The following is a 58,537-nucleotide window of genomic DNA, read 5'->3' as shown; positions in this document are numbered from 1 at the left end:
AGTCCAGTCTAGTTTGTTATTTAGGTGAAAGCCCAAGTGTCCCCTGGATGTTCACCGGTGTCAGAGGGCAGGGTGCTCATCTGCGGAAATCCACTACCAGTTCTTTAGTGTTCCCCGCGTTGATCTGGAGGCGGTGCCACTGGCACCAGTCCACAAAGTCCTACGTCCGTCCTCTGTACTCTCTTTCGTCTTCATCTGTGATGAGCCAGACAATTACAGAATCATCAGAGAACTTCTGCAGGTGACAGGTGAGTGTGTTGTAGGAGAAGTCTGCAGTATAGAGGGTGAAGAGGAACAGGGCCAGGACTGTTCCCTGCGAGGCCCCCTTGCTGCAGACAACAGTGTTGGACACACATACTGTGGACGGTTGGTGAGATAGTCCAGAATCCAGTGTGTGAGGTGATGATTCACCCCGGTGTACTCCAGCTTGTCTCTCAGAAGTGTAGGCTGTATAGTATTGAAATAAAAAAACATTACCCACACAGAGCTCCCAGGTTTCTGCAGGTGAGAGTGAACCCAGTGTTGGAGGAAGATGACAGCGTCGTCCACCCCGATTCCCGGCTGGTAGGCAAACTTGAGTGGTTCCAGTGATGGGCTCACCAGGGGGCAGAGTTGGACAAGGACTAGCCACTCCAGGGTCTTCATCAGGTGAGATGTTAGTGCCACTGGCCTGTAGCTGCTACTTTTTGCGATGCAAAATGCAGACATGTTTGACTTTCAAGGTCAAGCCCTCCTTCTGGTTGTTGACTATTTCTCAAAGTATCCTGAGGTGCTCCATCTGATAGACAAGACATCAGGGACTGTAGTTGTTAAGCTCAATTGTGTTTTCACACAGCATGGCATGGCCGAGCACCTCATAGCCAATCATGTCCCCTTTGCAAGTGCTGAAAGTGGGGCTTCACTCACTCACTTCACTCTAGCCCTCACTACCCCCAGTCAAATAGCATGACTGAGAGGGCCATTCAGTCAATCAAGCACATGACAGGGGTCACTCCACACCTTGCTCTCTTACACCTGAGAAATACACCTGTTACTGGTTTGACCTACTCACCTGCTCAGCTCCTCGTGGGCCGGGTTCTGCGGTCCAACTTATCTGTTAGTGCTGCAGTCTTGCTACCACCCCTGATAATGTCCAGGAAGCGCTGAAGTCCCGTCAGCTGCTGCAGAAACAAGCTTATGACACTCCACTGTGGGAGGGGATGAGAGTATGGATGGAGACAGCTGATGGATGGAGGCCAGCAACCATAGTGTGCTCTTAAATTCACCTATATTAGTGGACCAGCACTTCCTTTCCAATTTTTATGGCATGACATTTGCTTTAAGGCACAAATTTGAGGGCTATACCAAGGTGCCAGCCTCAGCTGTTTCATTACTTTCTTCTTCTGAAGAGCCAATCAAGATTTGGACACATTGACGCCATAGTGCGATTCGCAAGCTATCAATCTGTACAGAGGAGAAGTCATCTATTTGATTTAGACATGGCAGTTTAGCAAATGATCTCAGAATATTCTCCTTAAATTTGGCCATAGCATTTTCAAATAAACATCTGCTATGGCTGAATTTATTCCCAGATTCTTTGTATAGATGTAGGGCACTAGGACCAAGAAGACGCTGTAAACAGGAACTGGAGGAGAGGTTGATTGGCGGCAGGTGTGACTGCAGCAGTCACTCATAAAATCCTTGTGTGTGCATCTGTGTCTGCTTGATTCCCTGTGGTGCGTTTTTTTTTTTTTTTTTTAATTGTTCTACAATCATGTTAGCTTTTTGATTGATCAGGTATTGTAGAGTTGCATGCACCCTGAGATATTTATATTTTAATGATTTTAATTGTGGGTCTGCCAAACAAACTTTTAGGACCGAATACATGACTGTTACACAAGTGGAGGTATGTAAAACACAGAATTATTTAAACCTCTTAATGTGTCCTGTAAAGTAAGCTAACTATGTTATTTTGAATATTAGTACCGTATTTTCCGGATTATAAGTCGTAGTTTTTTTCATAGTTTGGCCGGGGGTGCGACTTATACTCTGGTGCGACTTATGTGTGAAATTATTAACACATTATTGTATCATTTCACATGTTATTTTAACACTAAACCACAAGAGGGTGCTCTAGGCCTGTGTTGATAATTTCAACATTGCTGGTAATTTATAAAAACAACTGAGAAGGGCTTAAAAAAAATGGCACCGAGAAGAAAACCATATTCTGCAGATTACAAGCTGCAAATAGTGAAATATGCAGCCAAATATGGTAATCGAGCAGCAGAAAGAAAGTTTGGAGTTAGCGAGAAACTTGTAAGAGACTGGCGAAAAGCGGAGATTACTCTTACTGAAATTAAGAAAACAAAAAAGGCTAATCGCGGGCTAAAGGCTAGGTGGCCACAGTTAGAGGAACGAGTTCGCGCATGGGTGCTTGAACAACGTGCTGCTGGGAGAGGTTTGTCAACAGTGCAGTTGCGTCTTCACGCCCAGGTAGTTGCCAAGGAGATGAATATAAATGACTTTGCGGGAGGTCCTTCTTGGTGTTACCGCTTCATGCAACGCAATTGTCTCTCTATCAGAGCAAGGACAACAATGTCCCAAAAACTGCCAGCAGACTTCCAAGATAAGGTTGAAAGTTTCCGTGAGTTCATTAAAAAGCATGTAAGTGAGCACAACGTGACACCGGATCATATTATTAACATGGACGAGGTCCCCCTCACCTTTGACACTCCCATGGGCCGAAGTGTTGCAGAGAAAGGGCAAAAAAGTGTGAATATAGTTACAACTGGTCATGAGAAATCACACTTCACAGTGGTGCTGGCATGTTGTGGAGATGGATCAAAGTTGCCACCAATGGTCATTTTCAAACGAAAAACCATGCCAAAAATCCAATCCTCCTCAGTTACAGTCGCCGTGAATAACAAAGGGTGGATGGATCAAGAAATGCTGAACTTATGGCTTACAAAGTGCTACACTAAGCGACCGGATGGCTTCTTTAGAGCACGCAAAGCTCTGCTTGTGATGGATAGCGTGAGAGCGCACATCACGCCACAGTTAAAAAAAAAATTAAAAGTTTTCAACTCCATACCTGCCATCATCCCTGGAGGCTTAACCAAAATACTCCAGCCACTTGACATCTCTGTGAATAGGAGCTTTAAGGCAGTCTTGCGTAACCTGTGACCTGTAACCTGAGAGCACAGCTTCACGGCAACCGGGAGAATGCGCCATGCAACTTTCATGGAAGTCATTGAATGGATAGACCAAGCATGGGCTTCAGTGACAACCGAAACCATCCTGTCGGGATTCAGAAAGGCTGGAATAATTGGAACTGCAACTGACGATGAGTCTGTTGTAAGCGACGTAGAAGAGGAAGCTGCGTATCGTCTACCTCCCGAATTAGGGGAGTTGTTTAAAAGTGACACCGAGGATGAAGATTTCATTGGATTTAGTGATTTGGAGTGAAAATGAAAGTTTGGTAAACTTGTTAGCATGTTCTTTATGCTAGAGTTATCTGAATAACTCTCAATATGTTACGTCGTTACTGACATTACCAGGCATGTCAGTCATGTAACGTTAGTATACCGTACACTTATTCAGCCTGTTGTTCTCTATTTTATTTTTAATGTTGGATTTTATAAAATAAATTTCCCTAAAAAATGCGACTTATACTCCAGTGCGACTTATATATGTTTTTTGCTTCTTAATTATGCATTTTTTGGCTGGTGCGATTTATAATCCGGAGCGACGTATAATCCGAAAAATACGGTATACTCCCAGTGCCCTAACAGTGAGTGGTTGGCTTTCCAGCCGTGGTATGACTGTCTGTCCTCTTGTCTTTTCACAATGTTTGTTCTTAAAGTTTTATTCATTCATTCATTCATCTTCATCCGCTTATCCGGGGCCAGGTAGCAGAGGCAGATGACCCCACACTTCCTTTTCCCCGGCCACATTGGCCAGCTCTGACTGGAGAATCCCAAGCGCTACCAGGCCAGTGTGGAGATATAATCTCCCCACCTGGTCCTCGGGCTGCCCCGTGGCCTCCTCCCAGCTGGTCATGCCAGGAACACCTCCCTAGGGAGGCGTTCCCAGTGGCATCCTTATCAGATGCCCGAACCACCTCAACTGGCTCCTTTCCACGCAATCACACGCCATCACAAACAGGATTGTTGACAAAGCGCAATCCTGGAGGAGGCTAACCCCCACCTTAAACAAGTCCAACTTATTGCCGAGCACTCGGACACAGCTCTCACTTTGGGAATACAGAGATTGGATGGCCCTCAACAGAGACCCCCTCACCCCATACTCCCCCAGCACCTCCCACAACATATCCTGAGGAACCCGATCATGCGCCTTCTCCAAGTCCACAAAACACATGTAGACTGGATAGGCATACTCCCAGGCCCCCTCCAGGATACGTGCAAGAGTAAAGATCTGGTCCGTTGTTCCACAACCAGGACAGAATCCGCATTGCTCCACTTCAATCTGAGGTTCGACAATCAGCCAGACCCTCCTTTCTAGCACCTTGGAGTAGACTTTCCCAGGGAGGCTGAGGAGTGTGATGCCCCAGTAATTGGCACACATCCTCTGGTCCCCTTTGTTAAACACGGGAACCACCACCACGGTCTGCCACTCCTTTGGTACTGTTCCAGACTTCCACGCAATATTGAAAAGGCGTGTCATTCATGACAGCCCCTCAACACCCAGAGACTTCAACATTTCTGGATGGATCTCATCAATCCCCAGGGCTTTGCCATTATGGAATTGTTCAACTACCTCAGTGACCTCCTCCCGGGAGATCAATGCTGATCCTTCATCATCCTCCAGCTCTGCCTCCACCCTAGAGGACGTGCAAGTTGGATTCAGGAGTTCCTCAAAGTGTTCTTTCCACCTTCTGACTACTTCCTCAGTTGAGATCAACAGTGAACCTAAAACCTTGAGGCCACAGCTCCCCGCAGCAGCTACAGCAATAGAGGTTTTGAACATCGACCACTTAGGCTCAATGTCCCCAACCTCCACAGGGATGCTGGAAAAGCTCAGCCGGAGGTGGAAGTTGAAGGTCTGCTGGACAGAGGCCTCCTCAAGACGTTCCCAGTTCACCCACACTACACGTTTGGGCTTGCCAGGTCTGTCCTGAGTTTTCCCCGGTCACCTAACCCAAGTCACCACCAGGTGGTGACTTGGGTTAGGTGATCAGTTGATAGCTCCGCCCCTCTCTTCACCCGAGTGTCCAACACATGCGGCCTCAGATCAGATGACACAATCACAAAATCGATCATTGACCTTTGGCCTAGGGTGCTCTGGTACCAAGTACACTTATGAGCATCCTTATGCATGAGCATGGTGTTTGTTATGGACATTCCATGGCTAGTACAGAAGTCCAACAACAATCCATTGTTCCAGTTCAGATCAGGAAGGCCGTTCCTCCCAATCACGCCCCTCCAGGTGTCTCCATCATTGCCCACGTGCGCGTTGAAGTCCCCCAATAGGACCCATACAAGACCCGATTCAGGGTCTCCAAGAAGGGAAAGCACTCATATGAGGTGAACAATTGACGATATTTAAAAGCCCATAATCAAAGAATTTGAACTAGAAGGTGGGTTGTTGGGTTTTGCTGGGAGAAAACTCAACCAAACATATTCACATCAACCAGGCCAAAACTCTCCAGTGTTTCCCCAGGCTATGAATTAAATATAGTAAAAACTACATTTTGGGGGAGTTAAAAGCCTTGATAAAATTGTGTCAATTTTACTTTTGAAGTGGTGTTCAAAGTCCTCACATAGGGCATCTGTTGGTATCAAGGAGGACTTATTGAAGTCGTTGTTAATTCAAAGATCAATTATGTTAAAAAGGAGTTTGGGATCCACTTCTCTAAGATGGTGTAACGTAGAGCTTTTCCTTTCCAGCTCAGAGATCCTCCAGGTCAAGTGGAGGCAGCTGTCACATCAAGGTGAGGTGACTGGAGCCAGATTTTGCTGTCATGTCTATGAATGCTTGTGTTTGGCTGTGTGCTGTAATGGAGACACCATCACCTTTTACTCAGTCCTCAAACCAATTTAAGTGTAGATCTTGTCGCACAAAACACTAAAATCACAAGCCTGATTGCTAAAATCCTTTGCCCAGGTTATAACTTAATTGAACTAAAACATAAGAGGCATTGAGCAGAAGTGATGGGGAATCCAAGGACGCCACTCATGTACAAAGAGCCAATTCCGCAATTTGCAGACCACCCATCAATATTGAATCAATTGAAGATCGTTACACCTCTGATGAAGATTGCTATTAGTCATTAAAAGCAGTGTGCCAGCAGCTGCAGCCAACGGACTCAGATGAATTACCAAATTATCAAATAGGTCATTGAGCAGACAGGTACATGGAAAAAATTATTCGGTAACTAGTCGCTAGGAGAAAAAGGTCTGGGGATATCTGGTGGACAGATGGAGAATGTAAGGTCTGGTAAAAGGAAGGGGAGATCATAAATTTGAGAGGCCCTGGAGACAGAGGTTAAAGACAAGCAAATCAAGACTGAGACAAGATTGGAAACAGGGCAGAGAGAAGGCTGAGACAGGGGTAGAACACAGAGTCCAGAAACGAGGTTGAAACAGGAGCCAGGGAAAGGCTGGAGAAAGTTTTGTCAGGGACAAAGCTGAAGACTGGGATAAGGTACAGGACCAGAAACAGAAGCCATGAGATATGGCTAAAACATGGAGACAGAAGCTTGTTGCAAGGGCTAAAAACATTTCTCTGTGCTTCTCCTTATCCTCAAAAAGGGTTGAGACCCTCCAGAATTCTGATATTGAAGTTTTTAGGGCTATTTGTTTTTATGAAGACCAAGTGTATATTTCACATTTTGCCAACAGGCTAATTGACACAGAGATGAAAACTGATGCAAACACAAGCTGTGAGGCTATTAGTGCAATCTCTATGCCGCACCAAAAATAAATATAAAGGTGATTTAGATCAAATAACATTTTTACCTGATGTGTGTACATGATATGTATACAGATATTTAATAAATTGGAAGCCAGACTATTAAGGCATTGCTGTTGTTGTTTTTTAGATGTGCCCAACTGTGCTCCATTATGAAAAGAGTCAACAGAAGCTATATTAGAAAAGCACAAAAGGGAAACACAGTGGTTCATTTGGTATTTCTGTCACTAAACTGTAATAAAGACAAAAAGGTTTACTTTGTAAAGAAAGTAAAATCTAAGACATTTCAGTTTGATACTGAAAACTGACAGAACCACACCTGAACACTTCAATAATCACATCTCAAGAGAGTTGTATTACTCACTGGCATATTCCCTTGGGTGTGTTGTTTGTTGTAACTCTTTTGGACACAGCAGTTACACCTATGGTCACAGGAGCAGAAGTATGCCCTTGTCTGATTGCCCTCCCCAAGCTTGTCTTCATCTTCATGTATATTCCTGTCCACCTCCTCCTCCTCATCAGGGCACAATCCTGTATCCAAAGAGACTGACACAGTCTGGTAATTTCTAGAAATCCCAGGGAGATACTCATTTGACTGCCTGTCAGTAGACAGTAGAGGAAATGGCGAAGCTGAGGAGAAAACCAGTGTAGGTCTTTGCCTTGTCTCTGAATCATCCATTGATACAGCCACTTTGTTTGGAAAACAATGAAGAGCCCCAAGTGATAACTTTTCATTGTTTCGCAGAATCTGCATGTCTGTCCATGTCTGGAGAGCATGGAAGGTGGAAGAGGTGTCTAATGGGAGAACACTGGGGAGACGGATGCATTTTGAGTCAGTCATATAAGGAACATCTTTCCTGTGAACAATATGAGAGGATAGAGATGAAGACAACTGAACGGAAACAGAGCGGCTTAAAGGCTTGAGGTCAGTGGAATTTTGTGAGTTCTGCTCAGCGCTCATTTTTTCCAAGGATGACATGTTTGTAGATGAAACTGACTCCAGAGTTGTTGATCCTCTAGACAGCAGAGAATATCCTGGAGACCCCTTTGTGCCTTTATAGCAGCATGATTCTTTGAACTTTTGAACTGGGTTAGAAACCTGTATGGGTTCCGCCCAGTAGATTTGCCCCTCAGTGTCAAGCTGCTGAAAAAAGGCTTCCACGTCTACATTTTCACCCTCGGAATCATCAACTGAGGTTTCAAATACCTGATCTAAGCTCTCGATCTCAGTAAGATTCTTCAGCTCCACTTCAGTTCTGATGGGAATGTCTAAAAAGTCTGGAAGTCCATCATGCAGACCACAGGAAGGGACCAGTATTTGGTTACATATTTCCTGAGAGGCAAATCTAGCATCTTCTGACAAAGCTGCCGAACTCTTTGTATCTGAGACATTAGTATCTTGAGTCTGAGCTATGTAACTGTGCATGTCAGCCTCTCTATGCCTCTGAAGATAATTTCTGTCCATATATAGAAGATTCATCGCAAGGCAAATAACATCTTGGGAAGGAGAGGTTAGAGAAGGGTCGGTGTTGTCATAGTGAGAACATAATTGCTCCTGTCGGGAAGTCGACTTCTCTTCCATATCTAAAGGTCTTTGAGCAGCTGGATTCATCAAACCCTCTGAATCATGTGACTGTGGGGCAGACTGGCCAACTTTGACAGAGGGGCTAACTGAAAGGCTGGGCATTGTGAGGCAACCATTGTCTGATGAATAGGAGTCCAGAAAAAGAGGGGATGGAGCAGAGGAATTATTTTTGTACAACTGAAAGAGAGAGAGAGAGAGAGAAGTGGGTGTTTTATTCTGTACAGTTTTTGTATTGGCTGGAGTGAGACCCACTCCCTCTGAGTCTAGGATAACAGAATCTTTTTGTTCGTTTTCTAAACTCTCCATTTTAATATGTGGCAGTGAGGCACAGGGGAGTGAATAATCAAAAGCAGAAGGACCAGAGAGATACAAGGCCACCTCAGTCCACTCAGATTGTGAGTACCCTGGACTTCCAGAGGAGAGGTCAGATTGTGTGATGTGCATTGCAACTGAGGGAGAAAATGAATAGGTAGGGAATGCTTGAGGGGCACTTGAAAAAGTAGTGTATGGTATGCTTTTAGAGTTGTGAGGAAGAGTAGTGTCCTTATTTTCAGGTCCAGTGTCTTCTGATCCTCTAGTCAATAAGTCAGAGATCACTAAGCTAGAAGAAGGGAGAGTCAGAGAATGGGAGTCAGTTACCTTCTGTGGTGCCTCTTTTTCAGAATTTTTAAGATCATCTTTTGGGAGACATGATGAAGGGGTAGGGACAAAGACTAAAGAGGGCTCTGGTGAATGACAAGGCGAGGAAGGGAGCAATTTCTCAACATCAGAATAGTTCAGAGAAGAAGACAGGGTTGCAGATGAAGAGTTATGTGGAGGAGAAGAACAAGGAGAACTTGGTTTGTCACTGCCCTGGCTATCAGTGCTCCGAATGGGCAGTCCAGACAGAGCCTGCAAGAACAATGAACATTGCAGAATCAAACAGTCAGACACATGAACTCTTCCACAGTAAACTATACAATAAAGCAAATTCAATTAAATCAAATTCATTTATAAGTGGGAGTTGGGGGGCAGGAGAAGAGAAGATGCAATAAACAAATGCAAGCAAAACGTACAGATGTGAGTAGTCATTGAAGCCTGGTACTACTTAATGTGTACTAGTTAATATTCAACATGTTCTCACTCCCAGTGTGTCAACAGGTTGACGAATGGTCAGTGTCCCTTAGCATCACATGCTGACTCAGGGGGCAAATGTTAGTAGGTGAAGTGAATGTAGGGGTTTTAGCAGAAGAAGTAACTGTCGTGATTCGGCTCTTGTGTTGTTTATCCTGATACTCTCTGTCTTCCCTCTGCTGCAGGTCAAGGGTAGGTGGGCAGGGCAATTTCCTTGGCAGTAGGGACACACCTGCACATCATATCAGCTGGCTAGTTAAGCCGGCCCCAAACGCTTCTCTTTGCCAGATTATTCCCTCGACTTCCTACATGAACCCTGCTCTCGAGTTACAACCCCAGGAAGGGTGAGAAACCCTTATATTTTCCTGTTTTATTCTGATTTTCAAATGCTTGGGGGCTGGGTAAGGTATCTTCACTTTTGTTTGCTTTAGTAGCAAGGCAGTTTTACCATGCCACTGTCACCAAGTGCTTGTTCATGGGGGGGATCTGTTGGGCCGCTTTAAATAATTTTATGAAGCATTTGGTCTAGACCTGCTCTGTATGTAAAGTGCCTTGATGTAACTTGATCATGATTTGGCGCTACACAAATAAATTTGATTTGAATTTGATTTGATTTTGGTTGAGTTAAGTCCAGGGCCCCTAGTCTTATTTTGTTTGTTATTTTGGGTCATGTTCTCACTCGAAAATAAAAGGTGCTTTTGAAACTTGAGCTTTGCCGTCCTGGCTATGTTCATTCAGATATTGGGAGAGATGGGGATCTCACTCTATGTTATGTCTGGACACCCTAGACCCTGGGGTTAAACACTATCTAATTAGTTTAATTCTGCTTCATTGACAAGTATAACTGAGTATCATCTGGATCTAGAAGGATCTAGAAACCAATGCTCCTGTTAATATTGCCTAAAGAAAGCATGCATAGGGTGAAAAGGATTGTTCCTTGTACAGGATCCTGTGGAACTCTGTGATTAAGGAAAGTGTGTGGGGGAGAGTATTTGTTACCATGCATAAACTGATATCTGTCTAATAAACATGAATTAAACCAGCTTAGTGCGGTTCCAATGATCCCAATATCATGTTCCATTCTTTGTAATAAAGTATTATGGTTAACGGGTCCAAATGGGACACTAAAATCTAACAGGAAAGGTATGGAGGCAAATGTGATATCTGAAGTCATTACAATATAATTTATAACTTTACCAGTGCTTTTTCTGTACTATAATGTAAATCCTGACTAAAACTCTTCAAACAAGCCATTGCTATGCAGATATGCACATAATGGGCTTGTAACTGCCTCTTCAAGAGTTTCAGAAATGAAAAGGGGGTTAGATATGATTGTATAATTAGTTGAAATATCTGGATCAAGTTTGTTCGGTTTTTGTTTATTTGTTTTTGAACAAAGGTTTAATAGCTGCAATTTTCAGTTGGTGGTTCTTAACTTCAAAATAAAGTCACATTGATCTGATCCAGAATGTATTTTTTAATTAGTGGAAAAACATCTTTAAACAGCCTGGTATGTATCGGTCTAGAAGAAAGTTGTCGGTTTAGATGAGACAATAGCAATTAGCTTGGAAAGATTTAAAGATGAAAAATATTTCAAATACAAAGCAGGCATTACAGTTGATTCAAAAGCTGCAGTATTTTATCGTATATTATTGCCAATTGTAGGTAAGAGCTTTGGCTCTGATTGTTACAATTTCATAAAAAAAAAATACATAAAACCATTGCTTCTGAGAGCTAAAAGAATTTCTGATTCAACTGAGATATGACTCTCTGTTCTTGTTTTCTTCTATCAGTACTGAATTGTGTTATGAGCTTCTGACATTGAGAAGAGACTCTATATGGTTTGAAGCTTTCTTTCCAGGCTAGTTAGGATTCATCTACATTACCAGACTGCCATTTCTTTTACAATTTCCATGAAGTCTGCTTTCACCCTTGAACACCAAAGATTTCTATCGTCACCCTGGACTTTTTGTTTATTTTAAGCATAAAGGAAGAATAATTGTCCAGTGAGTGAGTGTTTTGTTTTTGTTTTTGTTTTTGCGGTATTATTAATCAATTTCAATGCCATATGTCAAAACAAGATCAAGGGTTTGATTGAAAGAGTGACTAGGTTCACACACATCTTGGAAAAGGCCAATTGAGTCTAATAATTACTTAAATGCAGAACTAAGGCAGTCACTGGCAACATTTACATGAATATTGAAATCAGCCACCATAATGATTTAATCTGTACTAAGGATAAAAACTCAAAGAACTCTGATAAACCATGAGAAATGAGCAGGTGGGCAACATATTGGAACTAGCAGAACTAGTTTTAAATGTTTCCAGTTTAAATATGAGAAAATAAGAATAAGACTTTCAAACGGCCTATAACCAGAATTTGGTCTATGATTGATTAATAAGCTGGAGGGAAGTATCATAGCACCCTGTTTTTAGCTACTTGGTGGGTATTAACCCAAGCACTTTATCAGGAACAGCTGTACACTTTATTATGCTGGTCAATCTTTTGGCAGCAGTGAATAATCTGCAGGTCCAGTTGAGTGGCTTCATTTAAAGAGTAAAAATGTGGCCCAGTTATTGTGATTCTGAAATTATTCTTGCTGCATGATTGCTTTTGAAGCTACTGATATCCTAGAGTTTCAGTACGCCAAGCCAAGAACAAAACCATCCAGTTGACAGAAAATCTGTTTGTAAGGGGAGTGAGGAGAATGGACAGGGTGGTTGGAAGGGGCAGAAAGGCTACTCTCACTACAAAGTGCTCTTTAGCCAGCTGCAACACATGACAAAACACTCCATCTTGTCAGATCCCGCTATATGTAGATTATTTTGAATTCTGTTTTGTCTAGTCATTTCCTGCTTTATTTTTAAGTCCTTCTTTCCAGTTTAGTTTTCTGCGTATGACCTGTTTCTGCCAGTGTGTGTGTTTGTATATAATTTGTGTTGGATCCTGTTGCCTGTATTGACTGAGTGTCTGTTTTTGACTCTGATTTGTATTAGAGGATTTTGATTCAGCCATACCGCTGAGTGCATTCTGTTTGCATTCTGCATTCTGTTTCCTCAGTGTTCTGAATTGTGACAAATCTGAGATCCTGCACACAAAGCAACACAAGCTCTTTATTTCCACTTATGGTTCTAAGACTGAAAACCTTCCCGTGATTAATTTAGTACAACCTTTTGAACCGTGTGTCTGTCCTAGTACCAGCACATTGTCCTCTCTGTCATTAATTTTGCAAAAGTGATAACTAAATGCACTTGCAATACACACCTTAGACCATGCGCCTTAGATAACTACTACATAGTTAATAGAGCCCTTAAAGTGGTAGAGTGATTCAGAATTGCACTTCTCTAAAGTGAGAGAGGGGCTTGTGAGAGAAATAGGGAATTTTAAAGTGAGTGAACAAACCTTGATGAGATCAGGCCCTGGTGATGGCTGTTGAGGGAGAGACAGGATAAAGGGCTCCTCGAGAAATCCACTGCTGTCAGACTGACAGCTGCTGGTCCTTGTTACACCTTGTGCTGTACACACGCGCACAGACACACACACACAGTGGGGAAAGGGAAAAAGAGACAGAGCAACAATGCATTATAACCATAACAAAATCTGTCATAGCCAACCCAAAATGCACAGTTTCTGTGGTACATCATAGTTTCAGACAATGTGTCAGGAAATTATGGATGGTGGTAATTAAACTTTGTCCTACAACTACAACTATCCCTGACCCCTAACATTTCCATGCCCACACAAATTTTCTCTCTCACACACACCTTATAGCATCATGTGATTCCAATAACGGTCATTCACACCCAATCTCAGGTGATGCAAATGAATGTGATGACACCTGTTACAACAACCAGGAGCACTAATGCGCCAAGTTGTATCAATGGCCTTGTTGAAATCACGCAAGGCTAAATACTTGTGATTCTCAGAAGAGATGGACGAGAGTTGGCACATCTCCAAGATTCAACAAGTCATGTTAAGTTTGTCATGTCAAAGTAATCGCGTTAAGTTATGTTGTAGTTTCGATCAGAACTTTTTAAGAAGTCAATTGAGTAAGTCGGATGAAATCCAGCGACAGGTAGAAAACCACAGTTCGAAGGATATCAGCAACACTGCCACAGAGGTAGAGGAGGAGGTAATAAGAAGGGATGCAGCTGGTAATATGGTGAACAGGCCAGTCAGAGAGCGAAATATGGAGCGGAAAGCTAGAGTTAAATGTCCTAAGGCAAATAGTAGCAAGGAATGGGAGACAGTCAAGAGGGACTTGTAAATAATTCTGAGCAGACTAGGAGGAAACGCAAGCGATAGATTAGAGAAGATGGGAGATATTATTTCCTCCTATGGTGTTGAAAGATTTGGAGTTCAAGATAGAAAGGGTTAGGGTTAGGGTTGAAAGAGTAAAGGTAGCTAAATCTAGACGGCAAAGAGAAGTTGAGAAATTAGTTAAAGAAAGAAGACAATTAAGAAAGCAATGGAAAAGAGCTACAGAGGAAGAGAGGGAGGGAATTAATGTGTTCCCAGAGCATGGTGTAGGGCAGGAGGTGTTCTTATTCCGAAGGAGAAGGAGTCTTCAAACCTGAGTCAGTTCTGTATGATCTCTCTCCTGAATGTCTTTAGTGTAGTTGCACAGAAACTAGCTAGTTATTTAGAAAGGAATAGCTTAATAGATACTTCAGTACAGAAGGCAGGAATACCAGGTTTCGCAGGGTGTTTAGAGCACACTGGCATGATTTGGCATCAGATTCAGGCAGCCAAGAGAGAGAAAAGAGACTTGCATGTGATATTCTTGGACTTAGCAAATGCTTTTGGGTCAGTGCCACATAGCCTTATTTGAGAGGCGTCTGACTATTTTAGAGTGCCTGGAGTAGTTGTCAATTTAGTAAGAACAAATTTCCAGGATATTAGACTATGTTTAAGTGCAGCAGGTTTTACAACAGGTTGGCAGAAGCTAGAAATAGGCATTATGGCAGGGTACACAATTTCCTTTGGTCTTTTGCTACAAAAAGCATTGGAAAAACAAAATATATAAAGGAAGACAAAGCAAGTACAGCACATCAGAGATTTTAAACTTTAAAAATTTTTATTTAAAAAACACGAAAATAATCTTTGTAGTGCTCCAGCAATTAACATTCATTACACATAATGTTGAGCCCTTCTCTGCTAAGCCTGTTTACCTGTTTATCAACAATGCCAACCTGTGGCAACCCTAACCCTTCACAAAGCATCAATTAATGATAGAACACAATAAAACTGAATTAAATAACGGTTTAATGACTCACCTAAATGTTCTGCCAAGCAGCTCCCTGTGACACTGCTGTCATCAGAACTGTTGATCTGGAATGAGACATAATGTAAAACGACATGCATAAAGTGTACAATGTAGGAGAGTAATATAACCCCAACAAGGGCATATGCTTAATACACATTTCAATCTAGTACAGTTTTTTGAAGATCTCCACCAACAAAACATCTCTTACAGAGGACATAATCTTAATTTTAATGCTGATTCCTTCAACTTTTGTAGTCAGTTGATTTGGATTGGATTCAGTTCTCTTATTGCTTCACTCTAATTTTATTCCTGTCTCCTGACTGTATTCACATGTAACAAACATACTTCATGAAGGTGGTCAACACATTTTGTATCACCTTTAAGATGTCAGGTCTGATTTTTTTAAATATGTGCATCAGGATCACCTTCTTCTCAGCACATCACTGAGCAAATAGCAAATGACCTTGTGTATATAAGCTGAACTGTGTTACCACTTGCCCTCTGGGCCTGATTATTTTGTTAAAACTTCATAAGCGGTCCTGCCTTCCTTGTTTCCTCAAGAGTCTTTCTGTGTATGCTTGTGCGTGCATGTGTGTGTGTTTGGAGGGAGAGAAAGAAAGAGGAAATATGTATGTCGGGGGAGACCAGGTATGGTTGTAACCAGGGCTTTGAACAAGAATTTTTTGCCAATTGGTTTGTTCCGAACAGAAACAGTATTATAACGTTTCCAGTTTTACGTTCCACCCAAGAATTGACGTCCCTGAACCGGTTAGAACAAAAAAAATATAGTTCCCAAACCGTTTAATAACGTTCCTTGTAAATATAAATAGGTAGGTAGCTTTAGGACTTTTAAATTGGCATTTAAGGCAATTAGTCAACATATTGTAGATATGTCCCTACCCTACAGTAAACAGTACAACAGCACTAGACCTCTGCTTTATGCAAGCTGCATCACTGTAGTTAAAACCTATGCCTACTACTTAGAGACTAGATGAAATAAGACAAGAATAATTTCTGCAATGTCATTTATTGCCAAACAGCAGATCTTCATTGTGCATCTCCCATAGGTCATATGAGGAAATAGCAGAAACAGAGCTACAGCTACCATTTGAACACATAGCCTAACACATGGCTAGATGTATTGACAAAAAAAAAAAAAAAACTTATTTCACAAAGCACAGAAAGAGGGCTACAGCTGCCATTAACAACAATAACAAATGGTACATTGTCAGTTTAAATAACAAATGTCAGGCTAAAGCTTGACATTATGACAATCAAATAAATTTCTTACAAAAGAAATGCCCAAAATTGTCAAGGCCCATTCAGTACATTGTAATAATAAAAAATAAATCACCCTGTGCAGTTACAAAAACAGGCAATATTCACCATTTTCATTGAAGCCTATTTAACTAAACAATATGAAACAAGTTGAAAGTGAACAGGTTTAAGAGTCTTACTGACTACTACTCAAAGGCCTACTGTATTGTGCATTACAATCCAAACCGATCATTCAAACGAATGAAAAGAATATCTTCCAGGATACTGTCATTCAAAGACGACCTGAGCGGATAAAAAATAAACTTCAAACATGAAAATGCGCGTTCCACGCTAACATGAGTGGCAGGGAGTGCTATGACACTCTGTGCGAATTTCTGCAAGTCTGGAGTTGTTGCAGCCATGGATGCCCAGTAACACAGGGCGTTCTTGCTGCGCTCTAAACATGCTTCTCTTGCATAAACATCCAACACTGAGGCAATGGCTTTGCCCCGTTGTATGACAGTGTTTGGCCATTAGTGGCTGCTCTATTTCATCGTCATCTTCAGACGAGGATGATGGCGTGCGCTCAGCTCCGTTTTCTGCGCTCACAGTTAAGTTATGGATGGCTTCGCAAGTGCGGCACAGGTGTATCTTAGCCATTTCAGCTTGGTTCTCTGTCAGAAGTAGCTCAGATAAACAAATAAAGCATCCAAGAATGCATCATTTTCGAACAATGAATGCTGACGCCCTTTCATGCATTGGACCAATCGTTTTTCAAAAGGGCTGTCAATTTTGTCAGTATTCAACACACACTTCAGCCATAAGCCATAAAAGTCACCTGTAGAAAGTTGTTCTGAGTGAATGCATTCATTGGTGATTTTTGCAGGTTTCAGAACACTGACTAGATTCAAAATGGCCAGCCTCTCTGACTCATTCAAATGCAGCTCATTGACTGGTGGTGACAGGTCATTGCAAAATGTTCTTAGCTCGCAAAGTCTGTCAGGCATGTCGTGTATGGAGTGCCATCGACTATAGCCCTCTTATGGCACGTTCTTTTGAGAACAGCCACAACATTTGGAGTGGGCAACGTTTTGGCAACGCGCCTTGCTTTAGACGTTAACATTAGACACCCCTTTTCAATGCATTTTCCACCACCAATTGTAAACTATGTGCTGAACAGTGCACACTTCGCAACACGTCACACATTTTCAGTAACTATGATAAAACCGGAGCACCCAGAAACGTCAACATTTCTGTGCATGTAGTTGAAAGTGTGTTAAAAACATCTGCGTTGAAATTTTCATTAAACCCTGCCCACTGGCATTGTATAAAGTGCGCCTTTCATATGTTAATTAGTTTGAGACACCGTCCCAACCACTAGGGGGACTGCACGAAGAGGTTAATGTCTAAATTAAATATTTTATAACATCGATAGACTACAATGTTTACTTCTTATGAATATAATCGAGATTGGGATTGGTGATATGCCTCAACTTCTCTCCGCTCTCATCACGCATTGAGTGAACCATCAGGTCAGATATTTTTTCAAGAACGAAAAAAAAAAAAAAAGCCTGTTATTAACTGGTTACCATTATTTTGAATAAACAATTCTGTTCCAGGACTTTTAAAAATATAATATATATGTTCCTGGCAAAATATCAAAAGTTTCTGGTTTTCGTTTTTTCGTTCCATGAACTGGTTCAAAGCCCTGGTTGTAACAATGTGAAAGCTGTAACATCACCAATTCCATCAATCAGGGAAGAGAAAGGAGTCATATTTTCACTTCAGTGTCTACCCACTTAATCCCCAATCTCACATGGTGGTTGTTATGAGTGGAAACAGCCTCATACAGATTTTATGGAGAAAAAAATAATTTTGAGGTAAATAGATAGATTTTAATTTTTTTTTTAACCAGACTAAACTTAGTTCTGTTCTTTTGCAATGTATGTGTGAGCATGTATATGTTTAACGCATAACACGTTTGCTATGACTTGATGTAGTAAAAACAAATTTCAATTAAACCATGCAGTGGGTGAGAGATCAAGTTTCTTTTACTTGCCTCTTCTATCTCAAATGATTCATTGATCTGTCTGGTGCGCTTCTTCCTCCATGACAAAGTGGTGACTGGCAAGGGGTAATCTTGGCCCTTTTGACACATCACATGAGGTTGGAGCTGAAGATCTGGACAAGTTCCTTGTTCCTCAACCCGAGGACTCAGCACTCCAGTCTCCAGAAGTTCCGGTTTTGATCTTTTTGAGGGGATTTTCTTGTCTCCAGGATGGAGTGGAGATTGTGATGACTCAGATAATGCAGAGGGAGAATAGCTGGAAGGAGTTGTAGCCACATCCTGGTTTTTCTGGTTATTGATTTGACTGAGGGACTTCTTTGACGCTCGTTTGAACAGCATTCCCACACGTCGCCTCCTATCCTGGACCTCAGGAAGCAGCTGTGCTCTAGTATAAGAGGGTGAGGAAGACCCCACCAAAGAGGAGAAGGCTGTAGTCACCTGCTGGAGAACTTCAAGCTGTCTGAAACGATCTGAAGTAGATATAGGAAGTAAGATGTCAGGCATGAAACCTGGCACAGGTACAGGTAAGAGACTAGGGTCTGAAAGCTTAGCATAGTCAACACCTATTAAATGGATCAAAATTCAATTTGTTTAAATGTAAACCACCGTCACCACCACCCATTTAAACATACTGGTCCACTGGTCAAAGTGATTAAAAACTTACAACTGACATCTGGGTTCTCCAGGTCTAGCCGATTCTTTTGGGCCTCCAAAAACACCTGAAGGTTTATTCCTCTTGCCTGAGACTGATGATTGATGAACCTAGCTGGAATTCGTCCAGAGAGGTCCAGTTCATCACAGCCAAAGCCCAGGTCCATTAGAACTTCCTCTGGATCATCATTCCAAAGGTTGAGTACATCCATTACTCTTCAGACAAGAACAGAGGATGCACAGTAACTACCAGGTATGTGTGTGTGTGTGTGTGTGTGTGCTACGGTCAAACTGAGAGCTGAATTTGACTTGCTCTGGTAGAATAGGCACAGTTCCCAGTGATTAAGGGTTAAGCATTTAACTATATAATCCTAGACACCTACTAGATAAGTGATATTCTAGTTCTCCTATCAACAAACACCACGGGTCTGAAATAAACTACTTTGTGTTTTTATTGTGTGTTCTTTCAAGCCTCAAATAGAATATTTCAGGGATGGATGCCTTTGTAATTCTGTACTTTACTCTTTAGATGGGAAATAAGGGTAATGCAAATAGGAATTTTCATATCTCTTATGTCCTTTCAGCAAGACAGATATGGGGTCTGTATCACAAAGCTGGGTTAATATGCCAGGGATGTCTTTTCTTCATCTGGCTTCATTTATCCAGATATCTACAATCCCGATAAGCAGTCTGATAAAGCTGGTTATCAACTTGCTAATCAAACTCAGGGTTATCTCATCTAGATAGGTGTGCCCCTCACACAAAAGGGGTGGGGTTTTCTGTGTACAACCAATCGAACCATGGAGAAGATGCAAAAAGCTGCATATTTCATAATTGAGTAGCTAACTATAATATAAACAAAATTTGAAAACGTGAGAGTTGGACCAAAAATCCAGACACATTTGGGGTGCAAAAAAAACAAACAGTAATTCATTGGAATGGTGAAGAGATGGAGGGGAATAGAGTCGGGGGGGAATGGGGAACACGGTGAGCCGGAGTACTGATGGTGGATGACAGGTGGAGAGAGCAGACGAAAGGGAGGTGAGGGTCAAGGGAGGCAGCGAGCTGGCAGGTCTTCCTGAAAGAAGCCAATGACAAGAACTACAAGAGAACTGCGGGGAATTAAAAAAAAAAAAACAAACAAACTCAAAAGAGACTTTTGCGAAGAGGTTCAGATGGAGCACTAGTTACCGCTGAGAGAACTATAACCATCTGGCGACAAGTGAGTGAAGAGCCAAGGTATTTCAACAGGAGTGATGACTGATGAGATACAGTTGTGTGATTGGGACCTGGGCGGTAGGAGGGTGCTCAGGCGCGGCCTCTGTAAGCCAAGCGGCAGTTCCGGTCTGTGGATCAAAGGAGGGTGGAGTGGGCACATCTCCAGATCCTGCAGCAGCGGCGGAGTTGGTGTGGCACAGAAGGCACAGCAATGTTGCCTGCACAGGAAACGGGGTAAGATATCCCAAGGCACACTCAAAGGGTGTCATACCAGTGGCTGTACTGGGGAGAAAGGTGTGTACATACTTGAGTGTTTTGTCATTATTGGACACAAAAAAGAAACCAGCTCCCAGAGCGGATGGTGAGGGGCGAATGATTCCAGCCGCTAGGGACTCGGCAATGTATTTTTCCATTGCCTCCCTTTCAGGGTGGGAAAGGTTGTACAGATAACCAGAGGGAAAGTGGGCTCCAGGTATCAGATGAATAGCACTGTCATACGGTCAGTGATGTGACAGTGCAAGGGCGCTGTCTTTACTGAAAACTCTGGCCAGATCATAATAAGACTGCCCTTGATGGGAGGTAAGGCAGATTGCAGACAAAGTCTGTGACAGAAACTTCTCCAGTTAATAACTTTACCTGCTGGCCAATCAATTAGAGGATTGTATAAAACTAACCAGGGGTGACCTAAGACTCTGGGGGCAGAGGGAGAGTGCATTAACCTGAGGGAAATAAACTCAAGATGGCAGATGGAGAGGACTAACTGGAGTTAGTCAGAAGAGATAGCAGAGTGGGGAACTGGCTGGGAACCCAACAAGGTTGTCTCATCCCTCATGACTAACTCATCCTTAACCTGGTCACTGACCTCGCTAAAAAAGTCCCTCCACAAAGTGGCGTCATTCAACCCCGAACTAGCGGCTAAAACCCTAAAGTTGATGGAAAAATCTGCCACACTCTGAGCCCCTTGTTTTAAGGACAACTGACTGGATGCCACGCAGGTCTGGACAGAGTGTTCAAATACTTTTCTGACCTCATCAATAACCAAGGAAAACGATTTGAAAATGTATGAGGAGCCCTTCCATATTCCACAACAATGGACCAGATCTTTACTCTTGCACATATCCTGGAGGGGGCCTGGAAATATGCCCATCCAGTCTACATGTGTAATGTAAATCAAATCAAATCAGATTTATTTGTATAGCGCCAAATCATAACAAAGTTACATCAAGCCACTTTACATATAGAGCAGGTCTAGACCAAACTCTTTATGAAATTATTTAAAGAGACCCAACAGATCCCCCGATGAGCAAGCACTTGGCGACAGTGGCAAGGAAAAACTTCCTTTAAGAGGCAGAAACCTCAGGTAGAACTAGGCTCAGGGGTGGCGGCCATCTGCTTCGACTGGTTGACTGGATTGTAGACTTGGAGAAGGCGTACAACCGGGTTATTTTGTGGGAGATGCTGTGGGAGTATAGGGTGAGGGGGTCTCTTCTGAGGGCCATCCAATCCCAAAGTGAGAGCTGTGTCCGAGTTAGTAAGTCAATAAGTCAAACTTGCTTCTGGTGGGGGCCGCCGCCAGGGCTGCAACAATCCTGTTTGTGACTTTCATGGACAGGATATTGAGGCGTAGTCATGGGGGAGGAGGGCTGCAGTTCGGAGAGCTGAGGGTTACATCCCTGCTTTTTGCGGATGATGTGGTCCTATTGGCTCCATCAGTTTGTGACCTCCAGCTCTCACTGGATCAGTTCGCAGCCAAGTGTAATTTTTCATTTACTGCTCTGGGTACGAAATAAGTCCTTACCCAAGTGAAGGAGTTCAAGTATCCTGGGGTCTTGTTCACGAGTGAGGGTAAAATGGAGCATGAGTTTGGCCGGAGAATCAGAGCAGCAGGGGCAGTGTTGCGTTAGCTCTACTGAACTGTTGTGACGAAGAGGGAGCTGAGCCAGAAGGCAAAATTCTCTATTAAACTGTCAGTCTTTGTTCCTACCCTCACCTATGGTCATGAGCAGTGGGTCATGACTGAAAGAATGAGATCGCAGGTACAAGTGGCCGAAATGGGTTTCCTCAGGAGGGTGGCTGGCTTCTCCCTTAGAGATTGGGTGAGAAGCTCGGCCATCCGTGATGGACTCAGAGTAGAGGCGCTGCTCCTTTGTGTCGAAAGGAGCCAGTTGATGTGGTTTGAGCATCTGATAAGGATGCCACCGGGATGCCTCCCAAGGGAGGTGTTCCTGGCATGTCCAGCTGGGAGGAGGCCATGGGGCGGGCTAAGGACTAGGTGGGGAGATTACATCTCCACACTGGCCTGGGAGTGCCTTGGGACCCCCCAGGCAGAGCTAGCTGATTTGGCCGGGGAAAGGGAAGTTTGGGGTCGTCTGCTGGAGCTGCTGCCTCCACGACCCGGCCTCAGATAAGCGAATGAAGATGAAGATGAAGATAAAGCCCTCCCACATAGGTGTAGCCCAGTCTAAACCCCTCCCCCAGAGTAACCCCACCACAAATTGAATCTGCAACTCATTGGAAGGATAACTGAAGGGCTTCTGTCCTAACTTTAGGGAGCACTGCAATAAAAGAAGGAGGAGTTGGTCATATTGCCTAAGGAGTGCGACCTGGTTGGAGAGTGTCTGCCAGAGAGCGTCTGCTGAGGCCAATTTTTGGCCAGATTGTTCTGTGAGAACGGGTGAGAGTTGTAGCAAAAATCCAGATGCAGTTTGGGGTGAAAAAAAAACAAACAATAATTTTTTGGAATGGTGATGAGATGGAGGGGAATGCAGTCTTGGGGGAATTGGGAGCACGGTGAGCTGGGGTGCTGATGGTGGATGGCAGGTGGAGAAAGCTGATGGAGGGGAGGTGAGGGTGAGGGTCACAGCGAGCTGGCAGGTCTTCGTGAGAGAAACCAAGGACAAGAATTACAAGGAGCATCAGAGGAATCAAAAAAAAAAACTCAAAAGAGACTTTTGTGAAGAGGTTCGGCCAGAGCACTAGTTACCGCTGAGAGAACTGACTAGGGGTGTAATAATTAATCGATTCATTGATTCATCGATTTATATTCTTGCGATCCAACTGCATTGATCTGGAATGGTGATTTGAATTGAATCAAAGTGAATTGTTACAACCCTAGTGATGCCTGATGAGACACAGGTGTGTGGGTGGGACCTGCCACTGCTGCCTGCACCTGGGACCCGCCCCCTGGGAAGAGAGAACACACAGGGACTGGGAGGAAAACCAAAACAAAAGCCACGTGCACGGAGTGTGGATATGACACAAAATATGAATGCTATAAATCAATAATAAAAGCAAAAAGTTGCACTGTTACGACTGCCAGAAGCCGCAAAGAATGCTGGGAAAAGAATCACTGACTCTGTCAATGCATAAATTTCCTGGGATAATAATATAAAATCCTCACCACACTGGTGAAGATTTAATATTAATATTTTTATTTTAATATTTTAATTTTAAATTAACGAATGAATTAATATTTTAAATGTTAGGACTCACCTTCTCGTTTGGCCTGTACTGTATGTGCGACCATTAAATTTATGTTTAAATTTTTCATTTATTGTAAAATGAAACTCAGTCACAAACCTATCTCTCTGTGTGTGTGTCTCTCTCTCTCTCTCATGAGAGAGCTCCTCATGATTCTAGTACCCACATCAATGGGCTTCTCTGGGAATGGGTTACCTGCCAAGTTACCTTGGCAACATAATAGAAAGTAACCTTAGTGGGACTGAAAACTCAGGGTTGAACCTGAAGTTACCTCACTAAGCTGAAATCCAGATTCATGATACAGACTTCCAGAACACCCTGGACAGTCATGCACACCCTATGGCCATAGATGAGTTTTAATTCACCATAGAACATTTATTCACAACAAAATGTTCATGCAATATTGAAAAAAGCCAGTATGTTCTCACCAGGAAGTTCACAGCTTTTGGTTACTCATCCATTTTACATAAAGTTATCAGTCAGTCTCAAAATGATGATAGTTTGGTTTGAGGATCATCATTTTTAATGACAGTTCACTATCTGTTTCAGGGAAATGTTGTGTCAACTCCTCTGTCTGTCACTGCTGTCATGAATATTTGAATGGTTCAACTCACGTTTACATTGAAGCCTGTTCAGTGCCGACTTCAATGATCTCTCAGTAAACATGAACTTCTCAGCATAAACAAAGTCTGTAAAGACCTGAAAAAAAACACTTATCTATGAACAGCTAACCATAAATACCTACCTACAATTATGTCTAAATGTACTAATACAATTTTAAATTGAAAACAAACCATACATAAGGATGTTTTTATATGTAAGGGCATTAAGTGAAGCTGCCAAAATCTTTCTTTTTGATTTATCCCACAGTAAATATCTGGCAGAAGGAACTCTAGGTTAACCACCTGCTGACTCTATGTATATGTCTGACAGCATATGAAAGCAAGAAGAGACGTATCCTTACCACAGAAACCTCTGCACCGTCCTCACTGCCCTGTTTACAATATTAAGATGTTGCAGTGACGAAAAATCATGTTATCTGGGTGAGGAGGAAAACTACTAATGTAAATGACACAAGTGAAAAGTGTAACATCGGAGCTCAGGGAAATATCTTCTCTCAGTACATTCTGTCCAGGTCTGGTGTCACCGCTGCTCAAGCTATATTAGGCAAGTGTTTCTCTGTCTGTCTCGTCCCCCTCTCTGTCTTTCTTCCTCTACAGGGTGTTTGGGTTTTGGCAGCGTTAAGTATCTCTCTTTCCCAGACTAGGTCTCCATTAGAAGCTGGCATGGTAACAAGAACAAAGTATTCCCTCTCCATCTATACTGTTATTTATTTAATAACAGTATAGATGTCCAGTATAGATGTCCTTTGAAAATTTAAAGGAGATCATCACAATTCAGAAGTAACTAATTGGCAGATAAACACAACAGAAATCACTGTTAACAAGAAAGGTTTCCTCTGTGAGACCTTGGTGAACAGCCATTGTTATATCACTTCTCTGTTTAATAATTTTTCATTTACTGTTACATGGTCCTGCTCCATGGACTTTCACTTTCCAATGTCTGCACTAAATTGGGATAGTGGCAGCTTTCATGTCTTCTGCTCAACCTTAACCATCTGCTCCCTTTTTCGCCAAAGTGTTATACTTTGTGGAGTTGGTCTTATTGGGTGTTGATTCTTATTTAATCAAGTGGTGATAAATCGATCAGGAAACCGTTGTTATTAACTAAAATGTTCTGCCCAGATTATATGATAATTTTATGAAAATTGTGTTATCTTGTGACTTATACATGGCACATACATTTCCTGACCTTTTCTTCTTTTTCTGGTACTTGATGTGTTGCCAGTCCATTTCAGCCATGGTATCTACATTCACAAAACAGTTATCCCAAATGCACCAAAACATTTCAAAAATCTGTTCTGTTGTGTTGCTGGGTACTCTGGTTTACTCCCACTGTCCAAATACATCCATATCTAGGTTTTTTGTGACTCTAAATTGCCCATAGAGAGGTCTGTCTCGATATGTCTCTATGTGTCGACCCTGCAATAGTCTGACTACTTGTCCAGGGTGTGCCCCACACTTTGCCCGGAGCATTAGCTGGAATTGGCTCCAGCACTCCCCGCAACCCTGACATAATTGAATTATGAATTATATGAATCATGAATATCATTATGAGAAATAATCACAAAAAATTTACACCAATTGTCCTTCCCAAAACCACTGTCTCAAAATCCTGCCCATGCAGCCTTTTGAGATCTGAGCAAACTCCTATTTATTGCATTTTGCAATGAGCTAGTTAACAAGCTATTTCCCAACTGCTGTGGACTTGGAGAAACAGTGGATCATGTTTTTGGTGAGCTGTGGATGTTTCATGCAGCAGTTCAAGCATTGGCCGCCTTTGCCCCAAGCCCTTCCGAGATGACCTAGAGCTGGTTGTTGTGCAGTGTCATGGAGGAAATTGGATCACCAGGTACCATCCAGCACCTGGGAGAGGTCCCACGTGGGGATCCACCCACACTGAAGCTCAAACATGTAGAGCTGTACTACTGAAGCTTCCCTCTATGCCATTCTTGTGACCATTAACATGAATGATTGACAGCCAACAAGATATCAGTTAAAATCTACCACACCCACACAGTCCTGAAAAACTGTTAAAATAAGAAAATGATTTGTTTTAAACTAGTTTTTTGTTTTGTTTTGTTTTTTTGTACGAATGGATGTTAATTTTCACTCAGGTTTTTGTAGATATTTTAAAAGCCACTCAATTTTCATATCATACATGTATTTTGCTATTTAATGCCAACTATTGCTTTTTACTCAAAATTTTTTAACAAGTTGCATGTTTGTTGCATTATGCACTAAAATACTAGTCACAGAAGTAGCAGACACTCCACTCCTAGAGGTTATGTGATTGCACTCATCCTGGGAGGAAGGGTCATTCACAGCTGGTTAGGACCACTAGCGATGAAGACAGTCAGATAGGCTCAACTGCTACTTGAATGGAGCCAGATCTCTTGCATCTGTTCCTCTCAAAGAGCCGTTCAAAAGACTGGCTTGTCTTTATATTAATTTATTTAGCATAAAAAAAATTTACGAAATCTTTAGAAATTTTTGTCTTAAACTCATGTTACATTAGTAAATCTCATTTACATTAGTTATTCTTATTAGCTGTCAATCATAAGTCAAACTTCAGTGCAATAGTTAGATTTATTGACAACCAATCCATTTTGCTACCATTCAATTCATACTCTCCATAACATCAATATATCAAAAGCTGACTTCATTATGTAGGTTCCGGTCTTGGCTGTGCAGACCCTTGGATATGTCTATAAGAGCATAAAAAAAGATTTAAACTGAAATTAAATTCACCTTATTCACTTTGAAGAAAAAATTTACTAGATATATTAAAAATGGCTTCCGGTTCGGGTCTAGAGGGGATGGCAGCTTAGCGAGAGAGCTCTCGACAAGAGTTAATAAAACTGCCCCAAAGTGAATTAACTACCTAGCGAATTGTACGAAAAGAAGGGAAAGGGGCACAGATGGCGTCCAAAAAGAACAGGAAAGGAAAAAAGTCACTTATCGAACGAGTTGGAGACGACGAGATGCAGCTAACAGAAGAAGCTAACGTTCGCTAGCCGGGGTGCTTCCCCCGCTCCTAGCTAAGACGGCGCTGATACAGAGGAGGAGGAGGAACCGGTGAACTTGATGAAGATCCTGAAAGTGTTAAGAGACGTTGGGAATGAGGTGAAAGAATTCCGAAAGGACATGAAAATACAACTACAAGACATCAGAGGTGAGCTGGACAAAACAAACACGAGGCTTAACGAAGTGGAAGCCAGGGTCGCTGGACATGAAGATAAGCTCCAAAGCATAGACGAGATACTAGCCGAGATGATAACAACACAGGAAAAACTTCAATTGAAATTGACAGCGATGGAGGCCTACTCGAGGAGGGAGACACTCAGACTGTACGGGGTTCCGGAGGGAGCGGAGTCGGGATCACAGTCTATGATCCAGTTTGTGGAGAAGCTACTCTGGGAGAATTTAAACATCCCCCCGTCAACGGCACTACAGATCCAGAGGGCGCATAGAGCGTTATCCCCCCCGAACCCTCTACCCTGTCCGCCTGAAAGTGTTTTTTGAGGAAGGAGTGAAAATCTACAAATCGGTGGAGGAGGCAACGGCAGATCTGGCGAGCCGCGGGCTCCACTTATTCCGTTCGTTGTTGTTTTTTGTTTTTGTTTTTTTTCTTGGGGGGGGGGAGTTGGCCTGCTGCTGTGAGGGAATGCTTTGCTGTCAGCTAATACAAATACATGCAAATTGAACCAGTGAAAATTATCTCCTTTAACGTAAATGGGGTTCTGAATATGATCAAGATGAATAAGATTTTATCTAAATTAAAGAAAGAAAGAGCCCAGATTGCCCTACTTCAGGAGACACACATGAACCAAACAGATCATTTGAGGTTAAAGAGAAAGGGTTTTAAATATGTATTTTCAACATCTGTCAAATCCAAACATAAGAGGGGAGTGGCAATACTTATTTCTGGTACACTTAACTATGAACATATCTCAGAAATCAGCGATGAGGAAGGCAGATTTGTCAGGGTAACAGGAAGGATAGAGGGCTCTGAAATTACAATACTAAATGTGTACGCCCCACCTGGGAGTGACTGGGTATTCTATAGGAATATTTTTGATTTAATGGTGGACTCTCAGGGCACGGTTGTCTGTGGGGGGGACTTTAATTTTAGACTTGATCCCAAACTAGACTCATCCAACCCGACGAATCATACGAATCCACTCATAAGGAAAATCAACTCCTATATGGCAGAAATGGGGATTATGGATGTGTGGCGAGAGCTGTACCCGTCCGCCAAAGATTACACTCACTATTCTGGTTCATTTAAAGTCTACGCTAGGCTGGATTATTTTTTTATGTTCAAGGTGGATAGGTTCAAGATTAAAGATTGTGATATACTAACGAGGGATTTATCGGATCATAGTCCTATTTCTATGTCTCTGCAGGTGGCTAGGAAAAAACGAAACACCCTCTGGAAATTCAATTCATACATATTCAATGACCCTGCCATAGTTTCTAATATAAAGGAAGAAATAAAAGGATTTTTAGAAATTAATGATACAGGTGAGATATCAGCAATTATTATTTGGGACACACTTAAAGCGGTAATGAGAGGCAAATTAATTTCTACTACTTCTCACCTGAAAAGAACCAAAGGACAGAAATGAACAGATCTTCAGACAAAGCTGAAGCTGAAACAACAGGAAGATATTAACAACCCAAACCCTACCGTAAAACAGGAAATTAGGAAACTACAGGGAGAAATCAATGATGTCTACACACAGGAGGTCCAGAAGAATCTAACTCTCCTGAGACAGAAATATTATGAGACAGGAGGAAAATCAGTAAAATACCTGGCATACAAATTACGGAAGCAACAGGAGGAAAGCACCATATATAAAATTAAGAACCCTAAAACGAATATACTGGAAACCAAATTGGAAAGGATCCAGGAATGTTTCGAGATCTTTTACAGGGACCTTTACACCCAACCTGATGCCCCTGGGGAAGACTGTTGTGATACCTTTCTCAGCTATTTGAACCTACCTTTACTATCAGACTCTGAATATGATAATTTAATAAAACCAATCTCGACAGAGGAAATTAACGCAGCTATCACCAGACTAAAACCAGGTAAAGCAGTGGGGCCGGACGGGTACAGTTCTCAATGGTATCGCATCCTGAGGTCAGAACTAGTCCCACTATTGGTGAAGACATTTAATTATGTTTTACAGAAGGGAGAAATCCCTCCTTCTTGGAGGGAGGCCACTATCTCAGTTATCCCAAAAGAGGGGAAAGATAAACGAGAATGCGGGAATTATCGACCAATTAGTGTCCTCAATTTAGATTACAAATTATTCACCTCTATTCTTGCCCGCAGATTGGAACACCTGCTGCCTCACCTCATTAATTTAGACCAGACTGGTTTTATACACCATAGACAAACAACCGAAAACATCAGGAGAGTATTACACATCCTTGGACAGATACAAACTGACAAAACTCAAGTGATTATAGGGAGTCTAGATGCTGAGAAGGCTTTCGATTCCGTCAGATGGGCTTTTCTCTACAAGGGGCTGGGGAAGTTTGGATTTCCAGATAGGTTTATCAAAGTAATCCAGGCGTTGTATGACCGACCCTCAGCCCGCATCAAGGTCAATGGTGATCTATCAGAGGCCTTTACTTTAAAAAGAGGGTGTAGACAGGGCTGTGCAATCTCGCCCCTCCTTTTCAATCTATTTATAGAAGTACTAGGCCAATTAATTAGACAAAACCATATTATTAAGGGTATCATATTATCAGGAGTTGAACATAAGATAGCAATGTTCGCTGATGATGTGCTGGTCTGCCTGGGGGAACCAGAGAGGTCATTTAGTGAATTGATGTCTACTTTGAATGATTTTGGTAAGCTATCTGGGTACAAAGTCAACATTTCAAAAACCCAGGTGATGACCCTAAACTATACAACCCCTGTGACTTTACGCAAGAAATTCAAACTAAACTGGGAAAATGAAAATATCAAATACTTAGGGATACATCTGACTAAAGACCTCGCGGAGCTCTCTCGAGCAAACTATGAGCCGATATCTTCAAGTATAAAAGCAGATCTACATAGATGGAACCTGGTCCCCTTTTTGAGTCTTTTTGAGTGCGAGGATAAGTGCAGTTAAGATGAATGTGTTACCACGTCTACTTTACCTTTTTAGGAATTTGCCTATAGAGGTGGGTGAAAATCAATTTAGGGAATGGGACAAGTGGATCTCCAGATTCATCTGGCGGGGCCGGAAGCCAAGGATTAAATATGCCACCCTTCAACTCGCTAAGGAAAGGGGAGGGTTGGGTCTCCCCTGCTTAAGGAACTACTACATTAGATAACCCCTCTGTTATACTGGTGTAATGAAGCATATAAAGCTAAATGGAAGGAGCTGGAGACCAATCTATCAACTCAGTTCCCCATCCAAGCTGTAATAGCGGATAAAGGCTTAATATGTCATTTAGAAAAGTTGGGGAACCCCTGGTTGAGCCACACTCTTCGAGTCTGGCAGAAGGCGATTAACACGTGTGGGATACATAGAATGTTGAGAATATTCAGATGGTTTGCTTTTGACTCTGATTTTACTCCCAATAGACATGACTCTGGTTTTAAATCATGGACAATGTATGGTCTCACAACATTCATTTCACTTACTCAGAAAAACATTGTGTGCAGCTTCAATACCTTGCGGGACAAGCATGGCTTAGCACGGATCGAATTCCACAGATACCTTCAACTACGCTCCTATATTGACCATGAATGTAAATTAACTAACTTCTCAAATGTTGAATTAGAATTTTATCACATTCTGAAAAGGGCTATGACCATGATCCCCTCTAAATCAATTTCAAAGCTATACATAGCTCTCTCCAACGCCAACAATAATAACACTCAATACATTAAAAATAAATGGGAAGTGGAATCTGGGATTGAGATTTCTGAGGAGGCTTGGGGTATTATCTGGTCCTTCCAGTGGACAACAACCAGTTCTATGGACTGGAGAGAACATTGCTGGAAGAATATTATTAGATTTTTCAGAACACCGTACCAGGAGAGGTACAAAGGTACAGCTATGCCGTGCTGGAGGCAATGTGGCTCAGCTGCTGCTAACCACTACCATATCTTCTGGGATTGTTCCAAGTTAAAAGCTTTCTGGAGGGATATCAAGGCTTCTTTAAGCAAAATCTTTAATACTCAAATACCTCTGAGTTTTGATGTTCTGTACCTGGGTTATGTCCCCTCTTTTCAATGTAAGAGAGAGATAAAACTGCTGCAAATTCTTTTGGTGGCAAGTAAGAAATCAATTGCAAGAAGATGGTTAAGCCCAGTTCCGCCTACTCTAGATGACTGGATTGGAATTATTCTGGAGATATATAGGATGGAAAAATTGACCTATCAAATAAGACTTCAAAAGGACAAATTTTACCAAATCTGGAACAACTGGATTTCATTCATTGCCCCCACGAGAGCAGACTTTATATGATCTCACTGGTAATATTGCTTTGTAATTTAATTTATGACTTGTTTTTGAGGATTATTTCTATGACAGCGGCGGCAGGGGTTCCCCCCCCATGGGTTCTGTACATAGTTAACTGATCTACCTTCTACTAAGATGTATCAGAATTTTCCCCAAGCGATCTAGTCTGGGCAACCTGTCAACATGGGCCTAAAGAAGATAACTATGCTCTCACTGTTTTGAATCTAACACCAATCTCACGTAGTTTATGTTACTACAGGAGAGTGTGATCTGCATAGATTGAACAGGGTCCGACCCCTGACTTGTGTCTCTACATACTTTGAACTTATAAGCCCTGAGTCTGATGTTGCACATTTTCTGTATTTAAAACAAAAACTGGAATGGCATTTACTTCTGCTGTATTGTTGATGCCATGTAGATGTACTCTTCTGCCCATTCCAAATAAAAATATAATGAAAAAAAAAAAAGATAAATTAAAAATGTTTTTTAAGTTTAGCAAGATGTCTGTTTTATGCACTATTTTGGGAGATATGCATTTGTGTGATCTATGCTAATGTTGGGCCTGTTATCGACAGGCCCAAATTTATTGACTCATGAACAGAGTCTGTATAAGAAACCATTTTATTTATTATTTTGGGTTTGTGGTTTTATTTTTTAATAGCCTTTATCGTGGACATTTCTTACATTTTTTCACACTACAATTCCAATATCTGGATATTTTGAAGAATACTTATGATCTTAAGATTTTTGACTATAACTACTTGTAATATTTTGTCCAAAAAGGTTATTGTTTTGACAGGTGTGCTTCTTACTCAGATGTATAATACTAAAGCAATATTCATACCATGTGGACCAGCTGGACAACAAGCTGATAACATAGGGTCTTTCACTTCTCTTTTGTTGACCCTGAAACCGGACTTTCAGCCCATTTTCATTGGTAAGTGACTTCCACTTCCTTGGGGTCCACATAGAGGAGAAACTGACCTGGGACAAGAACACCACACAGGTGGTAAAGAAGGCACAGCACTCATCCCACCCAGGCCACTCCCTGTTTCATTTAGACGACTCCACTTCCTGAGAACCCTGCTTGTGTCCTTCTACCACTCCACCATGGAGAGCATCCTCACATACTACCTCTGTACGTGGTTTGCCAGCTGCACAGTGGCAAACATGAAAGAACTCCAGAGGGTCACCAGAACGGCTGAGAAGGTCATTCGGTGCCCTCTACCCACACTGGAGGACCTTCACTGCTCTTACTGCCTCAGGAGAGCCAACACCATCCTGAAGGACTCATCCCACCCAGGCCACTCCCTGCTTAGGCCACTGCTGTCAGGCAGATGGTACAGGGCCATCAAATCTAGGACTAACAGAATGAAAAAGTTTTTTTTTTTTTTTCAATTGCTGTTAGAGCCATAAATGGATCTTGTAACACCTAAATAGTGTGCAAGACTTTTATTTCTAAATTACCATCCAATGCAACTGCACTTTCTTCATTAATGTTTTCCTGTAACTGCATTACCTTTGGGTAATATCAACTTTTAAGTTTGTTTTTTGTTTATAAGTCTGCATATTGTTTATATTGTTTATACTGTTGTAAAAAATGTTCATATAGCCATATAGTTTTTATACCCTGCACTGAAGGCCTACACCTCACTTTTCATTGTACTTGATAATGACAATAAAGAGAATCTTGAATATCTTGAATCTTAAGCTCCGTATGTCTTTTTTTGTTTCACTCTCTTTTAAGTCTCCTTCCACAATCTCCTCTCTGTGATGCTCTTCCTGCTCTCCCTCCTTTCCCCTCTCCATCTCCTCCCTGTAATGCTCTTCCTGCTTTCTCGTTTAGGCTGGGAAAAGCTGGTGATGGTATGGTTTCAGAACAGTCTCATAATGAATGAACTCTCATGTGGGGGTTTTCATGAATGCACACGCTTTGTTTCCTAAGTGTATTTCACTGTTTCGTTGTCGTATTTCAGACTAGCGAATGCACATGCTTTGTCTCATAGTTATATTTTGGACTTCAAATGTAATATTAAGGCACCCTTGCAATATAAATTCATGGAGCATACAAATTGCTAAATGTGTATTTACGAAATCTGTATGTTGAATTTCGAGACTTCTCTTACATCATAGGTCAACCAACGTCACCACTGGCTGATAAAGCTGTCAGTCACACGTCATAATTTGCATACTGAATCAAACAAAAATGGCAACCCCCAGAGAGTGAGAGGATGTGAAGTCAGAGAAGAAAAAATGCCAAAAAAAAAAAATCACAAGAGACAACAGACATCGATGGTTTATTTATCAACCGAAGCATGATGAATGCTGAAAAAGAAAATGTGACTGTAGGCTCGATGGTTTTTTTGTTGTTGTCGTTTTGTTTTTTGACAAAATTTACATTGACAGACAGAGTACAAACAGGGTGAGGGGTTTATATACGAAAATAACGTGAAGGGGTAGTGGGGGTAGTGAGTAGGGGGAACATTGGGATTGGGCCTCTCCATGCGATTGGCTGACACTGTACATACCTGATTGGCTGATGAATCTGTCAATCAGAAACATATATTTGATTGAAAGATTTATCAGCCAACGGTGATGTTGATTGACCTGCAACGTCAGGTCAGTCTCAAAATTCGATGTACAGATTTCATAAATGCACAGTAACTCGTATGCTCGTATGCTGAATTTATATTACAAGTGTGCTTCAAAATTACATTTGTGAGGTTTGAAATACAACTGCAAAGCATGTGCATTCGTGAAAAGCCCCACGAGAGATCATTATGATACTGTTCTGACTGGCAACCTTTATCTTCATTCTTTACAGTTTCCTACAAGATTCAGACTGACAACGTTTTTCCTTTGATAGTCTTCATCATTAACAATGATACAATTTTATGCGTAAAATGTAAATATTAAAGAGACTTCAAACTTAAACATGTTTTATGAGCTGTAAAGTAAATGGCTGTACTATGATAAAAACATCAATGCTGGTGTTATTGACATTGACACAAAATCAGCATTAAACAAGTAATACAGTTGTGCTAATGCAGTAAGTCTGCATACCCTGGCAGAATTTATATTTTGGACATTTTTGTTTACTGCTATTACTCTGCAAATCATCCATGAAGACGTAATGGTTCTAGACATTCAGACATCGGACCTTCACTCGCTATTTGTCCTCTCTGGACTTTCGTTTTTTCTGGCCGGCCACAACTTCTCATATAATATTTTTGAATTCAATCGTTCAAAACTGGGGTGGTAGCTGAGGTGGCAAGGTAACTTTTAGGGTTGGCAGCTCCCACCCCATGCCACCCCAACAGATCCGCCCCAGTACCAGAGCCACTGATAGAGGTTATTGTGAGCGTTCATTTAGACAGTAATTTTCAATCCCCGCAAAGAAGGTGGGATATTATCCAAAAATATACTACCCATGAAAGACACAATATTTTGAGAAAAGGAAGACTGAGTGTTGCGTCACTCTGGTGATTACAGTATGTATCTTGCCTTGCAAGAACTCTTCTATCAAGTGGAAACATGCAGGTAGTGGCCGGGTAGAGTAGAGGAAGAAGTTTCAATTGAAACCAACTCCCTTACATGCAAGAGATAACTTATCCGTTGTAGCAATATGATGTAATTCATGCCGTCTTTAAATACTGATGTTTTTCTTTGTTTGGAGAGCTCCTCTCCCACAACTATGGGTGTGGAAGATTTTTCACACTGCTTGAAAAAGAAATGCTTGCCTCACAATTCTCATTGAGAGCATGGTGACTCCTTTTCATCCACAGTGAGCTCAAGGTTTCTAACTTAAACTTTTGAAGTTGTGGCTGAGGGCAACTAAACTTGTGACCATTTATAACCTGATGATGTTGATGACCCATGATATGGTGTGCAGTGGGGTCAAGTTCATTAGGTTAAAGTGCAATAAATTTGGTATGTGCAAAATCTCAAGGGCCCTTGTGCAATAAAACTGCACATTATATCTCAGTTTTGAGAACTGCTCTATATGTAAAGTGCCTTGATGTAACTCTGTTAGAATTTGACATTTAATAAACAAACTAGATATTTATTTTAAGCACTGTATGGCACATGCATGTCTAGGTTGACTGGTGACTCTAAATTGACCATACATGTGAGTGAGTGTTGTTCATCTCTGCCTGTCTATGTGTTGGCCCTGTGAGTGACTGGTGACCTGTCCAGGGTGTACCATGCCATTACCAAAAACGCTGGCTGGGAATTGGCTCCAGCACCCTGCGTGATCCAAAAACAGATGGAAGCAGTAGAAGATGAGTGAGTGAGAATTTGCCATTGCCATGGTGTCATGGTTTTCTCCAGCTGCATTTGCATGCTGTTTGAATGGGTTTGCCTGATGTTAGGTAATACAAACTCCCATTTGCCTCTGTGACATAGTATAGGTTAATTTTATAATCCAGAAAGTAGACCACAATTCCATGCTATTAAGCTGAACACTTCCAACACCCCTAACCCTAACCAGACACCATCATGGAACATGAATTGCGCAAGGAAGAAAACAAAAGTTGACACACACCAAAAAACACCAAAGAAGCATTGCGCTGGTCATACTTTCAGCTTCCTGTAGGTCGCAATTTGCATCTGCTGTGCAAACAGTCAAATTTTGTTAAGAGGTTGAGCAGACAAACGTAATCACACACCTGCAGAGCAGGTATTGAACTGTGCAATTTTTTTTTACAAAAACATGGATGAACGTGAATGGGAAATAAAGTTTATAGCAGGTGAAAATTGGGATTATTTGTATTGTACTTATGTCACTGTCATTCCTTAACTTCTCAACCTGACATATATCTCAGAATAAATAAGGCTACTTAATCTCTCAAAAAGTACATTTTACTAATCATGCTTTTAGTTTAGTGGAAGACCTATTTAATAATTCACAAATTCTTCAAAGAGGCCATCTCAGTATTAAATCATACAAACAGCTTGTCTTTCAAAGGCAGAACCAGAGCAGCTATCAAGCATTACACACAAAATAGGACCGTGCATAGACAATTTTAGGCTTTCTGGGGAATATAGTTCTGTAAAAGGTCCACCCTTCTGTGTTTACTGACAATCTTATTCTGATACTGTTCATGTAATACTGTTCAGACATGCCTTGATGCTGCTCTGACTATACCTTCCTGTAGTCAATATGATGATGAGGAGGGACCACTACCAAACATCCGACTGATTTGATGAAGTTAGGCTATATTCAACGGCCCTTCTTAAAAAAAAAAAAAAAAGAAAATTAAAAACGAAAAAATTTAAACATAAACATTTAACTAACTACACCAAACAAGAATTAACCATTTGCTCAGAAATGAGCAATTGGCTCATCTCTGAACTGATATAAACACTACCTATGTTAGTACACTATGTTATTCAACTGATAATCTTAGACTGCTTTTCAGTATCCAGCCCTGACAACAAATTTTCTTTGCTTCCTTACTGTGAGCTTCCTGGTCCTGACCTCTCAGTGACTCAAGGCCCCAGTAGAATTTAAATGCCCCCAGATTGGCGCCCTTGGCTACAGCTACACCAGTTGCCATGAAAAGAAACTGCAGTGTGGGAACCACACAAAACATCATCAAATAAAGCAGAGGCACTTACCTTTGTATTGTAAGGGATCGGATGTTTCCTAGTACTAAATCAGCCTTTCAGCAGTTGAGCTGGTTCTTGCAGTAAGGAGCACAAGTTATCATTCAGACCTTGTTGCGCTCATTAAATATGTTAAAGGAGGGACATGCAAATGACCAGGTCAGCCCTACAAAGAAACCTCCAGCCAGACTTGACTTCACTACTTCCTGCTTCTCTTTATCAGCTTCCGCTGAACTGTCATGAGGCAAATTTACTTTTGTCTTCATATTTTATAACACCATTCATACACAGCAATATTGTTTTTTTGTTTAATTAAAATGTTTCTCCTAGATTTAATGTTTGCCACAGGTCATCTAAGCTCTTTTTGTCTTTTCACATGCTAAGTTTAAATTGAGGCTGAAAATGTCTGAAGACGTGGAAAAGTAAGCAATAGCCTTAGGTACATGGCTGTCATGGAGAATTTGATTTTTCTTCGCTTTTTCCTGTAGTCTTGACCCCTATCATTTATATTTGACTGTTTTCTCTCTGTACCATTATCATTTCTTTTATGTTTTACAATCTTAACCAATAAGATTGAGCAAGTTCTCAGAGGGAGGTTAAAAAAAAAAAAAAAAAAAAAAAATTCAATTAATTTACAGTTGCAAACGAGCTTCCGTCTCTCCTACTTTGTTGCATGGCCTTTGTTTCATAGCAGATTGCCCAAGATTGCCTCATCTCAAGTTTCACCAACAATCAACAGAAATGCACACACCTTATCACACACACCTGATTTGTTTCCCTCTTTCTAATACATTATTTTCACGTCCTTATCCATAGTATTGTTTATGTGCAGTCAACTTTCCATACATGAAAATACCCAATGTAATTTTTTTTTCCCCCTCAAACGCGCATTTTGTCTTACTGTTTACTTACTCCTGTCTGTTTCTTATTGTTACATCTTTCTGTATATGACTTGCAAATTTTGATGGAGCTATCAGTAGGTAATTTCTTAAGCTCAGTCACATTATTTATATCACCTGTTAGTGCCCTCCATTCGACTACTGCTAACTGATCAAAGGCTTTTTCATCTTTGTGAGAACTAAAAATCTAAATTTTACATGGGCCAAGTGACGCTATCACAGGAGAGATTGGATCTCTTTTCCTAATTAATGTCGGTACTGAAGCATTTTGGTTTTTGTCAGAGTTAATAGGACATCCTAAATACAGAATACAATACAGAATAGTCTAGAGAGTAATCAAATGTACCGTGTAGTTTTTAAGATACCTTTATTATCTTTATTCTACAACAAGAACTAAAAGTAAAAAGCTTTCAGCTGCACTCATTACTAGTCAACCTACTGAAAACTAGCTTCTTCTGGTTTTAGCTCTGATCTCCAATTGTTATTTTTCAGTAATTAGGTCTATGTGCTCTTCTTAAACTTTCTTGATGTGGCTGAGGTCTTCTGCTTTTTCTTGGCTGATCCTTTTACCTCTGGCTCCTAAAACAAACAGGAGTTCAACACTGTACATGTTTAATAACTTTTCGAACTAAATTAAGAGACATACAAGATATAAAATTTCCTCAAACGTGAAACGGTTATCATACCTTCCGTTTGGAAGACAGTGATCCAGATACAGAAAAGAAAGAATCCAGTCGTCCCTGAGTGCTGCCCTGTCGACTCTTCACTATCTTCTTAAAGCCATTATGGATCCTCTCCTCACTGACACAAATGATCATAATAATAGAGAATAATACATTCAAATATAAGGCACAGAGGTATAGTGCCTATTAAGCAAATTAAGCAAAATAAGTACCAACAGAAAAAAAAAAAAAAAATGAACAGCAAGAATAGCTCATTGCAAAGGGGGCAATGAGGGCAATGGTCTTCTTGCTCACCTGAACTGTTTCTCATGACACATGAATTGGATCAGTCCATTCTCATTGGGCTCGCACCACTTCAGCTCTACTGAGGAACAGTCCACCACTTCAGGCTCGAGAAACAATGCCCGGGCCTCTTTGTAGAGCCAGTCCTCGGGAGCTGGATGTTTCTGTATGAATACAAAATACAGATTGAGAACAGTAGGTCTTCATTTATCCGGGTCAACAACAATTTAGAACCTTGACATGAACTGACGGTTGTGTCAATTGACTCGAGGATAGTCTCAATGCAGCCATGCTGTCTGATCAGCTCTATGGCTCTCTTTGGACCGATCCCTTTGATGGTTCCACAGTAGTCACAGCCCAGCAGAATACACAGGTCTATGAACTGGATGAACAAATAACTAATATCAGTTCTAGTGTTCTGTTTTCATTTTTAACAAGCAAAGCTTAAGAGTTTTGTCACTGCAACTTTTCATACTGCCAACATCAGTGCAAAGAATCAGGACAATAGTGGATCAGATGAGGCCCCAGCATTCACCTGTTGGTGGGTCAGGCCAATGTCCAACAAGATCCTACTGAAGTGAAACTCTTGGATGGGAAGTTTCCTGAAACAAAAAAAATGTATGTTTTTGAAAGGCTTTATTAATTATCTAAAAACAGATTGAGTCACTGTCTCAGGGTAAAATAGCCAAGTCTGCTCCATGAGAACTGACCTGGGGCCTCATTTATAACCACTGTACAAGGCTGAAAGAGGTATATGCCACCTCCCAGGCACACATTGTGATTTACAAAAACAAACCTGGCATGGTCAGTTGCACAGTAATAATACAGATCATTGCAGATGAACATTTAGACTTGGGGGTAACTGGTGACACAGATGTAAAAAATGTGAACTGAAGCCACGTTCATCATGCACATTTAATTTCACTTCATATCAGACATATACATCCACGTAATTATAACACCTAAGCTTGCAGTATCCAGTTTGTGTTCCTATGGTTGTAGTGAGCCATTACTACACCATAAGCACTCATGAATCACAGCACAGTATGTTCATACTATCATACTTCCATCTTCTTATGATACACCAGAGGGGTGGATGGCGCTGATGATGTGTTAGTTGTGGCAAAATGTGTTGTAAGCAGGTGAGTACTGGTGAGTAAACATATAGTCCTGCTATATTAATGCATAATGCTGCATGATGGATGTGCTGACACATTTCCCACATTGATGATTGGCTAATGTGTTGATTGTGATTCCCTAGAGCAGTGTTCTTGGATCAATGTGCTGAACTGGGTTCAACGGTAGAAGGACCAACCTGCTATAACTCTGCCATCCTGCTTCATTTTCAGGTTTTAACAACTCAGGTATCTGGGTCTTTTCAGCAGAAATTTGCCAACAGGTATGTGCTTGACATTATTAGCAATATTTACCTTTAACTACAGCCCCCTTTGGGTATGATATAATTATGTTAAATTCAACGCTTAGGTTTTGGATACTGCAGCTGTTCCTGACAGCAGTAATGCCAACCTTTTTTATTAACATTATCTATAAGACTAGTTGGTGCATAAGGTTTCCTTGGACTGGGGGTGAACAGGCAAACATTATAAGGCTCTTTACAGCAGTGTTCAAATCTAATCACCTCAGTTGGTACTGACTCACATTGCTATGAGGGTGAGTGAAAAGTAATTTGTTTATTAGAATTGAAAATGAATGTGAAAATGTGCAAACAATCAATGCCCAAGTTATTTGTGTCTTAAACTTGGTTCTGATTAATTTTGTTGGCACAGTGGCTTGGCTCAACGCATGACACATTCATCCCAAAGTATACCCCTCATATAATTCACAGCAGTAATAACATGCTGCCACTCACTAGATTTTGTTTTTTGTTAAAACACTACTCTGGCCACCATATTTTTTTCCTAGCCTCCCCTCTGTCCACCTCTATTTAGATCTGTGGGAAAACTTGTCTGCTTCTTCTAGGTTGCCATTATTCAGTGTACATTACTGTAGGAGAACATTGTGGGGTGATGGGTGTTAATTGGTTTCAACTGAGTGATGCTGTGGCCCATTTAGTCTAGGAACCAATAATGGTTCATCAGCTGTGTTACCAAAGGGAAGGAGGAAACAGTTTTTGACCGCATTCTATGAAAATGCCAGTATATGCTAAGCTGCACTGTAATATGCAAGTTTGACAATGTGAACACAAAATAAACAGATGATTTATCAGGTACCTGGCATCCGGAAAAGCAGACGTGTCAAGTATGTTTGCTGTTGAGATACACCTCAGTGGCTTAAAGCTTTGGCTTAGCCTCTATAATTACCATTGATCAGCTGGGTCATTGATATGCACTGCAAGATGACATTTATGGTTGAATGAAGTTCTGTAAAAGGTGGGATAAGAGGCAGATCCACCTGCATAGCCTTTCAAATCGACAGTCGTCTATAAAGGGCAAAATTGCTTATAAGAACGAATACGCAGTTTTATAAATATGATTTTTTTTTTGGTGCACGCCCTCCTAGTATGGATCCTACGCACTGTTTGATAAATAAGACACCTGCTCATGCAGATGGTTTAATAACTGTGGTGTCTTTTTCAAATAACTGGAGACACAAGGCATCAAGTATGTTTCTGCCATGAGATTCAGACAGATTGTAGATTGCATTGCATAATCAGATACAGAAGTTAAATTCATTCAGTTATAACTAAATGAGAACCAAGACAAACATGTATGTGTAATTTCAGTGATGTGAATTTACTTTGCTTCACTGGCAGTCAGGTGTCTAAGCAAAATGTTGGTACCAAAGGTTAGCCCATCCATGTCCTCTGTTGCAGTGGCAAAGACCTTCCCTGCTTTAACCAGAGCAGCACAGCTGGCCTCTGCTTCACAGGGAGCCTACAAGACAATATAACACTCATTTACCCATATTGTGGTTCTTCATTGATCTAAAGTTCATCCAAAAAGTCTCAGGACCTCTTTATGTTCTATATAGGATGGTTTCAATGAACATTTGGCCAATTACAATAATACATTTAATTAAAAACTGTAAACCTCTATCACTATCAAAAGATGGTATAGCCATATAGGACTTACAGTGTCTACCCCACTTCTGATCTCTCCCTCCCTCTCTCCATATTTGACAAATAAAAGTAAGTGGTAGATAAGCAGTTAAATGTGAACATCAGCTGCTGGAACTGCTAATCTGACCTCGATGTATGGCACACCCATCAGGGTCAGCAGTTTCTTGCACTCGTCATTATGCTGTTTGGTGACTTTCACCAAACGCTTGGTGAATTTGTCAATATTCTCTTGTTCCCCTAGGTTTTGGGGAGGAGAAGGACATTTTAGATATTTAAGACAAGAATCTATTTCCACAGTTTAAAAAAAAAAAAAAAAAAAAAAAAGTCATTTCCACTAAAATAGGATTGTTCATGTTTTCATAAAAGCACAGATTTTAAAAGAATAACAGTCTGCATTAATGATAAACTGGAACTGTACCCATTTCTTGAGCTTGAGCCAGCATCTTTTCTGCCTCTGCCCTCCTCTCACCTCTCTTCTCCAGCTAAGGAACAAACATAATGTGAATGGGGGAAGAAAAAAAAAAAAGAAAAAAAGACATGTTTTTAATGTGGACTGGTAAATATTTAATTTAAACATGCAGATTACTTTAACATGTCGTTTGCTGATTGACAGAATCCTAAGTGCCTTTGATATTATCAGACTATTATCAGACACTGATGTCTAAAACTTGTCTTTGAAATTCCAGGTGCTAATTATCTTCATTTGCAAGAATTCTGTTCTACAGGACATGCTGGAACTGTTGCTCCCACTGTGAAGTAATCGGCCATACCCATCATCTTCTCTTATAGTCTGATATCAGATGATAAACCTTGTAGTGGTATTATGCTGCTCCCAAAAAAAAATAAAATAAAATAATTCAAAAATTCACTCCTGTAACACCAGGAACATCTCAGGTACCTTAAGTAGTTGAAAAAATATTCTTATCACATTTTTCGTATTTTTGTGTGGACTTGGTATGGCAGAATCAGTTATTGTGAAGTCCCTATGCAACAGCAATAATAAAAACAAGTATAAACAAACAAAAGAAGCCTTTGAGCAGCACCAGGGGGAGTCAGACTATACTAACCTCTGCAGATTTGAGCTGCGGTGGCTTGCCGTCAAAAACATAAACAGGTTTTATGCCATGCTCCAGCATGCGGATTGTCCGATAAAACATTCCCATCAGGTGGCTGTAGATATGAAAAATCAGGAGGCCAACACATTTCAGTTTTGTCCCCAAACTTGAACAGGTTTGGACTCAATCAACGTATTATTTCTGTGTCTTTTTAGTGTTAAGGGGCGCTACCTTGTTGTCTCTCCATCCTCATTCTGCAGAACACTGCCGTCCTGTCGTACAGCAATCAGAAACTGGTAGATGCACATGGAGGCATCTATAGCTATTTTTCTCCCTGTGAAATATAGAAAAGGTAGAGGTTACAGTAAGAACTCTCTTAGTGATCCAGTTGGAGAGTTATTTTCCATCTTATTAAGTGTTCTGCTGGTGTTTTGTGTCTTTTACAGTGTGATCACTATCCTCTGGTGTGTTACATTTCACTTTTAACTGTGACCAATTGACTGATGTCAGAGCAACAGAAGACCATGGAACAGTTCTTTACTAATGTTTCATAATCTGAAAAGGTATAGATGTCATAATTACCCACTGGTGGTAACCTACAACCAATCCGTCATTACCAATAAAACAGAATTCATCGACATTTAATTGGAAATAATCAAAATAAAGGCCATACATACCAAAGTAGGTTTTGATGTGTTGTTCTTTAATAGCACCAGGGGATTGGTCCGCGATTAGTTTCGCAAGTCCGTGTATTCCCATTGTTTCTGACAGAAGAAACTAAAATTGCATTAATTCTTTGATGCAATAAGATAAATAACCTGGTTATGAACGCCCACACTAGTAGAGACAGGCTCCATGTTGACTGTATATAACCTCAAAAAACGATAGAGAGCTGTGGTTAAAATAAGCATCTCTGTTCAAATTTACAATTAAGAATGACAGCTTCAACAATAACATGAACGAGGTTAAGCATAACTATATGAAACTCACCGGCTAGCTGTTTCACTGCTCCGTTGTTTTAACGTCTCTGGTGCGAGGGTCTGTCTGTTTCGCGGGAAATCAAAAAGCAGACATTACTAATAGAGCTCGCCAGTCTTCTTCACTGATGGTGTTGTACGTTGTCAGCTCATATGAACATTATCGCCACCTTCTGAAATGGAGTGTTGATCGGAACAACTCAACATCTTCTGCGAAACGTGAATAAAACACTGTACACAGGTTATTTTCATTTCAAATTTGATATTATCTCTTCGAGAATCTTAGGAACTGGTCTCTTTTGTTGATATATAAGATGTAAGACATTAGAATATTACACATTCTACTGTTCCAACTAAATTGACATATTTCCACATACTTTCACATACATACATACACAACTTTCTTTTGGATATTCTAGGAATAAGTACAGTTTCTCTGTTTTATTATTCCTACAATTTCCAATTTGAATACACTTTTACTTTCAGTCTTACAGCAATTTATTGTCATATTACCTAAGATTTTTGTTGCACATTTTTATTCCAGTTCATTTGATAGCCCTACATAAGATGAAGATCAAATGAATTTTACAGTCATTTCAGTTTTGATCAGAACACTGTTTGACATGTTTCCAAAACACGTCCTAGTTTTGGTCTTGAATGCATGTTCTTACTACTACAAATACTGCTAGATTAGAATCTGCCCCTATTACTCTATTACCACTCTCAATCATGAAAATATTAATAAATTATAAATAATTATTATATAATTTAATAGTTGTATTTTATTGTTATTAATTTGAGAGGTTTTGTCCTTGTCTTTTCAACAAAGAAAAAGTCAACTTTATTAACAAATTAATTATTTAATAATTAAGTGATTTCTACTTGACATTTTAACCTTTAATTTCCATCATCTTTTCCATAACTTTTCCTACTTGTGAAGTCAGAGCTGTCATTTTGTAATTTTGGGCTGCATGTGGATCCTTACTTGCCTTGACTCCTTCCACTGATAGGGTAACTTAGATATTCTTACCTTTTACCACTTATGCTTGGACATACTCTTTATATTTCTAGCAAGCTACAACATCTCTTTCAATAGTTTTAGCTGTCTTTACTGCAGTCCTAACTTCTTTATCTTTATACTAGCTTGATGCCCAATGTTTCTAGCTTTCCTTTCTCCAGCTTTTTGTATAGGTTAAAATAAACTTTTTTCCTTTCTCTCCATTTTAACGATTAATGGTTCCGATTACTGTATACTTTCACAAATTATCTTTAATTTATGCCCCCTTATGATTATACTGATTATACTATGATTATAGTACATCCTTCTTCTCCATTTCTACACTTGCCATTAAATGTCAGTGCATCCTTTGATATTGAAATTCAGAGTTGAGTTAAGCTGTTTTCTGAATCAATGTCTGATTAGACTTTTTTAAATCTCAATAATAAGAGTCATAAGTTTGGAGGCTCTTTCAAAGGTCAAATGTTTTTTCTGTCTTTTTGCAATTTTTAACATGAACTAGAAATAGTTGTGTCTACATCTCCTCATAAGCAATTCACTAAGAAGGAACAAATGCTCTCTGTTGCTTCCTACCACTTTTCCAGGAATCGGTGTTTCTGCCCTCCACCCAATTTGTCTAGCTCTGCTTCTGCCTCCTTTTTTAAGCCGAAAGAAAGGCGTGTTGCTGCTACCCACAGGTGAAAATGTTTTAGTACATTTTCATATTATTAATTTAATAATATTTATTTATACAACAATATTTAGCTGGTAGCTAAATATAAATAGTTTACAATTGTTGAGAGTGATCTGTGTTCGTTTCTTTTTCAATTCCGATTATTGATATCCTGCTCATTCTGGTATACAAGAAGTCAGTGTTGCTTAAACCGAAAAATCTTATCTCACTTTATTTCCCTCCCCCGATTAATGTTGCTGTATCTTTGTTGTTTGAAGCCTTTTGCTTGCAGCACTCCTACATTATATGTTCTCCAGCTTTTGCTCTTCAAACTCCTCCAGTGTTTATATTACATTCTTCTTAAGACTTCAGACTAGACCGATATCCAAAGATCACATTATGCTCCCTCACGTGCACATCGATAATGCAAGTGTGATTAAACTCGTCTGAGCTAAAATGGAAATTGTATATGTGGTCTATCGAAGTAGGAGGAGGTCAGGCCAATTGCGAATTAACTCAGTTGTTCGGGTAGGTCCACAGACCGCTAAGATGTTTTTGTGTGTAGTGGCGTTGACGCGGCAAAGGAATCCCGTCTTGCCATTTATGTTTTGGTAACATTACTAGCTACGATTAACCTGTAACGTCAGTGGTGTGTTTTTGTTTCTCCGCCCACTCCGGAAAATTTAACGAGTCGTCGTTGTTTATATTTCCAAGGTGACGTGGAGTCAATCTGGTATTCTGCATGGTCTCATGTACCAGAAAAAACGACTCGGTGTACCCGGACATAAATGAAATGAATGTGTAAGACATTGAAGAACTGCATCGTGGCTTTTCTGTGACTTCCAGGGTCGATTCACACCGGAGAAGAGAGGAGACGGCCGGGGCCTGGAGTCGGAGGAATCCGGCAAACAGGATTTGTGGATCTGCGGCATAGAGCCTGTGGAGACAGCAGTGATACCGGTAGAGCAGATTCACTTATTATCCACAGTTTGCGTCTGGCTAAAATTGTAAAGTGTCAATGAGATAGCTCAAGGCCTTGGTTTGTCCTCCCCCTGTAGGATGTTCTCTGTATTTGAACTTTGTCCGAATGTATATTAGCTCGCTAGCTATTTGTGATGTAGTCATGAGTTTGTTGGTAGTGGGCCAGCAGATTCATAAGATACTTAATAGTTCACGTTTTATTGTGCTCATATTTTCCCCTCAGTGCATTTGCAATTACTCGAAGTCTTTTAAAAAAAGGAAAGTTCTTTCAGTTCTTTTTATAACTCAGACCGACTCTCTCAGACTCTGTCAGACTGGACAAGTATCTGTGCACTGTGCCCTTCACATCTCTCCATTGCTGGTCTATGGGCTCAGGACATTTCTGAGACCTGATTGTTAGCTTCAAGTCAATTGTGGAGTTTCTTGGGAGAACTTGTTTCAGTGTCACCAGAGAATAAATCTGTCCTGAATGATATCACCATGCTGGTTTCTTATCCATGTGGTGAATGTAAAGTAGTTTGATGAATGCTGCTACAACTGTCAGGTCTTAAAGGCGCATTTACTGTGCGTTATGTTTATGTTGTTGTGAATACAGTTAGACCATTTATCTAAGGCTCAGAGGCCTGGGTTTTCTTAGGTTTCCATTGTCTTATTTGAAAAAGTCAAATCCAATCAAATCAAATTTATTTGTATAGCGCCAAATCATAACAAAGTTACAAAGTTACAAAGCTCTTCACTTTACATGAAGAGCAGGTCTAGACCAAACTCTTTATAAAATTATTTAAAGAGACCCAACAGATCCCCCAATGAGTACAGTGACAGTGGCAAGGAAAAACTTCCTTTAAGAGGCAGAAACCTCAGGCAGAACCAGGCTCAGGGGTGGCGGCCATCTGCCTCGACCGATTGACTGGTTTGTAGACTTGGAGAAGGCGTATAACCGGGTTATTTTGTGGGAGATACTGCGGGAGTATAGGGTGAGGGGGGATGAGCTGTAGTACAGAATTCATGAAGATATGGGACCAGCAGGCGTTGCAGGAACAAGGGATGGCGATGAGTCACCACCTGCAGGCTGAGGACAAACAACAAGTAATGGACAAACCAAATTTTTTAATACATATTCACTATTCACCCTGTTCAGACTTATCTATTAAGACATTTTAAGAGCTTTGCAAACCTGCTATTAACATCCATCTCTGATGAACATATAATAAATGGACACTTCCAAGTTGAGCTATGAGCACAACTGAGATGCATTAATGCATTATCAATGCTTCTTGAGATTCAATAATTCAAACATAGTTCACAGGTCCTATCTGGGTATAAAGGGTCACATTTGTCCTGGCCCACATAACAAAAAAAGAACACAGCGTCATCATGAAGCAAAAACAATTTGTCAGTGAAACCCTCCTTTCTTGCCCTGTTCCTTTTCTCCCACACTGACAACTGACCCAAAGGTAAAAGGCTTGTTTAAAATTATTTGCATTAAAATAGGGATTTGATATCCATCCAATCACAAATTGTACCTGGAGACACATTTAATTGCAGGTGTGAACCGAAGTTCTTTGTCATTTGAGACAGCCACTGAACTGTGTCTCTGGTAAGACAATTCTCTTTCAATTTCACATGTACCTGATCACCTGTCCATCTTTACAGCAAGGGCTATGCAGTGTGGAGGATTCCTGACGAGTGACTGCCAGAAGACAATGAGGCTGCACTGCATCTTAGTCTTGAGCTCGTTTTTGGGCCTAATACTGGGCTACAAGCAGGGTGACAACTTAACACTGTATGTCAACAAAGTAGGCCCTTATCATAATCCTCAGGAGACATATCACTACTACACCCTGCCTGTTTGCAGACCAGAGAAGGTCAGTCTGAATTATGTTTGCAGTTGCAGTCTATTGTAATAGCATTAGGTGTTGTTTTGACTTCACCATCTCATCTGTTGTGCTGCTTTCAAATAAGTCCTACACTGGCACTTCTTCAGGTACACCACAAGTCCTTGAGTTTAGGAGAAGTGCTGGACGGTGACAGGATGGCAGAGTCATTGTATCACATCCGGTTCAGGGAGAATGTGGAGAAAAAAACCCTGTGTCAGCTCATTCTGTCAGAGAAACAGGTTTGAAGACATTTGAACTAAACTCATTACACACAGCTCTTCTATAAAGAATGAAGTAACCTGATTTTAAATTGGCTTTACTGTTTGTCATCAGTCTAAATTTTGAAAAAAGGAAATAAAGTCTTAAAATAGTAGGGATGTGATCCATGGTATGTTTTGTGTTAGGTGGACCAGCTCCGAGAGGCCATTGAGGAACTATACTACTTTGAATTTGTCCTGGATGACATTCCTATCTGGGGATTTGTGGGATACATTGAGGAGAGTGGCTTCCTGCCTCACAGTCACAAGGTAAACAAGGGAGATGTGAACTAGACTGTGTAATGTTTTATGAAAGGTTTCTGTTGAAACCCATTCCATCGTCTATTTCTTCTCTCCTGCCTTCCTGCTTTCTTCTCACCTTCTCCAGGTGGGTTTGTGGACTCATCTAGACTTTAACATTGAATACAATGGCAACTCAGTGATCTTTGCCAATGTCTCAGTAAAAGACGTCAAACCTGTTCCCCTGGAGGAAGGGGTAGGTGCAGCAGTAGGTGGAGTTGGTTTGGGTGGAGGAAGCCTGACTGTTACTCACACATACAGCGTGCACTGGTTTGACTCCTCTCTGCCTCATGCCCGAAGAGCTGAGCGCCTCAGAGACTACTCATTCTTCCCCAAAACACTGGAGATCCATTGGCTGTCCATCATCAACTCACTGGTGCTGGTAGTGCTGTTGTTGGGATTTGTCATCATCATCCTCATGCGAGTCCTTAAGAATGACTTTGCCAGGTCAGTAAGCAAAGCAATTTTAAACCTTGAATTTTGTCATGCACTACACTGTGGGTTACTTTTAACCTGAGAGGAAATTTAGAGACTCCTTGGTAGTTTTTCATATTGTAAATACTGATTTTTATTTATGTATTTATTTTGCTCTGTATCCCAAGATTTGAATGCATATAAAAACAAGCTTAGGAAGTTTTCAGTTCTCATAGTCAGAGGTGGCTGAGTAGAACCTGTTCTCTAGAAACATCTGCTACTTGTTAAAAAAAAAAAAAAACAACTTTGTAAATGCAGTCAGGTGGCAGTAGAAACAGAAAAAAAGTGAAAATTCACCACAACTAAGAAAAATGATGAAGAGCTGTTCTGACAAGGCTTTCTCATAACAATTTAGTCAATTCTACATGTCAAATAGGGAATTTGGAAATAAACATGCTTTACCATATGGATGTTAGGTTAATAAACAGACAACTAATGCTGTCATTTATTTGTGCAAAATAGTTTTTATACTTTTTTCTGATGTAGTCTTTTTAGTCCTTTATGCCACTCAGTATGGCCCTTTTACAAAACTGATCTAACAGAGTCCTTTACACCACCACTGGCGACGTTCATCGACATGTTATTCAAGCCTAAGAGCTGAAATGGATCAAATGAAAATGCTGCCACTCTGGGTGGAGTTTGCCCAAGGCAGTCACAGAAACGGAAACAGAAAAGCAGTGGAAGATGAATGAATGAACAACACAACTACCGCCACAACCACAAGGGCAAGCTGGATAAGCTGGTTTAAGAGTCTGCCTCTGGTCTGACTTCATTCAAGTCAGTACCTACCACCTGCCCATTTCTGCTGCTTCCAATTCATCAACTCCAAGGGCACAATTTTTACTCCATGTGTGATATATCCCGCTGTAACAAGATAATGTTTTTCACTTATCTTGTCAGTGATCTTAATGCTATCACTAATTGAAACTTTTGTAGTCTGGTACATTACTTAACTACTTGACAATTTGAAATTACCCATGGATTGATACAATCTACATATCTTGATCTGCTTAGCTTTCAAAAATGTAGACATGTAGAGTTTTTCTGTGGTCTTTCTTTTGATTGAGACACATTTCCTCACTTGCAGGTACAATGTTGAGGAGGAAGGTGCCTGTGATGATCTGGACCAGGGAGACAATGGCTGGAAGATCATCCACACTGATGTCTTCAGGTTTCCCCCGTATAAAAGCCTATTGTGTGCTGTGCTGGGAGTGGGGGCTCAGTTTCTTACCCTTGCCACAGGTTAGAATTTGGTCATAGGTCACACACACAGACATCTTTTGAATTTGGGCTTTGGCTACCACAGAAAATTGGGCAGACTCGTTTTCTGAACGCCAACGACTTACAACGACAAACAAAACCCGAATATCACATAGAGAACAGTTAACATGTAAGACTCTGAACACCCTATTGTCTCTTTATTGCTACAGGTATTATTGTCATGGCATTACTGGGAATGTTCAATGTGCACCACCATGGTGCCATCAACTCTGCAGCTATTGTCCTTTATGCTCTGACCAGTTGTGTGTCAGGATATGTATCTGGCAGCTTCTACACGCAAATCAGCGGCCAGCGCTGGGTGTGGAACATTATCCTCACCTCATCTCTTTTTTCTGGTAAGTCTGATTAGAAGGTGGTGATCTGTTCACGGTATGGCTGGAAGACCAGGCTGATCAAGTTCAGTTTGATCAGTTGGGTCAGTGTACGTGCTATAGTCCTGTTAAAATTTTACATTATGTTTTACATTTTGTGCAACATGTCACTTAGAGGGAAGGTTATGCAACACTACTCATTATCACTGTCATCTATATTTTAATGATGGTAGATTAAGTTAAACAGTTTCAATTCAAATGTATGTTAGTGTTCTGCAGTTTAGCAGCTTAGATACCAAATTCCAAATATAATCTAATGGCAGGTCCATCTCTGTTTGAGTTTGGGTGTGAACTCTCCACGACCTTCATCACAGAGTTGTTGTTACTCGTTGTGGCACTTTCAGAACAGGCCCAAGTCAACAACTGGCATCAGTAGTTCTGCTGTTTTGTTCTTTGGTTACTTGTTCGTTTTAACATTTTTAGGAAAATTTTTACTGAATTTCTAAAATTGGTTTCCAGCCTTAATGATGAATGTGTGTCTAGCACATTCACTTTCTGCTGACGAATCAAATTACATTTCCACTTCAATAATTTCTTTGGAAAAACTACATTCACATTATTTGCTGCCTTAAAACTGGAGTAGTAGGTCATGGATTCAAATAAAATAATTTATCCTGATACCTTAATTTTATAATGGCTTTAGTTCCTAATCAAGAATGCATATAATTTATCAGGACATTGTGACTTGTGACATTATCAGGACTCTTGTGCCGTTATTGTAAACAGCTTTTGTAAGGACAGCTGCCACTTCGATACATATACATAACCATTCATACTCACATACACACCTACAGTCATGGACATTCATCAGTAAGGGCACTGATTCATAAACTCATTCTTTTTTAAATACATCTCCAAAGCTCCTCTGTTCCTGACATGGAGTATAGTGAATTCGATCCACTGGTGGAGTGGCTCCACTCAGGCTCTACCAGCCACCACAGTGCTCCTCCTGCTGGGTGCCTGGATGCTGGTGGGCTTTCCCCTCACAGTCATTGGTGGCATCGTGGGAAAGAACCGAGCTGGCAGCTTCCAGGCCCCATGTCGCACTCGCAACATCCCCCGGCAGATCCCAACCCAGCCCTGGTACAAACACACAGCGGTCCACATGTCAATTGGCGGATTTCTGCCATTCAGGTAAGTTATCCTTTAGCGTGGGAAAGTTGCACATTAATAAAGTCCATGAAGTGTTTCCTTTTCAGTAATCATATAACAGAGCAGTAAAACAGTGCAAGACAAGATCAAGGCCTAAGGTGAACTAGCATTGTCATTACCAGCGTAGCAGAATTAACTAAAGTTAAGAACATCTATTTCATTTGTTGTACCTTCTGGCTGGGCAGTGCAGTGTTTTTGTTTTTTTTTTGTTTGTTTGGTTTTTTTTTTCCCAGGCTTCAACAGGTTCAGCATAAAATTAGAAGTCCTCATAACTCATATATTGCCCAATCAGCTCTGAATTAATTGCACATGATCAGAGTCTCACCCTGAATACGTCTATATATTAATGTTGAGTCAGACTTAGACTGTCCACTGTTGGACAAAAAATCTGCACGCCTCATAAATAATTCTAAAATTATAAAATAAACTGAATATAATTTCAAAATCTTGAGGGTAAAAAGTTGTTAAATCTTTTTCACCTATTTCACCTGTTGGGCTGGCACCAATTTTGATATGTCACCATAAAAGAAAAAGCCTGTGTAACTCCAATTGGTCCAAAATTCAACATGCATGCTTCTACTCCTGCCCTGAACAACTCTAGCTGCCAATTCTGCAGCGTACCACCTATAGGGCACAGGACGTATGTGTATTAAAATTTTTAGTCTGAGTAATCACAGGGTAGCTGTGGATTAATAATGAATAATCACCATTCCTAAATATGACCTAAAAAATGTGCGTTTTCTCTGTATGTTGTTTGAACTGAAGGATAAATAAAAGTAGGTGGATATATATCCTGTTATATATTAACATTTGTTTTATTTATGACAAATCCAAATAGGAAGCAATTTCTCTTTTTTTGAAACATGAATCACAGCCTTTTAATCAATCACAATTAATGTTATAATGCTGACACTCTGTATTTAAATAGTTTAACTTAACTTGTATGAATCATTAACAATAACCTCTGCAATCTTTTAATAAATGAATGACAAATATCAGAATGAGTAGAATTTATTTTAAATTTCTGCTCCGTTCCTTAATTTTGATTTTTTATGGGTCACCTTGTATGTTTTGTTTTTTTTCCTTTTGTCCTTATGTGACCTGAGTTCTCATCTTTTACCTCATATTTTATATTTAGACTTGATTAAAGAAAACAAGACTTTTAGATTGCAGAGACTGACTGTTTACTTTTCAGGTTTGGATAATTTTTTATGTCTACCATTCCAAAGGATTTATCCACTCCAATAGAAAATGTTAATATTAAAGTACAGGATTTTGCTTCCCAAATTACTGAACATCAATTCCTTTTTTTTTTTTTCAGTGCAATTTCAGTAGAGCTGTACTACATCTTTGCCACTGTATGGGGCAGAGAGCATTACACCCTGTATGGCATCCTGCTCTGCGTCTTTGCAATCCTCCTCTCAGTGGGTGCTTGCATCTCTGTGGCCCTCACCTACTTCTTGTTGTCAGGTGAAGATTACAGGTGGTGGTGGCGAAGTGTGCTGAGCACCGGTTCCACCGGCCTCTTCATCTTTGTCTACTCTGTTTTCTACTACCGGAATCGGTCTTCTATGAGTGGCCTAGTCCAAACCACAGAGTTCTTTGGCTACTCTCTACTCACAGCACTTGTTTTCTCACTGATGCTGGGCAGCGTGTCATTCTGGGCTTCACTGGCATTTATCCGCTACATCTACCGCAGTCTCAAGATGGACTAGACATGAAATGCGCACACACAGAACTCTAAAGTGTGTGCTCATGGACAATCCCTGCCCTAGCTTTTTCAATCATGAACACAGACAGAGGAGCACCTTTAATAGTTGGTGGATAAGAAAGGGGCCTTTACCTTGATTTGTAGGAGCTAATTGTTGTGTTGCTGGCAGTATACATTGACTGGGTCAATAATGTTTTGAGAGTGGTGCAGGATTTGGGTCTTCTTGGCCTATGGAGGCTCAGAAGAATCTACAATACACTGGTTAACCATGGAGAACTATGGCCCTGCAGTGTGGCCGGAGTGATGCTGTTAAAGACTGGTAATAGGAGCAATTTCAATAATGTGATAACCATGACTGATTTTGGTTCTATTGTGTGTATATATATATATATATATATACACACACACACACACACACACATACACTCTTTTCAATAAAGTGCTTTTAATATGATAAACACGTCTGGGTGTGTTCATTCACTTTTTAAAGGTGTGTTAATTGTGCATCACATGGTATATTACCTGAAAACAGATGTTTAAATAAACAGCTACATCCCATCTAGACAGCCACATAAGTGATGAAACAATCCTTCCAATTTCCTATTAACAGGATATAACATGTATTGTTATGTAATTGATCCCAAAGTAGTGTGTAGTAAGATTAGTATACTACAAAACAGCTAAATAATCACAATAAAATGAATACATTTGAAGTTGCTGAGGTGAATTTGTATATTTTTTTATATATATATATAAATAAAAGAGTGGCTCACAGAACTACAGTGAACAGCAAAAAAATTAAAAATTACTATCCCAAAAAAAAAAATAAAAAAAAATAAAAAAAAATCCAACATCGATCCAGCCAGTAATACCAAGTATAAAGACGACATCAACATACATTAATTTAGAAAATAAAATTCATGTTAGAGGGTAAAATATTTCTGAACAGTGTATTAATATATAGACCCAGCCAATCAAAAATGAGTTGGAACAACATTCATGAAACCACAAGAAAGTAAATGTGATAGTCAATTCCAACATCAACTCTGGGATGGCATTCTATACTACAGCTATGTTTAAGAGGCTCAGCTGTTCACCGGCTCCTGATCTTTGGTTTCAAAGCTCATATTATGCCCAGTGCTAGCTGCAGAGGATGAGTTAAATACATTGGGGTTGTATTCATAATGACTGACACCTGGGGGCATTGGCCAGCCACTTGGCTGGGGCCTACTGTGCACAGCAGTCTGAGATGAAGTGGATGACCAGGAGGGGTACCCAGCAGGTCCAGGAGCATTGCCAATAGATGCCAGATAAAAAGCCAAGTTTTGTGGCACAGGCTTCTTTAAGGCTGCCTCCATCATGTGTTGGTTGTAATGCTCCTTGAGTTGGGGCAGAGCCTCTCCCTGGTACTAGCAGACATAGAATCAGTAATATTACAGATCTTCATAAAAAAAATTATTATTAATAATAATAAATAAAATAAATGTATATTTATTACATTATTAATTAATTATTTTATTTACTACATATGCAAGTACATAACAGATTTGATTTGGGGGGGGGATAAATAAAAATAAGAGCTACTTACAGTTGGGATATGAGAAGGAATGTTTGCGTAAACGGTCCCATGAACTGAGCTGTCTTTATTGAGGGTATAGCGCTCAGACACCCAGCTGTTATCTTTCTGATGCCGCCGTAGCTTCATCCTTCGATTCTGAAACCAAGTTTTCACCTACCAACACAATGGAGAAAAAAAAAAAAAAAAAAAAAAACCCACACACACACAACACCAACCGATCACACAGTCTACATGAACCCAGTGTTGGGCTTGTGATCGAGCTTCTATGATCCCTCACCTGTTTGTAGGTAAGCCCTGTCAGCTCCGCCAAGTTCTTCATTTCAGCTGGGGTGAGGTATCTCTGAACACTAAACCGCTGGACAAGAGCATTCATCTGACTCTCTGAAAAGGCTGCTCGGACCTTACTTTTAGGGTTAGTTCCAGTGCTAAGCTTATTCGGGGCAGTTATGGGTACATGTAAAGGGGTGATGTTAATGCTCTCATTCTCTTCAACAGTGAAGGTTTGTGGCTCCTCCATGACAGAGCTGTCAACTTCCTTGCTGTCAGTTGGATTCCTGCTGCTCACCTCGTCATCTTTTGCCCAGACAGCAGGATCGGTTTGGGACAGATTTCCCTCTCTGGTGGTGCTGCTGGAGCTCCATAGTTCTAAGTGAGGGATTACAGTGACTGAAAGGAGCACATGGCAGCAAGAGGTCAACCTGGATCATAGTTTTAGTGTGAGGATTGTTTCTAAATAAAAGTGGAGGCGGTCACCACTACTGAAAAGTTAAAGTAACCTATCAGGCCACTTATTTTGACGGTACTCCTGGCTACTTTTTCACCTTGAGTTGAACTTAAAGTGACATGACACTTAAAACCTATGTAAGGTAACGTTGCCACAAACCGACTTTCTGATATCATTAACTCACTCTTAAAGATGCCACAGCGGTCACACTCCCTACCTGGTGAAGTGTGCACTTCTGAGTCGCTTGTCGAATCGCTCCCGGCTCGCCTGACACCATTTCCCCTTGAATCGTAGGGCGTTCGGTGTGGCTTCCCCAGGAGCATACGGCCTGCCTGGGTGTCACCGAGATAGAGTACCCCAGAACTCTGGTAGCGGTGATGGCTGTTCATGGCATGCTGCTCCGGGCTGGCGGGCGGAGACTGCTCCCGAGCCCTGGCTGTGGGAGCGTAGTAAGCTGGAGTTACCCCGGTACTGAAACTGCTCAAATCCCCGACTCCGGCCTCGCCCCAGTAGGTTAGGTTCCCGTGATTTTGCTCGGGCGCAGGCTGATACACGAGGCCATAAGCATAGGCGTGGTAAGAAGGGTTGTAGTTGTAACTTATCTGCGCCTTCCAGTCTGCCATGTCCCAGGTGTGAGCCTTGATAAAAAGCGAGGCTTGTCCAGTTCGCTTCCCAAAAATTTCAGTAGAGCAAACCTGCTGGATCCAACAGCAAATAAAGGCGAGCCAATTAAGTTCAAAAAGCGTGGCGGGCCAGTGTAGAGCACTGTCTGTGGGTGTGTTTGGGTTTGACCAGCCTCCATGGGCTGTAGGAAATGCCTTTTTATTGGTCACCACAATAGTTTGGGGTTGGTTTGAAAATCGAAAGTTAAATTTATGGAGTATTTAAAATGAACCTTGTTCTGTAATATAACCGACCATCACATGTCCACAAAGAGAGCAAGTGTGGCAGTGCAGGAGTGAATTGCAGAATCAAAATTGAGGTGTTTGACAGGTGTGTAATCATGACCTGTTTATGTCATGTAGAATGGCAAGGTGACTGAACATTTGGTTATCGATCCTAACGAACACAGTCGTTGTTAAATGGCTCAACTGACAGACAGGCAGATCATCATCACACATTTTGTGAGCAGTATAATTTCTGAAGCCGAGCAGCACTGCCCATCACTAATTTTTTGCAGTGACTTATCTTGTGATAAGTGACTGAGAGTCTGGTTTGGGTGTCTTCAGTGAAAAGATGCACCCAAATGATTGATATTAAAAATTAACTTAATGTTAAAAATTCAAGTTAGTGGAGTTGAAACCCCTGCTGATTTTATTGTTGCCCACTTAGAAAGAAATGAATGCTGTAGAATTTTTATGGTAAGTTTACTTTCACAGAGAGAGAGAATAATAAGAGAATAAAAGCAATCCAGAAAAAAAAAAACACAATACAAAGTTTATAAATTGATTTGCATTTCAATGACTGATTTAAGTATTTTCCAACCAACAAGAATTCTGGGTCTTTAGGTACATGGATTAGTCCTGTCACTTTAAGAAAGTACTCATAATCTAAAGTCATTATGTGTATAAAAGAAATTGGTCCACAAAATCAAACCCTTCCATTCCAATTTCTCCACCACCATGGGCAAGGCAAAATAGCTGTCAATGTATGTCAGTGACAATATTGTAGAACAGCAAAAGGCTGGGATGGGCTACAAAACCATGAGCAAGAAGTTTGCTGAGGTGACAACTGTTGATGTGAATATTTGAAAATGTATGTACACAATATAACTATCAATTCAAAGGTACTTATAATAATTTCAAGGCAGTTGGGGCCACAATCACAAAAAAAAGCCCTTGGTGACAAACAACACTATAATGGAATGAAATTCTGCAGCAACTGCAATGTTTTGTTGCTCAAGAAGGCACATGTCCAGACCAATTTCAAGTT

General features: G+C 40.8%; 4 protein-coding genes across 8 annotated transcripts; 1 reads left to right on the top strand and 3 right to left on the bottom strand.

Annotated features, from left to right (window-relative positions):
* Positions 1-1,055: 1,055 nt before the first annotated feature.
* itprid1 (ITPR interacting domain containing 1) lies at positions 1,056-37,341 on the bottom strand. The gene is made up of 4 exons (XM_029529682.1): positions 37,266-37,341; positions 18,864-19,066; positions 18,191-18,669; positions 1,056-1,187 (listed from the first exon to the last, which is right to left on the bottom strand). Exons 2-4 carry the CDS (start codon positions 19,060-19,062, stop codon positions 1,056-1,058), a joined length of 810 nt encoding a protein of 269 aa, XP_029385542.1. The 5' UTR covers positions 19,063-19,066; positions 37,266-37,341.
* Positions 37,342-38,508: 1,167 nt separating this feature from the next.
* fen1 (flap structure-specific endonuclease 1) lies at positions 38,509-44,306 on the bottom strand. Of its 2 annotated transcripts, none has more exons than XM_029529156.1 (12): positions 44,242-44,306; positions 43,929-44,028; positions 43,483-43,585; positions 43,264-43,366; positions 42,615-42,678; positions 42,324-42,433; positions 41,875-42,011; positions 39,653-39,719; positions 39,368-39,499; positions 39,130-39,281; positions 38,839-38,953; positions 38,509-38,731 (listed from the first exon to the last, which is right to left on the bottom strand). In XM_029529156.1, exons 2-12 carry the CDS (start codon positions 44,008-44,010, stop codon positions 38,654-38,656), a joined length of 1,143 nt encoding a protein of 380 aa, XP_029385016.1. In that variant the 5' UTR covers positions 44,011-44,028; positions 44,242-44,306; the 3' UTR covers positions 38,509-38,653. The 2 variants fall into 2 exon arrangements, with proteins under 2 accessions (XP_029385016.1, XP_029385015.1); XM_029529155.1 differs by having other exon boundaries at positions 43,929-44,015; positions 44,242-44,305.
* A 2,042-nt stretch (positions 44,307-46,348) lies between these two features.
* tm9sf1 (transmembrane 9 superfamily member 1) lies at positions 46,349-54,754 on the top strand. Of its 4 annotated transcripts, none has more exons than XM_029529174.1 (10): positions 46,349-46,426; positions 46,745-46,858; positions 48,533-48,744; positions 48,864-48,995; positions 49,161-49,283; positions 49,402-49,760; positions 50,875-51,029; positions 51,218-51,403; positions 52,300-52,573; positions 53,913-54,754. In XM_029529174.1, the coding sequence occupies exons 3-10, from the start codon at positions 48,541-48,543 to the stop codon at positions 54,304-54,306; spliced, it is 1,827 nt and encodes a 608-aa protein (XP_029385034.1). In that variant the 5' UTR covers positions 46,349-46,426; positions 46,745-46,858; positions 48,533-48,540; the 3' UTR covers positions 54,307-54,754. The 4 variants fall into 4 exon arrangements, with proteins under 4 accessions (XP_029385034.1, XP_029385036.1, XP_029385035.1 ...); XM_029529175.1 differs by lacking the exon at positions 46,349-46,426 and adding an exon at positions 46,446-46,612; XM_029529176.1 differs by lacking the exon at positions 46,349-46,426 and having other exon boundaries at positions 46,445-46,858; positions 49,504-49,760.
* On the bottom strand, positions 54,737-57,367 carry nanog (nanog homeobox). Its single transcript, XM_029529178.1, has 4 exons — positions 56,823-57,367; positions 56,159-56,547; positions 55,891-56,034; positions 54,737-55,711 (listed from the first exon to the last, which is right to left on the bottom strand). Exons 1-4 carry the CDS (start codon positions 57,226-57,228, stop codon positions 55,388-55,390), a joined length of 1,263 nt encoding a protein of 420 aa, XP_029385038.1. The 5' UTR covers positions 57,229-57,367; the 3' UTR covers positions 54,737-55,387.
* Positions 57,368-58,537: the final 1,170 nt, after the last annotated feature.

This window comes from Echeneis naucrates, chromosome 20 (genome assembly GCF_900963305.1).
Source record: "Echeneis naucrates chromosome 20, fEcheNa1.1, whole genome shotgun sequence".
Classification (NCBI taxonomy): domain Eukaryota; kingdom Metazoa; phylum Chordata; class Actinopteri; order Carangiformes; family Echeneidae; genus Echeneis; species Echeneis naucrates.
The sequence above is the reverse complement of the archived record's forward strand: the minus strand, read 5'-3'. Positions and strand labels throughout refer to the sequence as shown.

Coding starts and splice junctions, on each gene's coding strand:
- itprid1 (XM_029529682.1), bottom strand. CDS start 19,062: ATGGATGTACTCAACCTTTGGAATGATGATCCAGAGGAAGTTCTAATG. Junction 18,670..18,863: donor GGAGAACCCAGATGTCAGTT/GTAAGTTTTTAA, acceptor TATCTACTTCAG/ATCGTTTCAGACAGCTTGAA. Junction 1,188..18,190: donor AATCATTTGAGATAGAAGAG/GCAAGTAAAAGA, acceptor CCCCTCCCACAG/TGGAGTGTCATAAGCTTGTT.
- tm9sf1 (XM_029529174.1), top strand. CDS start 48,541: ATGCAGTGTGGAGGATTCCTGACGAGTGACTGCCAGAAGACAATGAGG. Junction 48,745..48,863: donor CTGTTTGCAGACCAGAGAAG/GTCAGTCTGAAT, acceptor GCACTTCTTCAG/GTACACCACAAGTCCTTGAG. Junction 52,574..53,912: donor GGCGGATTTCTGCCATTCAG/GTAAGTTATCCT, acceptor TTTTTTTTTCAG/TGCAATTTCAGTAGAGCTGT.
- fen1 (XM_029529156.1), bottom strand. CDS start 44,010: ATGGGAATACACGGACTTGCGAAACTAATCGCGGACCAATCCCCTGGT. Junction 39,282..39,367: donor TCGAGTCAATTGACACAACC/GTCAGTTCATGT, acceptor GTATTCATACAG/AAACATCCAGCTCCCGAGGA. Junction 38,954..39,129: donor TGTCATGAGAAACAGTTCAG/GTGAGCAAGAAG, acceptor CATTTGTGTCAG/TGAGGAGAGGATCCATAATG.
- nanog (XM_029529178.1), bottom strand. CDS start 57,228: ATGGCAGACTGGAAGGCGCAGATAAGTTACAACTACAACCCTTCTTAC. Junction 56,548..56,822: donor AGAAGTGCACACTTCACCAG/GTAGGGAGTGTG, acceptor TGCTCCTTTCAG/TCACTGTAATCCCTCACTTA. Junction 56,035..56,158: donor CAGGGCTTACCTACAAACAG/GTGAGGGATCAT, acceptor TTGTGTTGGTAG/GTGAAAACTTGGTTTCAGAA.